Below are 69,337 nucleotides of genomic sequence, written 5' to 3' on the forward strand. Positions count from 1 at the left end.
ATCATTGAGCAGCCTTGATGTAATAAGTGCTAAGTAGGAAACTTGCCAAATTTTCCCTGTTTTGATAGCAGGTGACTTGTGTTCTGTTTGAATTTCCACCCTGTGATTGTTTTTCTGTACTTCCCAGAGTTGCTGTGTTGTCTGCAGCATGAGGAATTAGCTGTTGTCACCTGGGCTAATCAGATGCCACTGCACCAGGGAGGAGCTGCCTGCACCGTCCTGCCTGAGCCCTCTGCGGTCATGGACGTCTTTGCATCTAAGGCCTAAGGGATTGCAAAGCTATTTCAACAAAGTATTGTGCGGTGGAGTTAATGTGTTTAATCATGTTTTTTGGTTCCTGTCCTTCCAGAGCACAGAGGTCACTTGCCACGTGGAAATCTTAAAAGAAGGGCTCTCCTCCCTGCTGTGTTGGAGGAGGGCCGGGGAGGGAGAACAAGCTCCGTTCCCTGCAGAGGACTCAGCCACGTGGCTGGGATACAAATCCAGCCCCTCTCCAAGGGGTTTAACGCGAGGGTTGCCCCATGTCGGGTTGCAGAGAGCTGCTCACGCGTCTCTGCACTGCTTCTAGTGCTGCCTCGGTGAGCCGGGACCCCTGGTGCAAGGTACTGAGCCTGCACAGAGCCACACACGTTGGTCCTGCGTTAGGGATAATCCTCAGTGCACAGAGGAGCCTTCTGCCCTGTGTGCCCCGTTTTGCACAGCTCTGCTGTGGGCTTTGGGGATTTATTCGTGTGATGAATAAGAATATCTCTGCGAGGATTTGGGTTAGCAAGTTACCAAGCCTTTGTTTCTGTATCACCCCTGTGTATTCCAGCACTCTGATGCTAATTAGTACCACTGTAACATGAATCTTTTTAACACTGATAATGCTTGTGAGTTATTGGATGCTTGGCCTGGACCTGCCTGGGAATTGCAGGCGAGATGTCCAGAGGTGCTGCCGTCTCCCAGGCATCGCCTTGCCAGGTTTGCATCCTACCTGTATTCACTCTGGCAGCCTCTGTATCATGCTATTTACCAGATCACAGTTACTGACCTGTCACTGTGGGAGACGGTGGGATTAGGATGATGGAGTGGTTGGAGAGGATAAACAATAATGATGCTACATCGGCGCAGCCCAAACAATGCTTTTCTCTTTCATGTTTTCTTTTTCTGTCAGTCTGCCATTCAAGTGTAATAAGATCAGTGCAGATAATTTGTGTATTCATACAAAACATAATTTTCCCTCCTGTGCTTTACCAGCTGCACTGCAGTCAGAAAGGCAAATACGCACTTTCTTTTGCATGGTTATGAATGGGTGCATCTGTTCCTCAAAGATAGGGAAAGGAGGGTGAAAGGACTGGAACGGAAGGGAAGAAATCAGATGCAGCCCATTTCATTGCCTCTGTGGAGAGGGAAGCGTACAGGAATCAGATTTTCGCAGCATGGGGTCAGTCCCGCACTGATGTATTTAGGAGGTGGGTGAGACACCAGCGTGTGGGAAAGGCAGAGAAAGGCATTTTGTTCAACCAGGGAGCAGTCCATGGAAGCACAGCCACCCCACAGCGGGGCAGGGATGCCCAAGGGAGCTCAGCCCCACCTTGATCAGGGTCTGCAAACCACCGTGTAAGGACAGCCAGAGCTGTGCACGGGGTTGCTCCTGCTCCTGCTCCTCCACCCGGGCTGCAGCCATGAGAGCACAGCTATCTGCTCCCGGCGCTGGCTCTGCTCTCGTTGGTGCTGCCTTGCTTCAGCTCTGCATAGGGCTTGTCTGGGAATATCAGGGCAAAGGTTGGAGCTGAGCTGGGCTGTGCTTGCTCCTCCCTAGCTGGAAATGACAGTCGCCTCGCTCCCTGGGCTTTTTCCCTTCCTGTGCCAGCGGCTGCATCCCTGAGCCTTTGTCTCCACATTCCCCAGGCTCTGCCTGACAGCCCTTGCTGGAGGTCCAGCGTCCCCAGTGAAGGCAGGAGGAGGCGCAGGGCTAGAGGTTGTACAGCCCTGGACCTAATTTATTGGGCTTGCTTTCTTCCCTCCTTTCTCTTTTCTGAGAGAGGCCCACTAGAGAGGCAAGGGGAGGGAGGAAAAGGGGTTTAATTTTCTCCTGTTATCTGGTGTCTCCAGCTGTGAGTCACGCTGACAGCCCTGGGCTGATCAAACACACGAGCAGCCTCGATTCAGTGTCCCGTCTACATGGTCATAAATAATGTAAGTGCTCTGCCCCTGCCTGAGCCCATATCCTGGCAGCAATGCACCAGCACGTTCCCTCCTCCTGTTGCCATCATGTTGGACTCCCGCCTTCATTGCTTGTGACATGGAGTCATTAGGCATTAGCAGTTGGCATTGGCAGCTAATGACACAATCATGTGCAAACGTGTTCTTCCTCCAAGCAGGACTTTTTCAGCCAGAAATTCGGTGCTCTCCCTCCCATAGAGATGGAGTCTCTCTGACCCCTCTGCCAGGTTTGTTTTTATTTCTTATGCACTTTGCGAGTCCAAAAGTTTCCAGATACAGGAACTGAGCACCTCTTTGGAGTGAAATACAATGCACTCTACTTAAAAGAAAGGATAAAAGTTTACCAAAGCCACTGGGAGCTTCTCAGCTGCCTTCCAGCCAAGGGTCTTGACATGGTTTTTACAAGTTAAAATCTCCCCACTTAATAATTTGAGTGGTTAAAGCAGAGGTATGCTAAATGCCAGGCTTTGAAGCTGTATGAGGTGGGTGGCAGAGGTGGTGGGTGGGAGCCGTGCAGGGCAGGACAGGCCGCCTTCCTCACCTTCATCTGTGCCACAGTGACAGGGCTGGTCTCTGCTTTGCTGGGGAGATGCTGTGCAGCCTGTCTGGCAAGCACATGGTTGATCTGGCTGCAAAATGGGATGGGGACTTGTCTGCGCACGACAAGGCTGCGAGTAGGGGTCCCCCGGTGTCAGATTCCGCCAAGTGAGCGGTGGCTTAATGCTGCTTCTTTTCTCTCCAGTTCCTTCAACTGCAGGAAGCGGCAAGAAACCAAATGGACGTGGGTTGGTTTGGGTGAACAGACCCCGAAAATACCAGATGATTTTGTCTGAGCAGTGCCTTTATTGTCATGGCAGCATCGTTACCTGCACCAGCTAAGGGGAGAGAGGGCTGCTTCGGCTCACTGCATCCCAGCAAACTTCTCACCGAGCTCCCCACAGGATTTGCTGCTTTTGTTGCCGTTGATTGGTTCAGGCATGTTTAATCCCAAGGGCACTTCGGGGTTTAGCTCTTTGCATCTCGCAGGCCAGCACTCAGAGATAAGTCAGTGTAATTTGCAAAGCTTTCAGTGGTGGCGAGGCTTGTGGTTATTCCGAGTCTTCATGGAAATGGTTTGGACACCAGCAGGCTGGTCCTTTTGTCTGTTTTCATGTCAGCATTTAGAAGGAGTGCAGGAGCAATTTCTGGGGCTGGAGATGCCTGAGGAGTGAGTGTGCACCTCCTGGTCCCTCCAGACTCATAATTACTGGGCCTGCAAAGGGACTCGGTAACCCCCCGTGCAGCTCTACATTAGAAAAGCACTTAGGGGCTGCTCCGCTGCCCGCTGAATGCCTTTCGCCCTGTAATTTTGTGGGTGGGCTGCAGGACTCTGTGCTCAGATATTACTGCACTACTTCAATGCTGGAGCAGGTTCTGCTGAGGAGGCCAGGAGGGTAAACTGCTTATTTCTTACAGCCGTATAAATCTGATGTTGCCACCAAATTGTTGCAATGTGGCTTTGAAGGGGGTTTTGCCTTTCTGTGGTCCATGGCTGCAGAGTCCGTATTTCTATGTTAAGAAATCAAGAATCAAGTAATTGAATCTCTCTCCCCCTTCCTCTAAAATCAAGTAATTGAATCAAAGATCACGTGATTTTTTTAAAAAAAGAGAAGAGAGTTCATTTTGGGTTCTCTTTATTGGCTTCTTAAATTCTGAGCTTTGCGGCCTGCTGGGAGTGTTTTATCGAGCTCTTTTCACAGCTGTGAGTAGGATGGACTTAACTGCCTGTTATCCTGGGACCCAGGACCTGGGTTCTCCAGAGGTGGCCAGAGTCCATGGGGACTGGGAAGGGGACAGTTTTAGCCTGGGTGACCCTGATGCTGTGGCTGGGGTTGTGTTGCTCCTGACCCCTGCAAGGGGCATGCCAATCCCAGCTGAGGTGCAACCTGTGTGAGTAAGACCCTGAGGAGGAAAAATGTTGCTGTTTTGTTGGCATCTGAGTGGCTCGGGATTGTGCCTGACAGCAGGAGATGGTCCCTAGGGTTGAGCTGCCAATGGCTGTGACTGGTCACCCAGAAAGCTGCTGAGGATGCAGTCGGATGAGCTTCATTGGGATGCAAACGGATGTAAATTCCTGTAAACATATGTCTCGGTGCAGGTAGCAGCTCGTGCCCAAATTATGCAAATGTTCTAATCCAATAATGCTAATGTCATGATTATCCAGCAACACGATGTTCATTAATATGGTTCCCTGGCTCCTACCCCCATCACTGTCAACGTGATTATGCTGAGGCAGAGACTTGCAGTGTCTCTGGCAAGTGGAGCCGGTCTCAGGGGAGGAAGGGAACACCCAGGTCATGGTGGCACCAAGAAGGACCATTCGTCTGCCTGGTGAGGCCCGCAGGTGCCATGTGTCCTGGGGAGTCCCCACCACGTGCCTGGCCGAGGTACCACCTGGCTGCCACGCTCTCCTCGGGAGGCCTTTCCTCCCAGCAGGAGACCCAGAGCAGATTTCGCAGTCCCCAAAAGCCTGCAGAGTGCTAAACAAGCATTTCTTAATATCCATCTCTGTGATCAGATGAACAGGACTAGCAGGGCCATCTAGTGACTCCTCTGGCTGCTTAATGACCTGGGAGGTGCCCCCCCTTAGATAGGTATAATTTTAATGTTTGTATTTTGAACCATACCCCGTACATGTCCACCTTTCCCTCCATCTCCCCTTTTTTTGGCTGGTGGTTATCCCTTGCTCTGCAGTTTTGTTTTCCCTGGTTCACTACAGAACTGGAAAATGCTTGGGCTTCCCCACGGTAGAATGGAAATTTGTCGTGCGTCGCCTTGGGTCGGGTGACATAAGGTCAGATGGCTAAATAGCCTCTAGATCTGAGAGGCGAGGGATCCTGCAGGCTGCCTTGCCTTCCTCAACGCCGCCAGTAAAGCTGCTCTCCGGGCAGGAGTCTGCTTGTCTCGGCTGTGGCCTCAATTTCTTTGCTGCTAACCCGCAGGTGCCAGTGTAGCCGCTTGCCGGGGCACTGCGGGGCTTCCTCGTCGCCGGCTGCTCCTGCAGCTTTGTGCCGGCTGGCAGCCACGAAGAGCTCAGAGCTGCCTGCCCCGGGGAAGGGCTCAGCACACCACCCCGCTGCCACCCCAGCTGGCAGGATTGCTCCCTCATGTACCTCCCGCGGGTACATCCATGGGGTTTTTTGCAGTCCCCAAAAGAGCGGGTTTATCTCTGTGGTGCAAACACGAGCAGTCCTGCCCAGTTCAGGGAAGCTGGGGCTGTTTGCCTCCTCCAGCAGCCTGACCCCGTAGCAGATACAGATTTGCCCTTCTCCTCGCATGACTCCAGAGCCTTTCATTTTGTTCTTTCATTTGTGCGCTTATTGCAATGTTGGCATGATGTTGGGATTTGCGGATGGGGCCAGGAAAATGCCCTGGCAGCCCATTCCCTCGCAGCTCCCCAAGGCTGGTTGAGCCTCATGATCCAGGGACGGGCAGGACAACTCCCAGCCGCGCTGGCAGCAGCTGGGAGGAGCAGCAGCCAGGACAGAGCTCCGCCAGCCTTTGCAGGGCTGTGACAGGTACATTTACCGCACCAAGTATCGGCACCAAACGGGGGCTTTGGTTGGATTGCTTTTGACAGGATGTCGTTAGCCTGATGTGTATGTGGGAGAGGAGCAGCTATAATACTCTCTTAATGCAGCCAAATTGCTCTTTAATTCTGCAAAACCAAGATGTTATTTCATGAATCCCCAGAGCTCGCTGTGCAGCATCTTGATGCTGCCGGTTATCCGTGGCCTTTTCCCTCCGCCTGCATCCAGCTACAGCTTCTCGGAGCGTGGGGTGGGAGCAGCGCTCCCCTTGCCTCTGCAAAGCTCGGCTGCTTTCTGCCCTCGCTTGGCTTCGCGTGTGTTAACTCTGGAAGCTAGTGGTGACTCCTGAAATGCCTCCTCCCACCAAAATGTGAGCAGAAAGTCTGTCAATTTCCATGGCAACAGGGCTGGGCCCTAAATGCTGATGTTAACTCTGTTTCTGGACATCTGTAGAGTCTGAAGAGCTGGGTGTGTGGGAGGCAGCAGTGCCCAGCCCGAGTACAGCTCCCCAGGCCAACACTTGCTGCTTGTCCCAGCTGCCATAGGGTAAGGTGCTGCTGCAGAGTAGACATCAGGCTTTGCTCCTGGCTACCTGGAAAGTCTCGAGAAGTGATGTTGTCATCCTCCTGCAGCTGGGAGACAGTCGGGAAGTGCAGAGGTAAAAGCAGGGTAAAACTACTAAGACAAGTCAGCTGGATAATCTCAGAGGACATTGACTCCAGCTCGGAAAGGCACTGAGAGCAGATAAAATTAGCCTAATAAGAGTTGATGCTACACAGAACTCTCCTCTCCCTTGAATGCGAGGGATTGGGTCTGCATTTAGCTTAGAGGCACATAAGGAAAAGAGCCACCACAATGTGAAAAGGTGGCTTTGCCTGGCCTTGCGATGGCAAACCTGCTAAGGCTCTGGAGTTAGGGAGAACCCAAGGACCATGAGGGAAATAAGGGGAAAAAGTCAAAAAAGGCTCATTCCTAAGAAAATATCTCTGAGGACTGGGCCCTGGACAGTGCTGTGTCCTGAGATGGGATGTCAGTGAGGGTGAAGCAGGACGAAGGCAGTTAGGGGAAGGGTTCTTGCACTAGGGCGTTTCGGGGCTGCTGGGGCTCAGGGTCCTGCTTTGCCCAGGGCTGCCCTGGCCCCTCTCTCCTACAAGTTTTGTTTCCCGTGGTCTGCAAGACAGCACAATGAAACGGCAATACCAGAGCGGGGAAAGTGGCTCACATTTCTGTTGAGGGCTGAACCTAAATCATCCCGCGTTTGTAACCCAGCAGAGCGAGCTGGGTGCTGCCGCCTGCCAGCACAGGCAATTCACGGTGCCTGCCCTCTCTGCCTTTGGGAGACTCCCGAAAGCAGCTAGACCAGCCGCGGGGATGCACGTTTGCCTGCACAGGTTAGATGGGGTGCATGGGATGGGGATGCCTCTGCTCTCACCCTGGGTTTGGGGAGCAGTGGGTGCGTGGGCCGTGCTTGCGCAGCGGCAGAGCTGCCCGGTGCCTTGCTGGCGGGCTGCCTGGCTGCTCCCCGGCCCCACCGGCTACAGCCTCCGTGTTGAGAGACACGTGGAGGCCAGGAATGCTCAGGGGCAGCGCACCCTCCCCTCGTGCACCGTTCAGTTGGATTTTCCTGCAGCTTCCCCTTCTCACTGCGCGCAGATCCACCCCTAGTGAATTTGTGTGTATTTAATATGTGCGACGGATAGCTAATATTTGCAGCAACTGATTATCTACTCTGGTTGATTTGCCGGTGAATAGCGTGTTGGAAACGGTATGTCAGGGTGCACATGCACAGCACGTTCCCTCCCCGAACAGGAGGGCAGACATTTCACAGGACTCCAAAAACCAGTGCATTAAAATTACAAAACAAAACACCAACTATTTTGGGATTCACATCTAAATGGCAACATATGCTACACATTAAACATCAGCCCCTACTGAAAGTTTAGCTATTCTGGGCCCATCCTGAATGGCACTGAAGATGCACAGAGAGCAGATGCCTCCCTACCTCCTCCTGTCCTCTTGGAAGCTCCCCTGCAGGTCCATGTGTGGGTAGCAGAGTGCTGGCGTGGAAGACGCCATCCACCCTTGCCACTAGTTGGGTCTTTCATAAGGTCTCTGGGAACCTTAAGCAATATTTTGAGGGGAGAGGGCTCGCTCTTGCTGGCATTTGCCCTCTGCCTGGCTTTTGGAAATGGTTTGTTTGTGTCTGCTTTGCAATAGAGTGTGGGCTGTATTTTACCACAGTGATTTTGTTCACAGCTAGTAATTGCTGGTTAAATCTGGTCAAATGATGGTTGTTAGCAGGGCCTGTTTGAGCACAGATAACCTCAGATATTATTTGTGCAGAGGAGCAGTGGGGGCCAGGGTGCCCTGGGATATTGGCACTGCCGGGGAGCCTTAATCGGCACAGCCTGGAGTAAGCCTCTTAGGATTATTTAGCCAAGTTTCCTAGTTATCATTATTATATTGCTTTATTTAGCAAATGCAAAGGGTGTTTAACCAGGTAGGGTCCACAATGCACTCGACGGGCTCAGCCAAGCCTCCCCAGCAATCGAGGGTAGGGATCTTTCAGGGGAAGCAGCCTCATTGCTGGTGGCTGTGCATCAGCCAGAAGACCATGCCTTGCATGAGCCAAGGAGCAAGGCACAAGTTGCTTTTCAATTAACCCCTTTCCCATGCGCACAGCCATGCTGGAGCTAAGCTCATTTGACGAAGAAAGAAATATGTTTCGTATCTACCAGTGGGGTGGACTGAAGACAACGTAGGTCCAAAGTCACCCAAAGGGATGGAGGGGTCTCTTCCAGCAGTGTTGGCAGAGCTGGGCTGGCAGTGTTGATAATCCCCTGTTCCTGCCCCTGCAGCCAGATTGAGCTGGCATTATCTGCTGGCACCCTCTCACACCTAAGGCTGTGGGTACTTGTGGTGGCTTAACAGAGGCTTAAAAATGGTTGGGAAAAAGCAAAAAGCAAGCTAGGGCTCTGCAGACTGGGGCTGGGGCTGCCTTGTGTCACCTTCCTGGGTGACTGTCAAACCTCCGAGCTCCCAACCTGCAGTGGGTCCCCCCAAGTTCAAGAATGAGTAAGATCCAGAGGTAGTTCCCCCAAACAGAGGCATCATCTCTGTGCACTCTTCAGGCTCATGTCTTCTCCAGCAGCACCAGCAGAGCAGAGGGTTTCTGTGAGATCATTTGGGTTTGAGCTGACAATGTATTAAATAAAGAACTGGTGGGTCAGTCACTGAATCTCTCTTAAGCGATGGGGATGTGCAATCCTGCTGCTGTACTTTTCATTTGGAAAGGGACTGATTAAACTGGAATCAGCCCCTGTTCTTGTTGATTTAAACCTGGAGTAACTGACAGCAGAATTTGATACTTAGTGTTTGAAACAAATTTGGTTGAAGTGTGTCCTGAGGACAGCCTGTATTTTTGGATGCATGTTTAACCTATGTGCTACTGTTTTGTTTGCTGCAGGAACGAACGCTCCTTCTGTTTGCCTGTTGGTGTAGCACTGGCAGGACGGCTCCCTGGTCACGTAAGGAAGCTGGGCTGCTGCATGGCTCTGCTCAGGGCATGGGGTGAGTTAGTGGCACAGGCTTTGCTTTGGATGTGCTTAAGCCTCTGCTTGTGCCCCTGTTCAGGACAACATTTAAATTAAAGTCCAGGCTGTCCCAGGTCAGGATGCTTTTCTGAGCGTGGGCTGGAGTTGGAGTGATGCTTCCTGCATCCCGTGTGCCAGCTGTCATTATGGGATGCTTTTGGCACACCAGCCCATGCCCTCATCTGACCTGAGCAGCCGAACCTCTCTGTTGCACCTCAGAACAAGCTGCTGAAGTGCAATGATGTCGTGTGTGCTGAGCTTAGGATCTTGTTGCAACTTGCACGCACCACTGGGAGGAAACACAGCTGTTGGCAGGGACAATGTGCTCTTCTCCATCATCCAGTTCCTGCTCTGATGTTGACTCCGTGATGCCTACCTTCACCTTCTCTAAAAGATGTCCTCCCTTACTCCAGGGGTGGGCTATCCCCCTGCAGAGTGGCTCTGCTCCCTGCCAGGCAGAGCTGTCGGTCCCGCTGCTGGAATCGGCAACGTAACGTTTAAACTATCTATCTCCCCTCTTGCGGAGCTGGAGTGTTCCCCCTTTGGGGAAACGAAGGCTGCGTGCGTGGGCACTGCAGTAGCTCTGAATCACCCCAGCAGAGCGAGGGATCAAATCAAGTCACATTCCAGGGCATTAGACAGACGGTGGGAATTAAAAGCTTTACCTGGAAACTGGCTTTGTATCTCCCTGCTTTTGTCTCCCAGCCCAACCCTCTATTTTTGTCCCTTTTACCTTCCGTGTTGTCATGCGTCATGTATGCCAGGGCTTGGTGCCTGGTTGTGCAGTCACCCCCAGCCACGTTCAGGGAGCCCTCAGTAAATATTGGGCTGTGCAGCCTAGAAGGAAACATTCAGGCAGTATGAGAAGGTAGGAAAAGTGTGGTTTATCAAAAACAAGCTGCTTTGGGACTCATTAAAAGCTAAGGAAGGGCTCCAGCTTCTTTCAGAAGGCTTGGGATCAGTCAGACTAGAAAGTCCCATCTGGGCTATTAGCAGTAAGTCTTGTTTTTGTTTCTTTCAGTCTATAAGGTCTGGGGACAGGGTGTCCCTTGGGGGCCAGTCCTGCCCTGACAGCAGGGAGGTTTGCCTGCTTCAGCTCTGTCTTCGCTTTTCCCTTAATCTGGTCCCCGCATGCACCCTCCCCTTGTGTCATCGGTTGCTCTCTGTGTCCCTGGGTGAGCTGAGCATCTCCCGTCGGTGCTGCTGGGCCTTGATCCTGGCTGTGGGCTGTCAGTGGTGCGGGGCAGCTTTTGGGGAGCTGCACGACGCAGGAGGAGGCAGAGCTCAGGGGGCTCCTCACCTTAATTACCAGAGCCTTGATTTTCTGACCTATAAAACAATCCTTGTCTATTTGGGTCTTGTGGTCTTTCTTGGAGGAAACATTTGAAATAATGATGCTTTTCTAATGGTAATAATGACATTAGGCTCTCATACATAACTTAATTTTATTTATCTATTTATTTGCCCTTTCTTAGAGGGAACTGCTGCTATTTTCTGGGCATTGGGCCCAATTTTTGCTTCATTCTGTCTGAGTCCACACTGCATCCTGGATGCTGCACCCAAAAATGGAGCCTGTGTGGATCCTGGCTGCTCCAAACCCGGAGGCAGCTCTTTGCGCCTCCCGTGATGTTCCCACCCATCGTCTTGCCACCTGCGAGGTTTTCAGCCTCGACCACACGAATGCGAAGCAGGTGGCATTTCCATCTGAATTAATATACTAGGAGTCCTTGGATGTGGGAAGGGGGTTAAACCGTCTCAGGCTGGATCCGCTGTTGGACCTTGCTGCAAGAGAGCAGTTTGTCTCCTGGCAGAGCAGCACAGATCACCTCTGTGCAATAGGTGGGAGCCGCCTCAAAGCGAAAATACAGCAGAGAGAGGAAGGAGTGGCTGAGCAGTATCCTGTTCTCCCAGGTCATTAGAGCATCCGTATGCATCATGTCTAGGTACAGAGCTATGACAAGTTTGGATGCTTCAGGAGAGAAATGTTTGCTTCCCAGCGAGAAGTAAATTAGGTTAGTTTGCCTAGTGTCAGTATGTTATGAGTCAGGGACGTTCATTAACATTTACCAAAATCTGAATGAAAACTGAATTCTTCATTAAGCAAAAAAGTTGGGTGTCATTTTGCTGGTTTTGGGGAAAATTCTCCAAAGAGCGGAGCTTTATTTTTAATAGACATCTGCATGCCAGCCTGCAGGAGACTGCAGTTCTGTGTGCATTGATGCGGGATCTGTATGTTGTCAGGTTACCTGGCGGTACCGGCTGTGATCAGCTTGACGTGGTGGTGGGTGACCAGCGCACGCAGCGTGTCCCAGCTTTGTGCCAGACCTGCCATGCCTGAGCCTGCAGAAAGTCTGCGCTGGGGGAGTTGCCCCTACAAAATATTTCAGACACATTTTCCTGGGCAGGGTGAGTTTCTATGCAGCGTTTCACACCGTGTTCTCGCAGCACTTGTCTTCTGACACTTCTTGCTCAAAAGTCCACTTCCAGTAGCTTGTGGAACCACAGATTTATTGATTTGGATGCAGGAGGAGATTAGGTAAAAACAGCAGTTTGAGACCAACTCCCTGAGCAAACCACAGCTCAGCATTTACCAGGGAGCCTGTGGCGGTCTGCAGGGAGCCTGTCCCCATCCTGGCTGGTGCCAGGGCCCTGTCCCTGCCCAGAAAGGTTGCCGGGGGAGTGCTGAGCCTGGCCACGCTGGCCGCGGGCCCTGGCCCAGCCCATCGCTCGCTCCTCTACGATGCTTTACCTGCTGCATTGCTCTATGCCGGCAGCCACAAGCTGGCTGGGAGAGGCTGTGCCGGCTGGGCTGTGAGCAAGTGCCATGTGTTGCTTCAGTCCCTGGTGCGTTCCCGGCCCTGGAGGCTGCGGGCAGCTCACCCAGCCCGCCCAGCTGGTGCTGAGCTCTGGAGGGGGCATCGCTGTGGGCTGAGGCCGGCTACGGCAGCAGGGCACCAAATCTGGGCTGCCCCTGCCCCTGCGAGCAGCGATGCGGCCGGAGCGGGGAGCGGGCAGCATGCCACCCGTGCCCCTGCTCAGTATGCAGCAGAGCACCTCCCTGGCACGTCCCCACAGCGAGCTGGGAGGGCACGGGGGCTGCCACGGTCCCCCGGGGGTCGGGGTAGCCCTGCTTCCCTCTCCGCGGCACGCCGGCGATGCGACGCAACGGGACAGCGGCTCCTGACCCCGAGCGGTGACCTTCCCCGCCTCCGGCGAGGTCTGGGGAGGACCGACCCCGCTTTGGCAGGGAGATGGGGCGAACGGGTGCGGGGAGGTGGGCTTCGACCCAACTTGCGTTTCGCTTCCCCCGGGGCGCGGCGGGGCTTTACTGGGGAAGGGGCGGGGGGCTGGCTGCCCACGCTGGCGGCCATGCGGCCAGGGCGGCGGGCTGGCCACAGCCCTCATTCCTTCGCTGCTGGGTACCGCTTTGTTGCTAGCTGGTGACATCACCCGAGAGCCCACCCCCTGCCTCTTATCCGTCTCTCCGTCTCGCTCATTTATTCACAGGCAGCGCTGGCAGGATCAGGGGCTGCGCGAGAGCCGGAGCTGGCGGCAGCAGCATGCGTGCGGCGTCTGAGGTTCAGGGTGCGAGAACCACGTAAGGTGCCCGCCAGAGCCTCCCCCCTCACCTACCTCCGCTTCCCCCGGCAGAAACTTCACAGCTTCCTCACGCACGGTCCGGGCTTCTCCGGGGGGGCTTGGCACCGACAGCCGCATGCATGACACTCCGAAAAGGAGAGAAAATGACCATAAGTATCCAGGAGCACATGGCTATTGACGTCTGCCCCGGCCCCATCAAACCCATCAAGCAGATCTCCGACTACTTCCCCCGCTTCCCCCGCGGGCTCCCCGCCGCCGTCGGCCGCAGCGGCACCCTGCGCTCCGCCGTCAGCCAGCCCTCCGTCAGCCCCGCCGAGGCCCCCCGTGAAGAGGACGAGGACGTGGACCAGCTTTTCGGGGCGTATGGCACGACGCCTGCCGAGCAGCCGGCCAAGTGCCAAGCGCCTGAGGAAGTGGTGGACCCCGAGGGCTATGAGTCCGACGACTGCAGTGAGTTCCTAAGTTTCCACGGGAGTTTGCCGGGTGCTGAGGGCAAGGGTGGGTCTTAGGACTGGTCCCCCATCTTGCTGCTTGAGCTGTGCGCCTTTCCCGGCTGCCGGCCACGCTGTCCGTTCCTGGGATTACACTGCAGCAGTGACAAGCCCTCTGCTCTAGCCAGGGAGGCTGTCACAGCATCACTCCGGCGCTGCCCGTGGGTGGAGGGAGGCCCTGGGAGCGTGCCTGCTGCAGCCAGGTTGGCCGCTGAACCCAAACTAGGGAAGTCTCCCAAGAGCCACCAGTTGCTGTGCTTTGCTGGTGTGGTTGATGCACTTCTCTGCCTCGTCCCTGCTCGGCTCCTTGCCTCCGAAGGCTGCCAGCTGGGCTCAGACCCTTCGGTTAATCCGTCTCGGTGGTGCAGCCTGCTCCAGCCACGCTGCTGATTAGCTGGCGATACGCTCCAGCATCGCCCGGCTCCAGATCGGGGAGATTTGTTCAGAATGACATCTGCACGGGAAATCTCTGCCCTCTCCCTCGGCAAACTCCAGCGTGTCATTCCTCACCCTCCAGCTGCAGACAGAGCCCTGCATGAGACCAGGGGGGGCTTTTGAACAGAAGGCTTTGGTTCTGGTAGATGCAGGTGTTTGCAGCGAGGTTTAACCCCTCCCCACCCAAAACGTCCTTCCCACCCAGCTCAGTGGAGCTTGCAGGCTGCAAAGCAGCTGCTGTCTGGCTCTGCCAGCCACGGTGGCCAGGATAGTGTTGCTTTCCTTAAGGTCGGCTAAAACCCAAGGTCTCGATTCAGCCCAGCCTTTAGGGGCCAGATCCTGCGAGGGGCTGAGCGCAAAGTTTGAAGCCGGGAGGTGCCGAGGAAGGGAGTCAGTGCTGCTGAGCAGTGCTGCGTGCTCGTCCTGGGGGAAGGGGGAGGCTGAGCTCCCACGACGCTGAGCTGTTTACGGCCCAGCGCCGGGCAGGCGGTGGCTTTCCCTGTGCAAAATGTCACAGCCCTGCCTCAGCATTGCTCCCTCGCTGCTGGGCGCTGGGCTGGCCTGGGCTGCTGCCATCTATGCCGGACCCTGGAGCAAGAGCCCAGGGAGAGCTCCACGAAGGACTGTGCTTGCTACAAGGTGGCACGGCTGTCCCTGTGCCCCCTTTTGCCTGCTGACCACCAGCTACAGCTCTGGGAGAGGCTGAGGCTCTGGGTCCAACCCCCAAACCGGCGCTCCCTCCTTCCCCATCCTGGTGTCAGGGTCACGCTCCCTTTGGAAGAGGCGAGAGCCTCTGCACGCCCAGAGAGAACATCTCTGCTAAGCTGCGTTTGTCCCAGCAGGGCAGTTAACACTGACTTTAACTGGATTTGGGTTATTTGCTGCTCTAATTATTAGATCGTCTTTGCTCATCCCGGCAATAGAAATGGGAGCAACTGGGCTTCAGGGGCAGAGGTGTGTGTGGGAGCCAAAGCGCTTGAGGCCCTGGGGCGCAGCGCTTTCACGGCTGACTCGGCTGACTCGCAGGGAAATTGCCTTCGGTGCTGCTTCTTGCATTTACCCCCACCAGCGATGCTGGAAGCAGCTTGGCTCAGTGCCGGGGGCCGGCGGGTGTTTGTCTCACCCCGGCTGGTGTTAAGAAGAGTGTTTCTTGCAGCGTAACAGGTGTCAGGCAAACTGCTGAGGCTGTTTTGTCAGATGTGGTGGGTTTTCAGCTGGCAAAGGCACAGCGGTGCCAGGAGCAGAGTGGGGAGGTGGGACTGCTGGTGTCACATCTCTGGGGACAGTACAGGATGGGCCCGGCGGCTCTCAGGGCACTGGTTGGCATAAATGCGCAGGATGAAACTGTCACTCCTCCATGTTTAGCAGCCAAGTCACAAAGCCAGATGAGGGCTTGCTGGCCCCATTTCCCAGGCGGGGAACGGGGAGGGGATTCGTGCAGCCTGACTTGAGCCGTCGGCTATGCTGGGGAGAGTCTTTTAGCTCCCCCACATCCCTGGCGGGTGATTCAGGGCTGTTGCATTAGTCACCTGCACTAAATTTCCCCTGGGGAACCTGTCTCCACCTGTACAGCAGAAGAGAGTTGGGGTTTAGGTGGTGTCAGTTCCCTCGGGTGACACGCAGGGTTCAGGGATTTGACCGAGGTCTCTGGGGATGGTGGTGTCGGAGCTTGAGCGCAGCACCCACAAGTTGAGGTCTTGCTGCGCAGGGACATGTCTTGCCTCGCTCCCCAGAGATGCTCCCTGCACAGCCCCTGGAGAGGTGCAGGGAGAGGGATTTTGCCATGGCAGGATCCATCAGGAGGAGAAGGAGGAGAGGACGACTCCTTCCCGTTTATCCCACCTGCCTGCGCATTTCCCTCCTCCAACACCAAAGCGATGGTGCTGGCTGGCTGGATGGGAGGAGTAGAGCTGCCCCTGCCTGGAGAAATGCAGCATTTGTCTGGGTTTCCCCTACACTCGTTCCTGCCCAGGTTTACTTCTCCAGCCTGGTGTTTCTGGGTTTCCAGCAGCACCGAGACTGATGGGTGACGGGGCCGTGTTTCTCAGTCACGGCAGCACTGCAGGGTGGCATCGGGCAGGGGCAGGACCAGAGCTGCCAGCATCCCTGCCCGACCTCCGGCACCCCTGGCAGGGCTGCAGGGAGCCGTGCAGGGTAGGTCCTGCCTGCGCCCTGCTGCAGCTCGCCCGGGCTGGCTCCTTGTACCGCGTTTCTTAATCTTTCGCCGAGTGGCATTCCTGACCCCACCAGCAATCCTGGGAGGTGCCTGCGGAGCCGGCAGGAGCTTCCCTCCTGCAGAGGGCCTCTCCCTGGGATGTGGGCAGCCACAGAGCAGAACAGCCCTGGGAGAAGCATCAGTGGCTGCTCCCATTCAAGCAGGGTGGCCTGAGCCAGCGGTTTGGCATCCCCAGGGAGGAGAGACCTGTGTGTGTCTGTGCATGTGTGTGTTTGGTGCTTTGGAAACCCAAGAATCCCAGGGCTGCTGGAGGCAGGTGGGATCCCTCCAGAGATGGCCAGGGACCTGGCCGAGCTGTGGTAGGGTGAGAGGGGACCCGCTGACCTGGGCATTCGCCACGGGCAGATGGCACCCGTCACTGGGAGGCTGATGCAGAGGCTCGAGTTGTTGGCTCTGGGGCATGTGGGGCTGAGGCCAGTGGTTCAGGGCACCGCAATGCAGCGCTGCGGAGCCGGGGAGTGCAGTGCCCAAGGGAGCTGTGGAAGTGCCAAGGAAAACAAGCGTGGTCTCCGTAGGGCAGCCATAACCAGCCTGTTGAATGCAGTGAGTGGCACGGAGGAGGCAGGGCCGTGGAGCTGACAGCAGATAATGAGCGGAGACTTTGGGGCTGGCCCTGGGAGCACTGGGAATCATCCGGAAGCCAGCCTTTCCCATCAGACCTGCCAGCAGCGATGCTGTGAGGATTTGCAGGCTTGTGGTCGGTACCAGGGCCTTTGGGAGACCCCTGGGAGAGGGACTTGTCACTGCCCTGTGCCTCCTCTGTCTCACCTCTGCAGAGATGCTCCGGGACTGGAGCCCAAGCTGTACAGAGCAGGACTCTTCCCTCAGCGGTTTTGTTCCCAACGGAGCTGCTGAGGAGGGGGAATGAGGCAGGAGCGGTGCGGAAACGCGCGTTTGGTGCAAACTCTGCAGAAGGGTGGTTTGGTGCTGTTGGACCAGCTCTAGCATCTGCTGTGAGCTGAGAGGACCAGCAGGGATTTGAGGATGGGAAAGAGGGATTCTCTCCTATTGCCTTGGGACACCCAGCTCTCAGCTTATCTGTGGTTCCCCTGGCTGGTGCCCAGGGACAGCAGCAGTGCCCTGTCCCCTGGGGTCCCCAGGCACCAGGGATGCTTCCCACCCAATCTGGCGGCACACTGCCAGGGGAACTCGGTTCACAAGAGAAATAAGCAAATGCCAGCTAGGTGGCAATGTGCCACCTGCGAGGAGTTCGGTCTCGCCTCTCATATCCCCTGATTCCACACAAATCCCTGCCCCTGGAGTGGCTGCGCTTTCCCTTCCACAGCACCAGTGTGAATTTGTACCTGACAGATTATTAAAGGTCTCTGGAATCTCCGCGCAAGCAGCACAGAGGGAGAAACATGGTCCCTCCGAGGGAGCGCTGCCGTGGCTGCTCTCGCTGGGGGACGGCACTGGAGGGAGCAGCCATCCTTCTTCTGTAAGGTGCAAACAAGTTTCTACCCCTTGAAGAAATGCTCCATTCCCCTGAGCTGCTGTTTGGCTTTGGAGCGAGGCTGTGGCCAGTGCTGGAATTTCCTCCCTCCTCTGCACGTTTTTGGCTCTAGCTTTTCGGATGGGGAGGCAGCCCGAGAGCAGGGGGGTTGCAGCGGGAGCTAGCGTTTCTGGAAGAGCTGCTCCATACTGTTCCTGCCAGTGCTCTAGGGCTGTTTATATATGTACAAACCCAGCCAATTTTATAGCGTGCCCAGCTTTATTCATGGGAGGAGCAGGCTCGCGAGCTCCCGAGCTGCAGCAGCATAAAAATGACTTCTCCAAACTACAGCTGAAAGGCCTGTCCTGGTGCACGGCTGCTCACGACGCCTGCTGCAAGCAACGCCACGGAAGTTATTCTTATTTTGAGCAAAGAAGATAATTAGGCAGGCAAAGCCATCATGCAGATATTAATTACTGGCTGCTTAAAGACGTAAAGAAGAATGAAGGTCTTAAGGGGTGCAGGGTTTGCAAGTCACCTGGCAATGCTTTTGGCCAGGCAGGAGGAGACAGGAGAGACAACAAGGGGAAATGTGCATTGAAACGATGAGGATAGTTACTTCTGAAACGCAGCTCCTTAGCATATGCTGCCACTGCTATTTATAACCTTTGAATCGTCTTTTCAATCCAGATAAGGCCAAAAGAAGTTTTTTTTTTTAACTCAGGAAACTAAACAAACCACTGCTGATTTTGGCAGAGCCTGGCGCATGGTTTTGCCAACCATACCACGACCCAAGCTGCCTACACCAAAAAAACGCATACAGGTACGGGGCAGTGTTGGACCCCAGGTTTAAGGGCATTGGGGAGCTTGTAGCCCTCCCAGGGGAGACGCAGGGTGTTAACCGAGGTGACTTTGGATTAGCTCCTGTCTGGTTTCCCACAGGATACCCAGGTATCGGGAAGGTGCTGGCGTGGGATGAGCTCTTGCCCTTTCCTGCTGGCCGCCCCATCAGTGGTCCAGGTGGAGACTGCACATCGGGTGCTCCTTGTCCACCAAGGAGCCTTCAGCCCCCGGAGATGCTCGTTCCCAGGGGGTGGCCGTGGCCAGGGACACCCTGGAGTGCTGGAGATAAATGCAGGGCACCTGGTGAGGCCAGCACACGAGGGCAAGCAGGGTCTGTCTGGGCATCCCTCCTCCAACAGCGATGGAGGGAGCATATGTGTCGTGGCCTCCAGCGTCTCTGCTAATGAAGGAGCCACATGGCTGCTGGTTAACGAGGGGCGCTTCTTCTGCCTGGCTCCCTCCCTCCTCAGGAGACGATGCCTGGCTGGAGGAGGGAGGTTCCCTGCCCCGCAGTGGCTCTGCCACCCTCATCCCTTCACTGGCACCCCTCGCTCCAACGTGCTTGAGCCCAAGGGGTTCCCGGATCTTTCATCTTTGTATTTAACACTGAAGGCAATTTTGGGGGGTTGTTAATTGCAATACTGTATTTCATTAAAGGGAGAGAGAGGGAGAGATTTGAAGGCCATTTCTAAATTGAAATTGCTGACAGTCTAATTGCTGCTGACATCAGGGACCATTTAGTGCTGTAAAACATAATTGCATCTCTGAACTGTTCTGAGCAGATAAGTGTTCCTCTGAACACTCCTCCTGGAGAAGACAGAAGAGCTGATGAGCATCCATCAACCAGCCTCTCAAAGAAGTAGCTCCCTGCTCCAGAGCTTGCCAGGGGCTGGCGCTGTGTCTCCAAAATGAAGAACTATTAATTGCCATAGATTTTAAATGAAAAACCCACAACGAGGCAGGGAGCAGTTGCAAGGAAGAAGAGTTGTGCTCATTCCTCACTCCCGGTCCTGTTGAATTCAACCACATCTGTGGAGCTCCCAAGGAAGGAAGGTCTCCTGCCTGTGTGCTGGATCTGGTCCCTGCTGGGTTTTTGCGTAGGACTGGGAACGTCCTGCCCTGCCTGCGGCAGCGGCCCAAAGTCCTGTGGCAGCATGTGGTTCAGGGGCCGATGGGAATGTCCATGTCCCAGCATGGTGTGCTGTCCCTGGGGTACGTCCCAAAACCTTCCACAGGACGCCTTTTTCATGGAGTAGCTCGTGGTGATGCTGACTTCAGAAGCGTTCCATTTCCAGCTGCCTTTGTCACCTTCCCTGGCTAATGCTGAAACCCGCAGCGTTGCCTGTGGCTGTAGGTCTGTGCCAGAGGTCAGCGCTACCATCAGACCCGGGGCCTTACAGCTGTCAGGGTCTGCACCGCCTCGACTCGGCACCTTATGGGATCGATCCATCCCTGACGAACCGCGCACCCTCTCCCCGCGGAGGCATGTGATTCGCAAGCAGCAGCCCAAGCGGGTCTGTGCACGGACCGGGAGCGCTGTGGGTGCTGGGCAAGCTTGGCCCTGGCTGCGGAAGGCTGCTGGGACCGATGGTGCTGTTTTCCAGGGGTGTCTCTGAGGACTTCCAGGAGCTCGCTCCCACATGGAGCAGGGAGTCAGGCCTCGAGCTGCCCTGGCACCCATTGCCCATGCTGCCCTGCTGTGTGCCGCTGGACCTGGATGAGGCACTGCTGCACCCCAGGGAGGCAGGAGTGCATGCAGCCACGCGCCAAAGGGATCTTCAGCAGCCCGGCTTGGAAATGGCAAGAAATAATTTCTGTTCCTCCTGAGAAGTCATTTACTGACATTTTACATGGGGCTGTAAGTGCACAGAATTACTTGCTGCCTTTCAGGACCTTTAAAATTATCTCCATTGCAGAGGAAAATTAAAGCAATGGAAGAATAGGGACCTATCTTTTATAGTGCATTAAAAAGTACCTAGTCTGAAGGTTACTGAACCTGTGCTTTCTGTAAGGGAGAGCTAATCCAGACAATCCCCAGCAGTCTTTTTACTGCTCCACTCTGATCTCCCTGGCACAAAATCCATGAGCAGATTATCTTGGGAGCAGCAATGCTGATAAGCAGAGGGACTTAAGGCTTTTGGACTTCTTTTTAATTAGTTCTATAGTGGGGTTTTTTTGTGCACACCTCAATTTCTCCTAGTGCAGAGCCTTGCTGGGCTTTCTAATGGCAGTCATGCTGCAAAAGCTTTCCTGAGGTAAGGGAGGTAAGGAGCCCACTCAATCATCGCTTCCTTCCCCTGCGGGCTTTGCCGAAGCTTGTGGGTCTGTTCTACAAGTGTCGGTGCCTCTTCTACGTCTTGAGCATCTCTTGGGCAGAGAAACTCTTCTCCTTGGGGTGTCCCAGGCCACCAAGGTGGTAGATCTGCCACCCTGCGTGGGCCAGGCAAGGGCACGTAGCCTGCAAGGACAGGGGCTAGATAAAGGAGCAGAGCAGAGATTTATCACCGGGTTTTGCCTTTCATCCCGCAGGTATAAATAGAAGCTACTTCAGCCTCCCCGTCACCCTGGGCGCTGATGGGAAATGTCAGCAATAAACAATTTCTGCCGACTCCACCAACAAGGGCGGTAGCGGCGCTGTGCCAGGACGTCGCGGTGCCCGCAGGCGCCAGGCGCACTCGCCGTATCCCACGGCTAAACCCAGAGACTCATCTGCCGGTTATGCTGGCCTCTAATAATTTTGTGGCCTACTGAATTAATCAAAATGCCCAAAGGTCAGTGGGAGAAGAGGCCGCATTCCTGTGCAAGTCAGATTTATTTTCCTTCTTAGAGCCTGTGTTAAATGTCAGACCCTGGCCAGCACTTTCCCATCAATCTCTCCCAATTCATGGAGAGGAAAGAGGGTCAGAACCTGCTAATGAGTTCAGCTCTCCTAATGGTTATTTTATCATTGGAGCGGAATAATTGTAATAATAACATTACATCCTGCCTGCTGTCTGGATTGCGCAAAGCTGCCTTTGTAATGCCTGACAAAGACATTTATTTATATTTTTTTATTTGCAGCCTGTGTGATTAGAGGGCAGCGTTCAGAATAGCCCAGTCGAGTTAAATACGTCTAGTAACAGCGCTTCGAGTCTAATTGCTGCCCTTTTCTTTTTTAGGCACTTGCTCCCCTAATTAAGAGCACAATTGAGTTGCATCTCAGCTGCGAGGACGGGTGGGAGAAGGAAAGCAATCAAAGAAGGGCGATTCGGCTGCTTTGCGGGGTGCCCTGTTCGGAGCTGGGTGCGCCCCTGGGTGGCTGCTGCAGCCCGGAGGCTTTGGGCCCAATCCTGCTGGCTGGAGACGGCGGATCTCCCACAGCCGGGGCTGGGTGTGCTGCAGGCGGTTTTGCAGGAGGGGGTGAGAGCGGTGAGACCTGTGCCGGCGTCCTGGTGTTGGCTTGCCTGGCTGCTCGCTCGGCGTGCTCCCCACTCCGGGAGCGCAGGGCTGGTTTTCCAGCTGGGCTGTGGTCCTGTGAGGGTTCACGGGTTGTGTGCTGCGGGAGGTGGAGGTCTCCCACCATCTCCTCAGGCCTCCGAGCATCCCCGGGGCCAGTCTGCCCGGTAGCGGCCGGCCAGGGTCGCAGGCAGCTTGAGCATCAGCCTTGTCTCTGCCTTTGCCGCTGTGCCGGATCCGTCAGCCGGCAGCGCGTCCCCAGGAGGGAACAGAGCCGGAGCGGCTGCGACCGCGCCGCAGGCGCTCTGCTCCTGCGGGAGATGTGTCCTCGGCATCCGCCATCCCGCTGGGTGCTGGCTCTTGCAGCGGCGCTCGCCCTCGGCTCCGTAGCGGCACCTTAGCTGCCAAACCCCAAGTTAGCCTGATCGCTTTTGTCATCTCCATACGGCCGCGTTTTTAAGCAATTAGCACGACACGTTCCGCCGGTGTTTCTGCAGACCATTCCTTGGGAATCGAGACTCGCCATCAACAACAAAAAAATCTCCGCGTAGAGCAAAACCTCTCCAGGGCCGGAGGAGAGCTGGAAATGGAGCCCAGCAGGGCTGGGGGGGGCCAGGCACTCCCATCAATGCCCTCCCATCTGCTGGCAGCTCCGAGACGAATGGGAACTGCTCAAGGTTTGCTCATGAACCGCCAGTGCTGGGGAGCAGGACCTTAGTCCTCAGTTGCAAAAGAAGCTGCTGCAGTGTTACGGTGCTTTTAGGTTTTGCCCGTCTTGCCGGAGCGGGGCTCCCCGCTGCCCTTGCCCCTGGGGCAGGTTGCAGCGCTGAGGAGACAGGAGGCTTTGTCAGTATTTCCTGGCCGAAGTCTGTTTTCACGCCAAGCTTTTCATTTGTTTTATAAATTGCCAAATCCAGCAGGCTAAGCCGCAGGCCCCCTTCTGTGATAAAAATAAAATAACAGCTTGAACTTGGGAGGGCCAAGCGGCGGGGCTGGCAGGAAGCGACTGATTAAAGGGCAGGTGGAAATGATGAGGCTCCCAAACCGGAGGCTTCATCTTCCGCTCTCGAGCGAAAATGCAGATTTATTGAGTTTTGCTGACTTGGCTTTCACCCGCGTGCCGTGGAGCCTCCCTCTACACCCACTCCGTCGCGACGGGGCTGGTGCTCCGATGCTGCCGTACGCGGCCGTGAGTTCCCCATCGCTCAGCGCGGGCAGGGGACGGCCAGCCACCAGCACGCTGGGGCACGGCTATGCTTTCCTCCTCCTTGCGTGATATGGAGCGAGTTTGGCCGGTAATTGCTCTGGAAATACCTGTTTGGGCCAAACCCAGAGATGACGCACAAGGTGTTGCAGGTTTGGCCTCACCTTGTATCATTTCCATCTTCCCTGAGCCCTGGCAGATAAACGCCACTGATTTATGACTTACCTAAACCGATAGCTAACGTGCCATGAAATTACTCCAGAACAAGGGGGGCTACGTTATTCTGGCAGAAATCTCTCTGAATGTTTTCTCTGCTTTGAAGGCAAGATATTTGCTCCGGAGCAATGATTTTTATTTGCTAGCAGGCAAACCTGTAGCTCACTTGCATCTGGGCTGGAAGATTGCTGTGAAATTGCAGCAGGAAGGTTTCAGTGCCTCTGAATATCTGCCGCCTCCCAGGGCGCCTTGCTGCAGAGGCTACTGAAGCTGGAAAAAACCCCCACCTTATTTCCTGCCATAAAGTTTGTCTAACTTACCTCCCAGGCAGCAAACCCTGCTTTGATATTAAGCAAAATTGTGCTGTTTTTTATTTTGGATTTTTTTTTTTCCCCTGCTCTGTGTGCGCAGCAGGAAGGTGCAGTTACCTTGGAAACAGCGGTGGGATGCTGTGCGGTGGGAAGGCAGCGCTTGGGCAGACCCCTTTTGGGAAGGTGGGCGCAGAAAAGTGTGGGTTGCCAGGTCCAGAGCCGCCCTGGAAGTTCAAGGCTGGTGGTAGGCGAAGCTGTGCCGGGGGAGATGCTGCTCCGTGTCTGGGCTTTGGTGTGCAAATTGGGTCTGGGAACCTTGGAGAAAGTTAAATCATGTCTTTTGGAAAGCATGTCTTTTTAAGACTTTTCCTCTGCTTTGAATTAGCATGACTTGCTCAGATTGTCCAAAGGGAAAGAATTTCTCAAATCAAATGTACTTTTGCTGCTGAGGCTCTTCTGGTTTGTTCTGGTCTCCTGCCCCTTCCCTGTGGTCCCATCCCAGGAGATGCCCCGTTGCTGCCATTCCTGGGTTGCGGATGCCGTAAGGGAATGCTGCTCTGATTAAAAGCTGTTGGTGTTTTTCATTTTAACCATAAAAGTATTTCCATTCTCACTGGGTTTAATTTACAGTTTGCAGCCAAATCGGAGCTGGGAAGGGATCCCATTGGTGGCTCATTTGTTTGAAGGTGTCAGTATACAAATACACATTCTGGGAATGCCAGCGGTGCTGGAAGGGGGGAGATGTGCTGACAGCGGGTCTCAGCTGTGTCCCAGCCGTGCCCGGATCTTTCCCGGGGAAGAACCTTCAGCTCCTGGGGGATGGGAAGCTGCTGGCTGTGGTGGGGCTGCTGATAGATGGGGGTGACCCGTGTGAAAGCCCACGGAGGCAAAGCCTCTGCGCCGGCCGCAGCCGTTCATCCCTCTGGCTCCTCTCCCAGGGTTGTGCCGGCCCCACCGGCCAAATGTGGGGATGGCCATCAGCCTCCCAGCGTGAAGCCATGTTTCATAACAGGGCTCGCAGGCGGCTGCTTTATGTTTTATAATGTCTGCAGCCATTTCTCTAGCATCTTCACCCACTCCTTTTGTGCTTAGAGGGAGAAGAGCCAGTGTTTGCTGGGCCCTGCGGGTTAATAACATGTTTTCGCCTTTGCAGCCACGCTGGGGACACTGGATTTCAGCTTGCTCTATGATCAAGAAAACAACGCTCTCCACTGCACGATCAATAAAGCCAAGGTATGTCTCGGCACCGGGCACGTGAACAGCAAGGACCAAATATGCCTGGAGCCGGCTACCTTTGTCTTGCGTTATAGGGCCACCAGAGTCCTGCCAAAACCACGAGGCCAGCCGGGTGCTGTGGCTGTGCCAAGCAAATGCAGTGGTGAGGGCAGCATGTGGGGATGGCCAGGTGTCCCCCTGTCCCTGCGTTGCGTCAGGGGCTCTTGTGTCCCTGACTGCGGCCGTCCCTTTGCCAACTCCACTTTCATCCCGAGCCCGGGTGCTTCTGCCCTCTCCTTCCCCTCCATCCCTGCCTTTCAAGGCATTTCCAGTGGGATGGAGACGGCTGCTCCTCCCCGGGATGAGATGGTTGCAGCTATTGATGCTTTTTAGAAAAGCACCCAACCCGATGTTGTTATTTATTTGACGCTGTGACCGGCTGTCAGTTTATAAATGGCTCTTTTAAATGCTGCTAATCATTGCCACAAAGTGCTCTGCCTCAGCGCCTTTGCTGTCTGCGTGATTGAAGGAATTAAGGGGTTTTTGCACATTTTGGAGCAGAAACGGATAATTGAGGTCCTGATTCTGCTTCTGGGCTTGTGGAAGGTGCTTCTGGCCGCTACTTGGTTCCTCTCTGCTTCACCTGGCACGAGGACCAGAGCAGCGAGGGCTCCAGCTGGGCCCCGACAGTGGTGGGTTGGTGGAAGAAGACCTCAGTTCCTATGGATCCTGGGAAGAGCTGGAGGGTTTTTAGAGAAGACAGGAGAAACTGCAGGAGAACGGGCTGTGAGCTGAACCCCCAGAGAATCAGCCCGTGCTGTTTGCCTTTATCGGATGCTCCTCTCCCCTCCAGCTGCAACTGGCTTATTTGCAGCCCCCACCCCAGAGCCCACTGCACCGCGTGCCGTGAATGCACGTCCCCACCTCAGGGTTCTGCCTGTCTGGAATAAAACCTCAAGCACAAAAAGCTTTGGGGATGAGCATGGAAGCATCTGCCCCGGCAGACCTGGCGCTACTTCTGGCCAGGGGGGTGAGCACAACACCCACAGCTCCCTGGGCAGGGCTGCTGGGGCAGGGATGAGACAGCCGGCGGGTTTTGATTCCCTCCCCGCCGCCCCCCTGCCTGTTGCCCGTGAATTCGCTGGCAGCCTCTGGGTCAGGCTTCCCTTGATGCACTTGGGAGCGGTGCCAAGGAGGAGATTTCTAATTGGGTTTGCAGTGGGTGGAAGACAGGGAGGAAGGAGACCTGCAAGCGGCAAGTGATAGATCTAACAGCAGCGAGAGCAAAGGCAGGGCTGTCAAAGGAGAGCCCTGGTCTGCACCGTGCCCACCTGGCTGGATGGGAATAGCGGTTGCTGACCCCATCCCGTGGGACTGGGGGCACCACACAGCACCAGCATCGCCTCTGCTCGTGGGGTGGGCAGACGCGCCCCCCCCGCCACTCTGACATTCAAGCGTTCGAGTCCTGTTCATTTCCATTCTGCTTTCATTCTCCCATTTTTCTCTTTTATTTACATTGCCATCTGCTTGCTCTCATTTCATCTCTCGCCTGGGGAAAGCTGCCAAAACTTGACTACAAAAAGGTAAGGGCCAGGACCCCGGCTGCCGTCGGTGGGAGCCGGCATCGGCTGCGTAGATATTAGAAGTAGCGCTGTAGAGGAGGCGATGCGGTGGCTGCGGAGCAATGGGGCCACAAGCACGAGCCACGGCACAGTGCCAGGACGTGCGTTGTCCTTGGACCTGGGCTGGGGCTGGCCTGGCTGGTGTCTTGGGTACGATGTCTCAGCCCCCCGAGGAAGGTGCTCTCGGGACGTGTCCCAACTCCAGCAGCTCCTGGAGCCTCCGTCGCTGCCAGCAGCCCTTAAAACCTGGACTATTTCAGCCACATAAGCGTTTTTCTTTCTCCCTTTGATAACCCCCAAACAACCCACTCTCTCCCTTTAGATCTTTTTGCTTCTCTCTGTTTATTTTAATCTCCAGCACTTTTATATCTCCTGATGTCCCTCCTGAGTCCCGTTATCAGCTCCTGGGGAGTGGGAAGGGGGTTAGCAGGCTCTTGGAGGCACTGGCAGCAGGTTAAATCCAATCCATTGTGCTCTGCCACCAATTTTCTGCTCTGCAGCCATCAGCTGCTGTATTGGGCAGGAGGTCAGGATAGCCGCTCCATGCAGGGGGTTTGCCCTGGTGCCGGGTGCCTGGGGACATCTGAGGTTTTTCTTGGTGTACTTTCACAGCGGCATCTGCGAGATGCTGAGTGTTTCCAGACCCTCAGGTCAGCCTATATCCCAAGTTTGGATGGAGCTGGAATAGGGAATGAAAGGAGGTTTGCTTTATTGTGGGAAGTATGAGTGTGGAAGCTGGTAGCTGTGGGGCTATCCCAGGCTGTGTGGTTACACCAGGAGCGAGGCGTTTGGTGCCTCAGTTTCCCTAATAGTGCACAGAGGTGACGTGCCAAGAGATGGATATCTGGAAGCTGCTTTTGCAAGGCAGCGAGCACCTGCCATCTCTGCAGGCTCTAGCCAGGGAAGCAAGGGTCCTGGTTCCTCCTGGAGATGAACAGATTAAATGTGGGGCTCCTGTTAGTCCACATCTGGATTGCGAGGCGAGTCCTGCCTCTGCAGGGCAAGGGAAGACCACGGCATGCTCAAGGAGCATCCACCTCTAGCGTTAACCTCTTAGGACAGTCCTGCGCTTTGGTGTTGCCTTCAGCAGGTGCAATCGGGGTATGGTCTCAGCTGGCACCAGGTTGTCACCCCTGCGACGCTGGCGTGAGCCCAGGGCAACTGCAGCAGCATCAGGGCTCGCTGGTGCTGCACATGGGGCCAAAGCAGACACTATCCTGGGGTATCACGGTGCTGGGGAGGTAAGGGCCAAGAAAGCCCATCGGTCCCCAGCTGGAGCAGCGCTGTGGTGGCGTGCCCAGCGTTCCTGCCACCTCTCCCTTGCCAGCAGAAAGCTCAGGACCCTGCGCAGGCAGGAGCAGGCAGGCTGCCAGCAGCCGCCTCGCCGCTAATGGCTTTCGGTCTTGGCAGCAGTGCTGCCCGTAGCCTGCCTTTCACGCTTCAGGCGCGGCTGAATTCAGGCACGTTGCAACTCAGCTTGGATCGACGGGAGAATAAATCGGGGTGGTGCGGGAGCCCGTTTGTGGACTGCAGGAGCAGCTGCATGGGCTCTCCCCTTGCCGCCTGCTGCCGTGCACGAGCGCCGCGCGTTCGTTCCCCGGGGTTATGTTGGTCCGTACCATCACGTGTAGGAACTGGCCGGGCTGTGCTGGGCATCACCCCCCTCCTATAAAACGTGATAGAAAAGGATATGATTAATGTGCAGGTGCCAGGGGCTGTGCCCTGGCACGTTGTGCCACGGCTTGGGCGAGGGTCTCGTTTTCTGCTCAGTCCTGCAGAGCCTGACCTGCTATAACCTGCTCTAGGGGGATCTACAGGGGCAGGAGGCAGCGCAGACACTGTGGGGCTGCGCTATCCGGTAGCTCCGTTGGTCTGATTTCGGGAGGACGATGCCCTGGGCGAGCCTCAGGTGGCTGCGCAGGCAGCGGTGCGGGCAGCTCCCTGGCCCCAGGCAGCCCACGCAGAGCAGACGCTGCCCATCCGAGCGTACCTGGGCTGCTCTCCCTGTGCCGCTGGCTGTAGCCGCAGCTAGAAAACCCCCGGGAGTTTCCACCCTGCCAAGCATTTGGATGCTCCTCCACTTCCAACCGAAGCCGAGTGCTGGAGGTCTGCACTGAGCATTACTTATGGATTTACTCATAAATATTTATCACTGCAGGGAAATTCCCATCTCGAAGCTGTACGTTCTCTGGGCTATCAGGGTGGAAGCACAGAGTTTGCCCCATTTTGGAATGGGATGCCTTGGCCTGGGAAGAGGTGTCCAGGCCAGTTTTTGGGCAGCAGGGAGCCTGCTTACCAGGCAGGCAGCTCGCTGTGGGGCAAATGATGGAACGAATCAGTCTCCTGTGACTTCTGTATGCCTCTAGCGTGGCATTAATCGGCAGCCCGATTAGCCCAACTCGTAATTAAATCCTATTGATTAGCTAAATGTCACTTGCACGGAGAGCAGCTGGCAGCAACTGGGATGCAGCGGGGCTGTCGGTCTCCGTAGGATTACAGCCAGGGACGTTGGGGTTGGGTAGAGGAAGGGAAAAGATGAAACTCGGTCTCGGCTGCATCGCCTGTGCCTTGATGCGCAGCACTGTAAATTGGTCGCGGCAGGAGGACCGGTTGGAGCCGGGGCAGCGTTGCCTGAAGCCGGTGGGAGACTTTTCCCCCATGTATGAGCCCTGTGGTCCTCCTCTGCCTCTCAGGTCTCTCGAAGCAGCTTTTGGCTGGAGGTCCCTCCGTGCAGGAGAAGCAATGGTGCCGGTCACCCTGCGGGTCCCTGGCAGGGGTGAGCTCCCACGGGCGCAGCTTTGTGGGGCAGAGCCATCGGGGCTGCCGTCACGTTAAATTCAGCCCTGTGCCAAACTCATATTGAGTGACACAGGAGGAAGGTAGACGTGACATTAGGAGCCATTTTCCAGGCTCCTGTCACTCCATCTTCCATAGCACATCTATTAAAAAAGCCTTTAATAGCCTCCTCAGGAGGTAATTTAATTGAACTGAATTGATGGGTGAATTACAGAGCTGCCTGTCTTTCTCCATCCGTTTTCATGGGAATTCGCTTGCTTGCCTCTGAATTCATTTGCTGTGTAGCATTGGGCAGGTGGGGCACCTCTGCCACGGGAGGCTGGGGAAAGCTTTTGCTTTGCTCGACCGTGAGCAGTCTGTGTGCCCGGATCTGGCAGCCAGATCCCCTCTGGAGCCTGGGGACCAGCCCAGCCCTTTGCTGCCACGTCTGCCCGTAGAGCTGCAGCCGATACCACCACCTTCCTCCCATCCTCCGTGTCTGCTGCCTTCCTCTTCTGCTGGGCCAGGGACATCACCCGAGAGGCACTGCAGTTAAAGCAGAGCCCTTTCGCCTCCATTCGCTGCTGATATTTTTATCCTTTTGGCTCTGCTTTAGAAGCAAAATCCTCTTTGCTGGGCACCATTTGGTCTCCCTTGCCCCAGGGCAGCGTGCTTGTCTCCGAAGCAGAGCCCTCACCAAGGTCAGGAGCAGCTCAGACCCTCAACCGAGTTGTACAAATCAGGGAGGGGTGGGACGGGGGTGTCCTGAGGGGCTGCCTTGGTGCCCTGGGTTAAGCTGGGTGCGTTATTTCATACATGTAAAGCACGGAACCGATTTCCCCAGCATTTCCCTCTTTGATTTGCCCAAACGCAGGCCTCGCTGATTACATTTTCATTGCACGCAGCCTTTCCACCAGCAGCCCATGGGAATGCTTTCCTGCCAGGTGGATCCCTGGCAGTGGCATACACTCATTAATCCAGGGCACCGAATACTCTGCTCATCACACAAAGGGTGTGACGAGTCTTTAGCATCACCCAGCCTAGTTTCCGTGCCCGGGTTGGAGCCAGGGTTGGATGGGTACCTCTGCAGAGAAACCCTCCTCTGATCCAGGCGGAGGATTGCCTTCAGACAGCCTAGAATTAACTCCTGCAGAGATCCTGCAGCCAGGCTGGAAATAATCCAAGGACTTTTGTGAGGTAGCCATTATCATTTCCACTTAGGACTGGTAAAAATCAGGTTCCATTTTTCATGCTCCTGTGTTGCTTCCCTACCCCAGGGAGTTCGCTTCCATGCGTTCTGTGCAGTCACGGCTTTGGGCTGGGTTTGTGCATCACCCTCGGATAATTTTCAGCCCGCTGGTTGTTCAGAAGAGGAGCAGGTTTGTCTCCTCCCTCTGCCCGAAGCAGGATGAACTCCAGAGCATCGCTGTAACAAACACCATCCGCGTCATCCTTTAAGAACTGTGAGGGTCTTGTAGAAAATCCATCAGGAATGGCCACAGCGACTATTTCCTTGTGTTTGTTCTCCGGTACCCCCAGATTTCCCTGCAAACGCCGCGGCAGTCGGCTGGCGACAGCCTCCCACTGGCCTGAAAGCTGTTCTTCCTTCAGCTGTGCCTTAATAACAAAGAGTAGGTAGGTGCTATCACACGCTCTGGAAGTGCTTAAAAGTAACACCACAACAGCAGAGGTGTATGTTTGCTCATAAGCAATTATTAAATGACAAAACCCTGTAATTTTAAACCTTGAAAATCACTGCGCTGATTTACTTAACCTCCAAATTAATTGTGATCAGGGTGTCAGAATCAGCAGCTGGAAGAGCGGAGAGGTGCTTGGTGGCCGATGCCAAGTGCAGGTGAGAAACCTTCCTGCAGCCCCTCCTCGGCACAAACCGCAGGCGACGTTTGAACACTGAGCGTGCTTGGCTTTTGCTGCGCAGCCCGGATCCCGCACCAACCATGTTATCCTTCCCTGATCACGGGAAAACTGTGCAATTACTCCATGGACCGACAACATCCCAGGGAAACGGGCATCGGTAGATGGGCTCAGCGAAGCTACCCTGCCTGCCCAGCGTCTTGCCCTTGTCCTAACTCCTGCTTTTTGCCGTTTCCTCTCCAGGGCCTGAAACCAATGGACCATAATGGTTTGGCCGATCCATACGTCAAATTGCACTTGCTTCCCGGAGCCAGTAAGGTGAGACACCTTTTTTCTTTTCCTTTCCCTTCCTGGGGCTGCACCCTGCCCTTTGAGATCAGACCTGGGGGGTTCCCCAGGGAAAAGCTCTTCATCCAGGGGCTGCTGGTTGCTGCAGCCAGACCTCGAGTCTCTTGTCTGGCTCTTGCTCAGGCAAGCAGGAGAGAGCAGCGGCAGGAGGTAAGAATTGGGGCTAAATCCATCCTTGCCCCTCCGGTAAACCACTGCCTGGGAGCTGGGTGCCAGCCCTTGACTCCTCGCCCTTGGGAGCAGGGGGTGCAAACGCTGCACTCCAGAAGCCCCCGGGAAGCACCAAGTGAACCGATCTGGAACTATAAACAAAGCAGCTCCTTTTTTTTTTTTTTTTTTTCCTTTTTTTTTGCATTTAAAACCCCTCGGATCATAATAAAGCAGAGTATAAATCGTAAGGGAAATATTTCCATCTACTTAGGTTCAGCGCTTGCTGGAGAGAAGAGTAATTAAAGATATTGATGTGTAGTGAGAGCTTGGTGTAACTGATGGGGATGTTGAATTTAAATGCTAAATGTATGTGTTATGAATATTAATTGCACTCTTATTTTACACTGAAGGAAAAACCTTTTGGGGGGAGGTATATTTACTTGTTACGGTTCAGTTGAATTAATTCATAATGTGCAGGGCGGTAGAGGGAGTTTTTAACCACATTTCAAGTTCTGCTGCAAATAGGAGAGCCAGGAGCACTTTCATCAGTGATATTATGTCATTTCCATGTTTTGCAAATGCATTGATTAGCATTTCTGCTGGAGGTGATGGACACCAGAGAGGTGGGAGGGAAGCTCTGAGCTGAGGGTAGCGTAGGAGCTGCAGATTCTGCAAGCCCAGAGCAGCCGTGGGGGGACCCTCTCCTTGTCCCCACGTCCCTCTGCCTCTGTGGTTGCTCTGTCTCCGTGCCTTCTTTCCAAACAGCACTGCCCGAATCTGCTCTGGGAGAGGTGACCAGATCTGGGGAATCGTGGATGTGTCCTGGGCTGGATGGTTCTGTGCAAGGTCCCCAAGTCCCTCGGGTATTTCTGTCCCAGTCTTGGGCTCTCGGGCACCTGCGGCAGAGCCCAGGCCAAAGACGTGGGAAGCAGGGTCGGATTCGTTCGCCTCACGCAGAGGTCTCTACGTGAGCTGGTTACTGACTACTAAGTCACTCCAGATGGGAGATAAAGGTGCTCCCAGAGCTCAGTTCCTCTAATTTAATTTGTGTCCCTTGCCTAGCGCAGCATTAGCTGCTGGGTCATGCCCATCACGTTACCCCCTTGGCTAAACCCACTTTCCTTCGTGACTACCTGGAGCCCCAGCCCCAGGATCAAGCCCCAGCAGGTCTGAGCGGGCAGTGGGTGCCATCAGGGCACTTTCTTCGCCGTCCTTGTCACCCCTCTGCAGGCTTTACGCTCACCGACAGGCAGCCCGGCCAGCAGCTTCTCCTCCTGCGTTGCAAACGAACTCCTGGCTGAGTGACGTGGAAAGCAATTGATGTTGCAGGGCTTTAGATGCTGCTGCTAATTGAGTCCCTGCCCCTGCATCCCGGTCGGCTCCTGGAGCGTCGCGCCTTGCTCCGGGGTTATCTTCCTCCTAACCTGGCGCCGGGCGTTTTGCAGCTCCTCACCCAGCCTCCGCAGTGCTGCACAGGGCCTGGGTTTCTTTCCGAGGCAGAAATGGCTTTGGAAACCTAAATGAAAGCACAGCACAAAATACAGAGGCTTTGTCTGGCTCTGAGGGATCAAATCCAGAGCAAGCAGCTCCTTTGCACAAAGCGTTTGGGTGAGACGCTCTGCCGTGGTCCTCGATGGCTCCGTTGCACCGGCAGCTCCTCCAGCTCGTGGCCACGTCTAGTCGATCTGGAAGAGCTTGTGTCTTTGGGGTGCTTTTGGTGGGGAAAGGACGTGCCAACAAGGTGGCCCCCCCCCCCCCCCCACTTAGCTGCAAGCACAAGCTCTTTTCTTCACACCATGCTTCACATCCCGCTCCCCTTTAGCTCGGGGCTGGTGAACCAAAGATGGGGAATGTAGCAGCTTCCCATAAAGACACACAAGACAACTCTGAAGTATTGATTTCCTGAGGGTTCCTGATGCCCAGCAGTGGCTGAGGGAGGGATGGAACTTTCTGACTTTACACCTTATCGGACGAAAAATTGCTGCTCTCTCAGGCTGTCCCAGGCTGGGGGGTTGATGGAGAAGCCCCATCCGAAGTCTGCAGCCCTTTGCTTCTGCTCTCCCTCTGTCCCCAACAGAAGCGAGCAGCTCAAGGGGTAAGATTAATGGTTAATCCCCCCCGGACCTGGGGGGGGTGTGGGTGTGTGCCAGGATGCCCCATCCACGCCAGGGACACAAGTGGCTGTGACAGCCCCGCTGTCCGTGGCCTCCCGCTCTGCAAAGCTGTGGTGCTGGAAAGAGTTGCCAGTGCTAACAAAATGCATATTGGGGAAGTTATTTTGAGTCAGGCAGGAACGGGAGCTGTGCTGGGAGCAGGAATGCAAATAAACAGCCAGAACAGCAAATTGGTATTTTTTAATGAACCTGAAAAGACTTTTTTTTTTTTTCCTCTTTCGCTCTCTCCTGCTGCATAAATGAAGTCCCCATCCTCTCTCAGTGCTCTGCCAGGGTTCCCATTTTGCTGGCTGTTTCCAGGATGCGGGGTTGGATTGCTTTGCAAATGAGAGAATTGCCGTGTCTCTGCCCCTCTGGTTATTGCTGTGATCGGGGCCACCCCATCGAGGACAGGCCAGGTTATGGCACTGGGGCAGAAGGACGACAGCACCGATTGCCCCTTCATCTCCAAACCGTGCTTCCTTTTCTCCCGTCTCCCTGCCCATCGGTGCCCAAATGATCTCCTGGGACCGGGTCCCGCTGACCGCCATCTCCTTTGCTTTTCCAGGCGAATAAGCTGAGAACCAAAACGCTGCGCAACACGCTGAACCCCACCTGGAATGAGACGCTCACCTACTACGGCATCACCGACGAGGACATGATCCGCAAGACCCTGCGGTAGGGCCCTGGGGGCTGAGCGGGGTGCTGAGCCTGGCGACGGGGGACACACGTGTCCTTTCCCCTCAGGGCCACCCCAGGCATCCCTCCCCATCCCAGTGACAATTTTCCAGGAGAGCTCACGGGGACCCCCACACCCCAGCCCCATAGGATGGTCGCGGCTGCTCGTAGCAGAGCAGAGCAGAGTTATTACCCACCAAAGCCTATAGCTTGTGTGCATACCCTGCACGCATCCATCACCCCCGCGGTGACCGACGCTTGATTTACGGGGAGCCTGGGCTGGAAGAGCCAGTGAGGAGCGTGGTCCTGCTTTGTCATTAACTTCATAACTCACTCGCTGGGCTCCTGCCTGCAGAGGTGCTGTTATTTGGTTTTAACCGCTTCATGCCCAGCTCTCGTGGGCACATGTTAAGGCTTTGCGGTCGCGTCTTGCTGAGAAAAATCTCTCTGGGAAAGCTCTGGGTCCCTTTTGAGGCTGAGCTTTTCGGGAGAAAGCTGGAGGCACCTGTGAATTATTGTTAAACTAAATGAAGAGCATTTGTATGTATTTATTGTAGCCTCTTGGTTTAGTTCAGTCTCTGCACATTCAGCAGCACCTCTCAGGGGCTGGGAGACATTGCGTGGGGCTGGAGCTGGGCAGGGGCGGTGTGGTGGGGCCATGTGGGCTTGGAAGTTCTCCTTTGCAGGGGGGCAGACCCCTGCGAATGCAAAGGTTTTCGTGTCTTGGCCACCATCCCACTGGGGTGAGGGCAGGGAGTGACCCGGAGCCTGCGGACGGATCCTGTCCGGGGATGGTGCTGGGTGGCCTCGGCTACTCCATCACCACTCTGATCTGGGACCACTAGGCAGGAGGATTTGCTGTAAGATCTGCTGTCAAACAAAGGAGGATTTTGCATCCTGCTCTGAGGACTCGGGGCTTTGTCAGCTCCATGGCTGGAATCCGACCCTCCTTATTTGCAGATACCCTGAGAGTTTATTATTTTCCCCATGATGAGAGTGCAAGGCTGCCTTATAAAAGGTCCTGCTCAGAGGTGAATTTGGACAGAGCCTACCTGTTGTCTGCCATGTGCACAGATGAGAAATTTAGTGCTGCAGATGATTATTATTTCACATGGAAAATATTAGTCATGCTGAAAGTGCTGCAGGCTTGTCGGGCTGGAAAGCCTGTGGCCTATTATTATTATTATTATTATTATTGGTGGGTATTTTTTCAATTTTTTCACCCCAGACTTTGAAGTTTTCAGCCTCTTCAAGCATGGAAATCGGTTTGCAGAGAGATGTTTGGCTGAGTTGTTTGCTGAAAGGCGCCAGGGAGCAGAAGGGCTTGACCCCCACCTTTTCGGGGCCCTGGTAGCTGCTTCCACGTGGGGAAGGGCTGCACTCGCCAGCTCCCGGGAGACAGCAGGGAGACGCGGGATGCTCAGTGGCAGGGTGACACGCAGAAACATGCGCGTGGGCCGGGCTGGATTTGCCCTTCTCCCCACAGAAATCCCTTGTTAGCACATCCCTCCTCCTGCCTGCCAGCCTGGGTGCTGTGGGTGCTTTGCAGGGAGCCAAACGTGGCCACGGGCTCCCTCAGGGCTCAGCACACGGGGCTCCTTGTGCCCCCTCCGAAACTAAACTCCGTGCAGGGACCCCTGTATCCCACTTGCAGGACCTCGGGGTGATGCGCAGGGACCCCTCGCTCCATGGGGGGACATGCCTGACCGGAGACAGCGTTTCTGTCTTGGGACCTCCACAGGGAGCCCGGGAGATTGCTGGCAAGGTCGGTTAACGGCCAATTACCCAAAGTAGCTCTAAAGAGCCCCTTTTCCAGGGAGGCAAGGGAAGCCTTGGACTTGCCTGCGGTATAGTTGCCCTGCACGAGTTCCCAGCCGGGCGCTCTGCGGGGAGCAAAACTCCCTGCGAAGCCTCATCTGCTCATGCAGCATCCCCAGGGTTCGGCATCTCCTCGTGCCGTCAGAGCCATCCATCTCGTGCCTTCGTGCCCATCAGAGCTGCCTCTTCACAGGGAGGTTCCCAGGCTCTGCACGAAGACTGAGCTTTGCAGCTGAGGTTTCCTTGCCAGCAGCTGACCCTGGTGAATTAAGTGATAATTAAAGATCAAAATCCTCTCCGTATGGAGAGAAATATCCAAGCGCAATTCTGACTCATCGGCATTTGCGGCTAGCTGATGGGGTTTGCTGGAGCCTGTCACCATGGAGGTGGCGAGCCCCATGATGACATTGCCACGAGGGCAGCTGGTGGCCGGGAGCGCCATGGGGGCCACACAAATCCCCCCCCCACCTTGCCTCCAAGCATAGTACTGGGATCTGGCACTGCATCCAGATGGAGCAGGCTCCGTCCTGCAGGATTTAGCACAGCCCAGTCCCTTCTGGCAGCGCGGTGGCATGGGACCCCCCAGCCCCATCGCTCTGGCACTAATGAGGTTCAAGGTTTGGGCACCTCAGCAGCACCCATCCCTGTGTGCAGGTGGGCAGGATCAGTCTTTTCCTGCGTGGGTCAGAAAGGGGAATTGCATCCCCGGTGTTACCGTGGCAGTCGGCGCACCAAAGGTGACCTAAAAGCCAGCGAACTCTGGGCTGGGTGTTATGGTTTTTTAGAGGGGCTCAGGGGGCTCCGCCATCTCCCTGGGAAGGTTGTGCGAGCAGAAAAGTGGAGAAGTTTGTGAAGTGGAGCTTGCTGTTGGGCTGGGGCTTGTGGCTTTGGTTTTGTCTGCAAATGACTCCAGAGAAGAATTAAAGAAACAAACTTTTAGGTGGAGAAGGTTTCCCAGCTGGCACCTCTGCTACGGGGCTGTCGCCTGTCGTGTGGGCCATCTCCTGCCCTGGCTGTGGTGGGTCTTCCCGGGGTGGGGTTCAGCCTCTTCTCTTGTGTAGACCCCCAAAAATTTCCTAGTCAGGACTCTGATCCCTTTAAAAAATGTCCCACATGTAGACAGGTATGTGAAGGTTGAAATGAAATCACATTTTTTAGTCCCATCTCTGAAACCAGCGTACTGCAGGATGGGTGCTGGGACACCCTCAGTGGCCCCGTGTCCTTCCCTGTGCCCGGTGCTCCTTCCCGTGCCGAGCTTCGGCCGCCAGCACAAACGGCCATTGCTGGGCACGTGCTTAGCTGCTCTGCCCAACGGGTTTGGCAGAATTTCGGGTGGGAACTCAAACTCTTGCCGATGGCCCAAGAAATTCCTCCGCTAAAACAAAGCTTCTGAGCATCGTGGCTCCGTTTCTTATCTTGCATGGGGGAGTCAGAGCCTAAAATTCAAGTGCTCTTCGTTTTCCTTAAAAGCAATTCCCCAGCCCTCTTTTTCCTTTTCTCTGTCTTCATGGTTGGAGATACTGGCAAAGGAGATTTTATTTATCCTGAGCCAAGTTTAGATGGGACTTTGTGCAAACCAGCCACAAGGTAGAAAAATCCATCTTTTATTTTAATTCCTTGCTTGGATTTTCTTCTTTTCAAACACTGGATATTTAATCAAGTAGAAGGGTGCAAGGGTGGGAAATGTTGCATCTTCTCATTTAGATACCCGCTGAATTGTGTCCTCACTGCCTGGCTGGGGAGGGATCTTTGGTTTATATGAGGAGGGATGGATGGGCTGGGGTCCCTGGTGGCTGGGGCTCACCAAGGATTTTTTTATTTTGGTGTGGGTTGAGCTGTTTCTCCTCTGTGAGCCTCTCCATAACACCAGTGGCAATGGCCCTTCACCCTCCCGGTGCCGCTTCCCGCAGGAAGCATCTCCCATGCCGTGTATTGTCCTGCCTTCAGTGCTTCGCTTTACCTGTCCATCATCTCGGCAAAATATCTCCTTCTCGGCCAGGAAAAGCTGACTTCAAAGCTGCGGGGACGCTGGCTTTCCTTGCGCTAATCAGGCGAGGTTCCTGCAAGGCGGCTGTTGGTAGTTGAAAGAGCATGAGTGATGCTCCCCTCGGTCTGGGAGGTGATTGTTCCCCGGGTGCCTCCTTGGTGCTGAGATTCACGGAGGGGCAGGGAACGCGATTGCAAAGTCTCTTTAATGTACAAATAACGGCGGAGATCAAAGCTGCTGCCAACCTTCGCCTCCCTGCTGCCTGGGGAGCGTGTGATGCAGCGGAAAAGGTGGAAAAAGCACTGAAAAATCTTCCCTGCCCACCTGGGCTCGTGGTGGGACGTGTCCAGCATGGGTTGGTGGGTCGGTGTTGGCACGGGGCACTCTGCCAGTGCCTGCAGCCCTCCTGCGGGAACGAGTAGCATTTGCCTCGTTGCAGGGGCTGGAGTAGGGGTATCCTCTGCCTCCTGGAGCACGGAGTAACGGATCCCCTCTTGCCCAAGACCCCCAGCCCCACGCTGTGCCCCGACGGGCAGCCCCTCATCCCCCTGCAGCCTCGTCCGAGCTGGTCGAGAGACTTTGCTGTGACAGACCCAAGCCCCAGGAGCCCTTGGGGTTCTCCTCCCCAAGCAGGGCCACCCCCAGGGGAGAAGGAGAGGTGAAGGCAGCCCAGCTAATTGCGCTGGCGAGCAGGATTTTGTTAATGAATCAACCCCCTCAAAAAAACAGCAGATACTTCAGATTTCATGAAACACAGCAGGTGGGAGGATCTTGAAAGGTCTCATCCATTCATTGAATTAAATATCCTTGAGTCTAGCCCAAGGCTTAATAGCAGTGAAACCACCCACCATCCTGAGAGAAGGCAAATTCAGAGCTGCTTGAAAGATGCTGGACTCGGAGGGCTGGGATGGCTGGGCTTGGGGGCAGGTTCCCTGTCAGCACCAGGGGTAAATCCCACCCTGCAGTCCCCACTCCCACTCCCCGTCCGCAGTCTGAGCGTGGCCGTGCCGCAGCAGCTCGGCCGCAGTCTCCGGTGGTGGGAAGCCGGGGTGCATGACGGGGGCAGGCAGAGAAATGCTGCAGGGAAATTGGAATAGGCAGAATACAATCGCCTACATTAAAATAATACATGTAATATGCAATAAATAGATTGTATTCATAATAAATATCAGAGCTGGCCAGATATTGAATACAATTATTCATATCCAGATATATTGGCGAAGTGATGCATTATTCATATGATACTCGGCTGGCCCACGAATGCCAGGAATTCTTTGTTTAATCATGTGTTTGACAAACATCATGACTCATTAAATACGTTATTCAGAAAATAGTATTTGATCAGGTCTAATAGGCATACTGCAGACACTTAGAGATTTGGGGTCCCAAATTGCTTTACTCCAGAAGCGCTGAATGAGGTTTGCTCCAGAACTGCAGGCACACTCATAATTTCATCTAACTTCTACTGTGGTTTCTGCGCTCAGACTTTGAGGCATTTTGTGATGGAGCCCAGCACCGAATCCTCCTTTTAGTTTTAGGAGAGCTGGACAGTCCCAGGACACTGCCCTTTTCTGTTTTCTCTCCTTGCCAGGCGTTGCCTGTCCTTAAGCGAAGCAGGCATCACCTGTGCATCTGCTCCTCCATCAAGAGCCCAAGTTGCTATAGGGACCATAAGGGATCTTAGATACAGGAGATGCGTCTTCAGGCTCCGCTACCTATTACATGCATGTGCGTTGTGGAAAAGGGGCCTCGTTGACCCCCGTTCTCCCCTTTCCACAATGGGAAAGAGGCCAGAGGAACACGTGTGTGAGCAGAAGTCGTGAGTCAGCCGAGCGGGGTTGCTTGAGCTGTGCGGTGAGTCAGGACTGTAACCCAGGAGCCCGGGCTGAGTAGGAGGGAGAATAAGTTTAATGAGCAGTGATTGTTCACTTGCTGCGTAGTTTTCTTCCAAGGTGGTTTCCACAGCCCTCGACTTAAAGATCAGGACCCCTCAGTGGAAGTTGTCAAATCAAAAGCTGAGCTCGAGGGATTGGGTTTAATAAAGAGAGGCGAGAGAGGGGTGATGTTCGAGTTAAAGGGCTCAGGGTGGCAGGTGAACGTGGCTGCCAGAAGCGTCTCCTGCTGTTTGTCATGGAGCTGATTTTCCAACCCAAGGCAGAAAAATTCCATCACATCGATTTCTTGTAATAAAATTCAAGCTGGTGTAATTGCATTACGCCTGCTTCCAAAGGGAGGGCTGGGGCCGGAGCTGCCTTCTCATCTGACTCACGCCCGCTGCCTTCACTTACGGGGCCGGTGCGCTGCCAGCCTGCCCGAGTTAAAAATACCGTCCCGGTGAAGATGAACCGCAGACAGCCAGAGGGACTGGGGTTCGGGAGCCGAGTCGGAGGGAGTGGGAGGGCTGACACGAAACTCTGCATCTGAGCCACCTCTGGTCATCACACACAGATGGGCACAAAATGCAGGGACTCACCTGAGAGGTTGCCAGAGATGCCAGAGGGAAAAACGGGGCTGGGAGAGACCTGGCGGTGTCTCCGGCTCCGTCGCGCTGCTTTGGAGACGGTGGCAGTTCCCAGGTCTTGCAGATGTGCCAAAAACTGCCTCCCAAGGCACCCGCTTCTGCACAAACACCTTAACTAGCATGGGATGTCAGCAGGGACAAAGAAGACGGCCATCGTCCCGGCGCTGTGCCAGGCTGGGCTGCTTCCATCACGCAGCACCCGGGGGTCTTCCCCAGGGCGCTGTCGGTCCCACGGGACAAAGGGGACGTGAGTTCTGCGGCAGGCGGGGGCTTGCGGACCCTGACGCTGCCCCGATTTGTCACCTTTCTCCTTTGGGGAAGGGTTTGCCCTTCGGTGGGCTGCAGCTCAGGCAGATGTGGTTTGGTTACTGGGCTGTGCGGTGCAGGGAGGGCAGGAGCCGTCCCTGGGGGGGGCACGCAGGGGCTTGCAGCTGCCTGGGGCTGAGCTGAAGGTCTCTGAGCGGTGACAGGCTGCACAGGAGCTGGCATTCTCCGAGCCGCTTGCTAAGGTTGGGCTTCCCATGTCCCCGTGGGCAGTGAAACGGGCCTCTCCAGCTTCTCCCAGTGCGACGCTGGAGATAGTGTCCCTGCCACCACCACTGAAGTTTTCCAGCTGTTTCCTTCCTGAGCTTCTGCCCATCCTGGATGGTTCTAGGGCTTCACAGCAAGTAAGACATTGCATTCAGTAGCTTGTTGTGCTTCTGGGGCATATCTAGACATTGTCGGGGGAAGATCTTGTTATTCATGTTCTTAAGAGGTAAAACCGGTGCCAAACCCTGCCTCCCCCGAGCGTGCAGGAGACGGCACTGCTCTGCAATTGCCGGCTGTAAAAATAGACCCCTGGCTGTCAGCTCCTTGTGAGGGCCACGCTCCTCTCCTCTTCAGCCCAGCTTTCGTAACTGCGCGCTCGCTTTCCCTCCCCAGAGCTTTGGCCAGATGGGTGTGGGGTTGCACACGCCTGGCAAGTGCCGCTTCTTGTCTGGAGCTGCCGCTGCTCCTTTTTCGGTTTTGTTCTTTAAAAGAGAGGCGAGAGGAGGAATAGAAATAGGAAATACTGTGGCTGCGTTTAAGATTCTCTTTGAGGATTTTACTGTTGCGGTGGGGTGGTTTTGTTCGTGGGTATCTATAGTAACGCTGCATCCAGCTATGGTTTTCTGGAGAGCAGCATTCCCTGGGTTCCTGCTTGTATTATTTTTTTCCAAACCCCCTTCGTCTGCCACTCCCCAGCCCTGACAGTCCTTGTGCCGTGCAACTGAGCCGTCCCTGTGGCTCCCTTGTTGCCTTTTTATTCGATTGTGAGCATGAGGGTGGTCAAACCATCCATGGACAAACCATCCATGGACAAACCATCCATGGACAAACCATCCATGGATTAACAGTCCAGGCACTGTGCAGGCCAGAGGTGGGGTGTGCAATTAGTTACTCTGAGGCAGGATCCCAGGGCACTATTTGTCTTTTTAATTACTTTTACCCCTTCCTGAGTAGGTTCTGTTTGTCAAAACTTGGCAAGGCGGACCACGGTCCCTGGAGGCAGAGATGCTGCCTGTGAGAAAAGGGCACCAATGGGAGTGGGTGAAAGAGAGAAAAAATCAGGCAGCAAAAGGATGAGAAGACACTGTAGGAAAATTTAAAAAAAGGGGAGAAAGGAGACAAGGGAAGGGAAACGCCTTTCCTCTATGGACGGGGATCCCAGCCGGTCCCTGCGTGGCTCCAGTGTGGGTGTGGGATGCTCCCTTCAGAGGGGGACGGGATGGCTTTCCTTGTCCCCAGCTCCAGGCAGTGCTGCTGGGGGATGACTAGTCCATCGCAAGGCAGCCACCACCCTCCTGGCCCCCTCTCTGGGATTTTAGGAGCTGCGAGCAGAGGCTCCCCGCAAGCGCTAACTTTATTCTTCTGTCATCTCTCCTGACGCCCAGAGCGGGCTGGGAAGCAGCAGAGAAATGACTCATTAGCTGCCAGCTCAGGGAAAGGCATTTATAGCTTTCAAGCGGAAAACAGCTTTCGCTCAGCATTGCCGTCACTGCCCTCGGATGCCGGCTGCCGGGATGCAGGGGTGCATCCCGGGACCCGGCCCTGCGCGGGACCCCGACGGGGCTGGGATAGCTTCACTTGGCTGAGGTGTGATGCCTTTCACAGACTGGGTTTGCAAATCCTTCCTGGTCTTGTCGGCGTGGTGGGAGAGGAGGTGGAGGACCCCCTCCATGTCCCAGACGGGGCAGCCAGGTCCCCAGCACCAGGAGACATGCCACGCTGGGAAAAGTGCCCGAGCTCCTTGGGTGGGGAGGGAAGGAGCCCCGCGGGGAGGCACGCTTCTGCCGGCCGTGCAGTCTGAGAGTGGGTTTAGGAAGAACCTCCTGCACCGGGCAGGATGCAGCTGGGCTGGTGGCGGCTCAGAATAGTTTTGCTTTAGTCACCGATGACTTTGATGTTTTAATGGAAGAGCCATTAGAACGCTTGAGGCCCCAGGTTGCTCTTCCGACAGCGCCTGGGCTGGGGCGTGTGTTAGACAAACCACTGCGGCACTGCAGGGTTGTGATGTTCAGGGTTCGGGACCATCTTCCCTAGAGGGACCCCGATCTCAGGGGGGGTTACAGCCATCCCGAGGGGTGCAGGAGCCCTGGCCAGGATGGGGTCTGAGCAGGAGACATAGCCGTGGTGGCTGTGGGGCCCAGCCGGGACGTGCAGGTAGCTCCTTATGAGTGGCTGTGTGTTGGAGCTGAGAGACACGGTGTAGCTCAGCCTCCACCTCCCGCATCCCTCTGCTTCCCTGAACCTGGCCCGTCCTCCATCCCGGCAGCCTTGGGACTCGGCTGCAGAGGTAAAGCAGACCAAGATGTTGGGTGTCACATTTAAACATCATGAGCTGCCCTCTCCGGGCTGTAGCAGCAGATTGATGCCCTCCAGCTGCCTGCAAAGGAGGTACCCAGTCACCGGCCTGGGGAACGGCGGCCTCGAAGTCATCCCCTTGCTGGGGGGACCTGCAGTGCGACGGGGCAGCCCCTTCCCTCGTGCCATCGCCTCCCCTCTCCCCGGTGGTCCTGCTCACCTTGTGCTTGTTGCAGGATCTCGGTCTGCGATGAGGACAAGTTCCGCCACAACGAGTTCATTGGGGAGACGCGGATCCCGCTGAAGAAACTGAAGCCCAACCAGACCAAAAACTTCAACATCTGCCTGGAGAAGCAGCTGCCGGTGAGTGGGGGGTTCGGAGCAGCGTCCCCCACCGTGGGCCCACGGATACAGCACCTTCTCCCTGCAGCATGTTGGAGCGTGGGGTAGTTTGACCCCTCGAACGTGATCAGGGATGGGGAGAGCATCCCTTGCGCCAGGGAGGTGGGTGTCCAACCGCAGCTGTGTCCCGGAGCAGCCTCCCGACTGGGTGCCTTCCCTCCTCCAGATAGATAAAACAGAGGATAAATCGCTGGAGGAGCGCGGCCGGATCCTCATCTCCCTCAAGTACAGCTCGCAGAAGCAGGCGTTGCTGGTGGGCATCATCCGCTGCGCCCACCTGGCCGCCATGGACGCCAACGGCTACTCCGACCCCTACGTCAAAACGTGAGTGCTGCTCTGGGGCTGCGCCGGGCTGGGCAAGAGGCTGCCGCTGCCAGCCCTCGGTGAAGCCGTGCTGTCCCCTCTTGCCTCTCCCTGCAGTGGAAATTAATTGATCTCATTAGGAGATGCAAATGAGGGCGTCACGGCGGCAGCTCGTATTCGCCTGGAGCGTGTTATTCCCCGGCGATTATTTTACAGCACTTCAGAGTAACGGGGGTGCAGGATCTGCCCGGTGGCGCGTGGCCGTGCCCGCCCTACACCGGGGCATCGTGTCGTCCCCGCCGGTTCGGCAGCAGTGCCGGTGAACCGGTGACCCGCTGCCAGGCTCCGCGCTGCGTGTCGGCACTGCCCTTGCTTGGGAGAGGGTCTGCGGCAAGGACGCAGCCCTGGGGACAGAATTGGTGGCCCAAAGCAGACAGGTATGGTCGGGTTTTGCTGATGGCATAGCCCCAGCCCGGCGGCTCGTGGGTCTCATCCAGAGGCACGGGGATGGGTATTCCCCAAGCAGGACGGTGCCTGTGCCCGACGGTCTTGCTCAGCACCTGCAGGCGCCTTTACTTTCCTTCCCAGCGATACCCCCAGCCTTTTCACTCTTTGAAGCCCGCACTGTCCCCTCCCAAGACGCAGGGGACGGGCAATTAATCGTCCCCTTCCCCAGGTCCCAAGGGAGAGGAGGCTCCCAGCCCAGCTCCCAGCCCAGCTCCCAGCCCGGCAGCGGGGCCACCACCCCGCGCTTTGGAAAGACTCTAATTACAACATGTGTGTAATTAGGTCAGACAGCACTTTAATCGCAACCCGTGGCTCCAGGGCCCGGTTAACAGAGCCGAGGGCACATTTACAGGTCCCACTGACACTTTGCAATGTAAATGACTGGGAGTACCTTCCTTTTGAAAAATACCAGCAATATTAAAAAAAAAAAAAAGAGCCATTAAAATGACTGTAATGGGCTGCTGTGACTCAGCCTCATCCAAGTGATTCAGGGAAGTCAGTGTCATCCAGGGGCTACTAAGGGATACTGAGGAAGGTGATGGTTTGCTGACGCAGAGCTGGGCTGGCGCGGGGCCCTGCATTGCCGCAGCTCCTGTTTTTTTGCGTAGATGGCATTTTTTCAAACTTACTCTCTGCAAAGCAGAGAAGGAAGCCCCCCCTGCGCCCATCCCGTGTCCCTGTCCCCAGTGTGCTGACCCAAACTTTGGCACTTTCAGGGCCAGTAATGGAGTTTATCGGCAGCACACTTTCACCTTCCGATTTAATTGTTCTTTAGGAGTGGAGGTGTTTGCATAAAAATCCACTCGTGCTTTTTTAAATGCTCATCGGAGGCTGAGCCACTGAGGTAACAACTCCTGTTGTTGTACAGAGTTGTTCTGTAGGTGCCCCTTGTGCTATCTGCAGTAGATTGTATCTGCAGGGCTTGAATCAGAGCAGATAGACAAAGTGATGATTCTCGGTACAAGCCCTAATTTTTTAATTATGAGCAAGATCTGGAAAATGTAACAAGAAAGCAGAACTGATGTTTAAAGGAGCAGCACCAATACAAAACCACGATGAATTGACTTTGGCCTGGCCCAGATTTTGGACGCCCTCTCTTCTTGATGACACTTTAATCTTGTTTGATTCTCAGCCCTGCTGCTGCGCTGCAAAATATCTGCAGGAAACAGCGGGGCACGAAACTGCAGTGGCTGCACTTGCTCCTGTTCCCTCTTACAAACCTGTGTGTGGTTTCTGTCTCCTGGCAAGGCTCTGGATGAGCAGACCGGTCGCAGGGTCCCAGGTCTGGACTGGTTCTGGACTGGGAGCATTTGACTTTGGGAGCTGGGAACATGTGTGCGGTGCCAGTGTCCCCTAGGGACTGGAGATGGGATAATCGGTGCTCTCTGATGGCAGTCAGCGACTCGTCTTGTGCTAACGTGGGGAAATGCTGCTTCTTTCCAGCCATCTCCAGCATTTTGGCAGAGGAGGGGAAGAGGGAGCTGCAGGTTTGGGGCCTGGGCAGCCCTGCCTGCCTTCCTTGCTGGGAGGGGGTACGGGACCTGTGTGCAATGATGCTGCCTTGGTTTCGTTGCAGTTACTTGAAGCCAGATGAGGACAAGAAATCAAAGCATAAGACAGCGGTGAAGAAGAAGACGCTGAACCCCGAGTTCAATGAGGTGGGTTTTCGCCGGTTGTGGTTCTCACCTAGGGGCTTTTCTCAGTCCTTGGACTTAAAAGGAGAAAAAAAAAAAACAACCCCAGTCTTTAGGTGAGGGATCAGGGTTGAGTTCCCCGTGGGTGGCAAAGGGCAACAGCCCGAGGAGGAGGATGGACAGCCCCAGCCGCCTCCCAGGGGTCCTGGCCCCTGCAGAAAGCCAGCACAGGTTCGTTCTGACTCTGTCTCTGCTCCCCAACAGGAGTTTTGCTATGAGATAAAGCATGGCGACCTGGCGAAAAAGACCTTGGAAGTCACAGTGTGGGACTATGATATCGGGAAATCAAACGATTTCATAGGTGAGTGGGGCACGCCAGAAAGTCTCTTTGACCTCTCTTTTTTTTTTTTTAATCTTCACCTTCTGTGCCTCTTCTTCTTTCATCTGCTGCTGTTCTGCACTTCTCCAGCCTCCCGGTTTGTTCTCCATCCCCACGTTCATTCTTGCTGGGTTTCTGTTCTGCTTTTATCCTTCTTCTGCACCTGAGCCTCCTCTCCACAGCCGGCCCTGCTGCTCCTCACTTCAGACATCCCCAGCGCAAGGAGCACCTGAGCAGGGAGAAAATGCGTCTTCCTCTCCCTTTCTGTTTTCAGATCTTTTCTTCTGAAGAAAAAGCAGGTTTAACAGGGAGGTTTCATTTATCCTTGCTGGATGTCTAGGCTTGTAGTGATTTTGTCACTGGTCACTGTGATTTATTGTTAACAAGTGCCCAGTATCTCTGACGGCCACTGCAACTGCAATGAGTCTCCCGTCCTCGGCACAAGAACAAGCTGCCCGGGGCAGGTCCCGGATCGCAACCGTGAGGGGCCGGGGAAGCCAGGCTGCGATTGCCCGTGTGTCACATCAGGTCGTGGCATTAAATGCCGCGAGAGCGGCTGCATGACCTGGCTCCGTCCAGTGTCCCCCGGCATCCCTCGGCATCCTGTGCAGGGCTGATGCTCACCCCACACCTCTCCCTCTCTCTGTCTTTCTCTCAAGGTGGAGTCGTGTTAGGAATTAATGCCAAAGGCGAGCGGCTGAAGCACTGGTTCGACTGCCTGAAAAACAAGGACAAGAAAATCGAGCGCTGGCACACGCTAACGAACGAGCTGCCGGGGGCTGTCCTCAGCGACTGAGCGCCACGGGGCCGCTCCCCGGGTGGGCACAGCTCTGCCGGCCACAGCCTTTGGACTTCTCTCGTTTACGGCTTTGGATACGGGGGATCGTGGTACCGGGGCAGCCGGGAGAGCGGGACAGCCCGCGCCACGGCCTGGCTGCAGGGAAACCCTTCCCAGGGAACAAGGCAGCGGCGGTTTGCTCTGCTCAGCAGGTCCCGTCCCCCTAAGGCTTTTCCAAAATGCCTCTTCGCACCCCGACACAGTCTCGCACACACTCACGAGCGTGCACATGCATGCGCACACACGCACGTGTGCACACGCGCACGGACACCACACGCCTGCATGCACTGCAGTTCTGACTCCTAACTCTTTGCTATACTGAATTACCTTCTCGCTGCCTTGCAATTCAGTGGCAAAAATGAATGCATCAGTCTCCGTTCGTGTATCTAATATGAGCAAAAGGCGTCACTAAAACCCGGAGCTATTTTCTCAAGGCAATTGTGCCATATTTCTGGTGGTTTGTCAGTCTCTGTGGTTTAGGCCTAAACAGTCTTTTATGCATTTAAAGCTCCTCTGTTGGAATGATTGTGTCCCCTGATAACCTAGGAAGACTGTTTGCTTTTCTTCCAGAAATGTTGTGCTCGTCCTCTCCAGTTACCCACGTAAAGTTAGCCAGCAAGCTGAAAGCGCTGTGCAGACCACGGCTTCCCTCTCGCGGTCCCCGGGATCGGGCGGCTTCACATTTGCAGAAGTGGGGGGCAAAATAAAAAGCTCAGCAAAGCCACCGGCCGTTCCTGCTTCCCAGGACCGGCAGCGAAGTCTCGCGCTGCACCCAGCAGCCGTTCTCCTAATGAACCCATGCCTTCCTGCCCGGAGCCACACAGCCAGGCTTCAGCATGGCTATTTTTCCAGCAAAGCCAGCTTTCAGGCTAAATTTTTCTATCACTTTTCCAATTCATGCCATTACCTAAAACCCAACTGAGGTGCTTTATGCTGTGAGCTGGTGGCGTGCAGCGAGCTGAGCCATGGGACCGAGCCGGCATCGTGTTTGCAGAGATGCTCAGCTCCGGCATGGCCATCAGGTTGATCCATTTTCTGCCTCGGACAGCGTCCAAACCAAATTTCTGTGTCCGGCGCAGTAATAATATGATAATATTATAATAATAATAATCCCAGCTCTCATCCTTTGTGACCCACCCTGGCCAGTCTCTGCATCCTCATCCCACGGGGTGCCGGCTCTTGTGCAAACGTGATGAAGTCGTGTTTGCACAAGAGCCGGCGCCCGGTGGGATGAGCTAAAACTTTCTGCGAAATGCTGCACCTTGCCAGAAATTTTTGAAGCCTTTAAACTGTCATTTCTTAGGAAGAGCTGCTGTTTCCCCATCGGTCTCAATTACTACAGCTTCTGAGCTCTGTAGCTGTGTATGCGTGCGTGCGCGTGTGTTGCCGACTTCTTTTTTTGGAAAGCAATCGGATCTCTGGAAACCTACATTTACTTTTCAAAGTGATGATCGTGTTACACCTTGTTTGATATGGGGGGAAATGAAAAAAAACAATGTTCTTAGGGGCTTTTTTAATAACTTAATATTTGTAATGCATTCTACAGATATGCATGGATTTTATTTGAATGCCAGCAGCGCGTCAAGTAGGATGTTCCCGGTAATCCTCTCTGTCTGTCACTGGTCCAGCACCTTAAAAACTGGTTTGGGTCTGAGCTTCCAGGAGAGCTACAGGCACGCCGGATCGGCTGTGCCTCCCTTTCCTTGCAAAGTTACTTTCAATCCACCGTTTGTTTAAGCACATCTTGCCATGAAACTGGTTTATGCCTGAGGTGGAGTAGGACATGATGTGTGGGGGGGTTCCTTCACTTTGTATCCCAGTCTTTTCTAAGCGGACGGTCCGTCCGTCCATCCCAGCTGCATGCAGAGTGGTGGTCGTCATGCCAGGCCTCGTGAAATGTTTGATACCGATGTTTTGCTACCATGTGAAGGCTGCAGAAACTGTCCTTACCTGCATCCTAAAAGACTTTTGTATTTCAGTATTATCTATCTGTGTACTTTTTGTCAGATTTGTTAATATTTATAACGAGACCCCCAAAAAAAAAAGGGAAAAAAAAAAAAAAAAGGTCGATGCCGGCGGTGCAGCTTTTGAATCTCCCCGCATCGGTACCACGGTGCGTGAGTTCGGTGTGTCACAGCACTTCTTGGATGGAGCAGGGAGTGACCCAGAGACGCGAGATAAAGAGCTGGGGCCTGGCGAGGACTCGGGGAGCAGGAGAAGGTTTTAAACCAGAGCATTGGGTGCTGCTTGGCTTTATTCTCCACTTTCCCATCTCTTGCTGCTGCAAAAAAAAAAAACCAAAAAACCCAGCACTGTAACTGTGCTGGCTCCACGTCCCCTGCTTTCACCGGGGACCCCACTCCGTGTCAGCAGGGTGCTGTGAGGTTGCACAGGACCGTAAGCGCCGGCGGTGGAGGGTGGGAGGGAAATTGGTCAAGGGAGGATTAAAAAAAAAAAAAAAAAAAAAAAACTCTGGGCTTTCTGAAGTTTCCATTAACTTCGCATCACTTAAGGCACTGTTCAGTAGCGTTAGCAGAAGGGCATTAGAGATGCCCCGTGCGGTGGCCGGGGCAGTCTCTGCACGGATTTTTTGCCCCCTCGGATGCTGTGGTCCTCTCCGGGGCGAAGGCGCAGTCACCTCCCTGCGCTGGGAGGGAGCTGAGGTGCCACCCACCCCACGGCTGCTCCAGCTGCCTCATTTAATGCGTATTTTTCCCTGCTGTAGTTCTGGATTGATCGAATGTATATTTTCAGAGGTTAATAATCAAGCTGCGAGCAGCCGGGCTGCTTCCTGGTGCTGAAGGCAATTCCCTCCTTGGAGGCTGCCGTTTCCCATGGGAAGCCCTGACGGTGTTAGCTCTCCGCACCCACCTTGCCCTTCCTCATCACTGCTCCGCGGCCTGGACCGTCGCATTGAAATTAAAAACCTGCCGACAGTCCCGGCGCGTGTTACACCAGCTGCTTTTGGCTACAGCGGCGCGTGAGCGCGGCACGGGCAGATACTGCGCTTTCCTGCCGCTTGGCCCAAATATCCACAAGTATGGCCCAAACCGAGCTTCCCTCAGAGATGGATACATGGGCACACACCCCTTTACACATATATATCCCCCTACAGCGATACAAATATATATATCTATGGACACACATTATATATATGTATACTCATGCGTATAGGTGCATACATACCTGTGTGTACACATGTGACTGAGTTAGTTAATGATACGCTTGTGTCTCTTCACATATTTTTAAAAATAAAGGCTCGGCATTCCTCCGTACCATTTTTACCCACTGACACGGTGCAGGAGCAGCAGCGGGCACAGGAGCTGGACCAGGCGAGCATCCCTGTCCGAAGCGCGTCAGGGCAGGGAGCCGCAGCGCCGAGGGCCCACGGTCGCCTTCCCGGTGGGTCGGTGGGTCGGTGCCACAGGGGCTGTGGCGGTGCCGGCGGTGCGGCAGCGGCCGCCCAGGCAGAGCCCGTCCCGGCGCACGCTGTTAATCCATCGGCTCCATTTAATCGGCTCAGGGGACCAGATCCCTGCGCATCCCCGGCTGCGGCTGCCCATGGGATGCACAGCTTGGGGGGGGTGTCTGTGTGTCTGTCTGTAGTTATTATAGTTACAGTTATAGCTGTGTGTCTGTCTGTCTAAATACATAGATAGCTTTATAAATAGATACATATATACGCATGCATAAGTACATAAATGCACTTTCTATAGTATATTTCCTATATAATTATTATGTGCATATAAATATTTTATATAATTTACATGTATGTGTATATAAAATATTTATATAGTCTGTAATGTATAATTTATTAATATATGTTATATATATACTGTATGTATATATGTAACTCTACAAGCATACAGATATGTATGTATAGCTGCACATTCACCTTTATAGTATCTACAAGATATTATAGTATATATAATATATATGAAACATATTATGGTATATACAATAAAAATTTGTTATACATATATGTATAATATATTTTTTAAAATCTATATAATATATGTATGCATGTATATATAAATACATGCACTTATATATTTATGCATGGCTATATAAAAATATACATTGTTACATAGACAGCCATATACATATGTATGTATAGTTATATATACACTATATAAAATATGTGATGTATATATAAATAGATATGTGAATGTGTATTATATAGCTACAGATATAGGTAGCTATTTTTAAAGGCACAAACATGAAAGCATGTATGTATACATGCACTCATAGTATATAATACGTAATTAAAATATATATTAATTACATATTACATAATAAATATTAAATATTTGTATCGGTATCTATTACTTTTTGCATAATTTAATATGCTTATATATGTGTATAACATCTTTTCATTTAATAGCTTATGTAAGTATTTACTATCTGTTATATATGTAGTATATAATGTATTATATGTTTATTATATATAGTTACAGGTAGCATGGTCTCTCACGCTCGTTCTTGCATGCTGTCTCCACATACATCCATGTATGAATGTGTATGTACAGATACAAATTAGTTCTTCTATATAGTATTATAAATATGTAATATATTTTAGATAGTTTACATTGTACGCATTATTAAAATATGCTGGTTAGTATATGCATATGTTTAATATATGTTTATCATGTATATTTACAACTGATGCAGCTCAACCAGACTGGGGCCAGCACGTAGCTCTCGGCAGTGGCCGCCGTGGCCTCTCCGCGTGGCCGGCGCGGATTTTCCTTTGCTCCTTTCCAGGGGCTCGCCCCTTCCCAGGCGAGGGGGGGCCGCTGCCCCCCCCAGCACCCTGCACCCCCCAGGGCTGGGGGCTCGTGGCGATCCCGGGGGGGGTCGGCTCCTGCGCTCCCAGCACAGGTCAATGGGATGGGAGCGCCCGCAGCCCCGACAACCCACGGCACGGGGAAAAACGGCCAGTCCCGGGTGCCGAGGCTGGGCAGGGGTCACGCTTACGGAGGAACACAGGTGGGAAGCACAAGGTAAAAAAAAAAAAAAAAAATCTATTTACTCAATTAAATGATGCACCGTTCGGTCATCGGATTTTTTTTTTTTTAAGTCACTCTTTATCCCCTCTGGAATAAAGAGCTGATTATAAAAAGAGGGGAGGGAGAACAAACCCTTCAGATGATTAAAAAAAAAAGCTTAAGGTATTTTAATGCAAAGCTCCTCTGGGGCGCGTCAGGCCCTCCTGCTTTATAAAGAAGCTTTGCTTTTGGGGAGGGTCACCTGCCTCAGCTGGCCCGGCACCGGTGCTCCAGAAGAAGCCCGATGTACTCCTCCAACAGCTCGCAGGACCCCCCAAATAACGGGACCCCGGGGCCTTTCGATGGCCCCCAGTGGCCCCACCAGGCCCCGCGGGGCATGTACCTGTCAGTGGCCGTGCTGATGGGCGTCGTTGTGGTCTCCGCCTCGGTTGTGAACGGCTTGGTCATCGTGGTTTCCATCAGGTACAAGAAGCTCCGGTCCCCGCTGAACTACATCCTGGTGAACCTGGCCGTGGCCGACCTGCTGGTGACACTCTGCGGCAGCTCCGTCAGCTTCTCCAACAACATCAACGGCTTCTTCGTCTTCGGCAAACAGATGTGCGAGCTGGAGGGCTTCATGGTCTCCCTGACAGGTAAGGGCACGAACCTTGAGACCCGTCTTGGGTTGGTGCTCTTGTGTTTAGCATTTGGGGAACGTTTCATCAGCTTGCCGCATCTCCGAAAGTCAATGCTTTTGTGCGTGATGTAAAACTCGTGTTCTTCTGCTATTCTTTAGCGCAGGGAAGGGTCAAGTAGATGGTTGGCTGTGCCAGGTCACCACATGTTCTGTCTTGGTCTTCAGAGGGCAGGAATGTCACTTTTGGGCACATTGGGAGTCCTCGCTCGGGATGCGCTTCGTGGGTGCTGGCTGCCGTGTCAGCACACGGATGGTTGTGGGTACATCAGAAACATGAAACTGCACAAAAGCTTTTGTCGACACTCCAGTGGAGAAACTGTGGCCATAACCACGATGCGTCACAGACACCCAATTGCCAACTTCATTTTTAAGGGCCAGATATCCTCACAGCTATCCCTGCCATAAGAAAAACGTCTGACTTCTTTTTACAATATTGACTTCAACAGCTCTTAATCTTCATCTGCTACGTCCCAGCATGGGCAGCAGAGCCACAGGAGAGCCTGTTCCTAAGACGTGAACTCTCCTTCTCCCCCCAGGTATCGTGGGGCTGTGGTCCCTGGCCATCCTGGCCTTCGAGCGGTACGTCGTGGTCTGCAGACCCCTGGGAGACTTTCGGTTCCAGCACCGGCACGCCGTCAGCGGCTGCGCCTTCACGTGGAGCTGGTCGCTGCTCTGGACGACCCCACCGCTCATGGGCTGGAGCAGCTACGTGCCCGAAGGTAGGGGAGATGTGCTTCAGACTCCACAGCGTCGTCTTCTGACATATCATTTTCAAGCGTGGGGTAGTTGGAGAGCGTCTATGCTGGTATTTAAAATGTTAACACCTCCTGCTTGGTCAGGCAATAATCCTCTCCCGGAGGTTGTTTTGCAGGAGTGCACGGCACGACACGCTGCAGCCAACCCAGCCCAAAAGCTGCTTATGTAGAGGCTTGGCATAATGCTGCACGCCACAAGAAATCACCCTCCTACACAGAGCAGTCGCCCAGCCCAAAACCACAGTGACTGATCTCCAGGTCCTTGGGGATGGAAAAGCGAGAGGTGCTCGGGCAGCATGGCGAAGAGGGGCAGCGCCGGTGCCTGCTCTTTCGGAGCCTCTTACTGAGCCCCTGTCCAAACCCATGATCGGTTTTAGGCTTGTTTTGAAACTTGTTTGTTCCAGGTCTGAGAACCTCTTGCGGGCCCAACTGGTACACCGGTGGCAGCAACAACAACAGCTACATCTTGGCCTTGTTTGTCACCTGCTTCGTGATGCCCCTCAGCCTGATTCTCTTCTCCTACACCAACCTGCTGATGACCCTGCGAGCGGTAAGTACGGCGGGTGCAGGCGAGTTAATGGTTTTCTGCTCCCAAAACCGCTGGCGAGGCACATCTCCGCTGGGATGAAGAGCCTCACGGCAGGTTTTTGTGACAGTCGATGGAGCTGACATCTCCTGGTGCTGATGTCAGGGCACCTAAGGGATGGAAATGCTGTTGGAATTTGTTAATAGGCATCGCTCTCTCTCCCAAACTCCCCGCAGGCTGCGGCGCAGCAGCAGGAATCGGACACGACGCAGCAGGCAGAGCGGGAGGTGACGCGCATGGTGATCGCGATGGTGATGGCCTTCCTCATCTGCTGGCTGCCCTACACCACGTTTGCCCTGGTGGTGGCCACCAACAACGACATCGCCATCCAGCCAGCTCTCGCGTCCCTGCCCTCCTACTTCTCCAAGACTGCCACCGTTTACAATCCAATCATCTACGTCTTCATGAACAAACAGGTGAGGGAGAAAGCCGCTAGCTAATGAAACCACAGCTTCACTGGGGCTTCTGGAGAACGACTTAGTGGCCTCATAAAATGTGGAGGAACCATCTATCCTATCTGGAAGCATAGATGCAGGCTCAATCCGGCAGTTGCTGTATAAGCAGAAAGGTTTTGGGGAGTAAAATGGAAAGGGAGGGAGCAGCCTCTGAGCCCGAATGAGAACTCGTTTTCGGCTTTCATGATTTTATGGGGTCAGGCAACTTAATTTTAGATCACAAACTGCTTATTGAACGCACAAAGCAAACAGAATGAAACTTTTATCGTCAATAAACTGCCAGGGTCTGCAAAGAGTTAGGCTGGGAATTAATGCAGCTCTCCCCCAAAATACAATGGGCTGCGGAGCGCCCACCCCGCAGCCTCTGCCTCCAAGTCTCGAGGCAGACACCAGCTCTCTTCCACAACACGTAACCTGCATTTTCCCTGCCCAGTTTCAGAGCTGCCTGCTGAAAATGGTCTGCTGCGGTCACCATCCCTGGAGGACGGGAAAAACCGCCCCGGCTGCCCCCGGCCCCCACGCAGCCATCGCTGCAGACGGGCTGCGGAATAAGGTGACACCATCTCACCCCGTCTAACTGGGGCCAGATCCTGCCTGCACCAACATCAGATTCGGGCTCAGCCTGTCCCACCCAGCCTCGTCCAACATGGGCTCAGAGAAGCTTCTCCCCATGCCCAGGAGATGGATGGCTCTCGGAGGTCGGAGAAGTTCCCCAGCAGCCCTCATGGTGCTCCCCAGAAAGACATGACGTTGTCTTCTTGTGGGAGAGGAGCCACCCCCTCGTAGGATAAACTGCAAACTTTTATTTCCCTCTCCTAAGAAAACACCCCTCCCTTCCAGCCCCTCACCTTCGGGAATCTGGAGTCTTTTAAGAACAAAGAAAAGAAGAGTAATTTTTCCTCAATGCCAAACACCCCGGAGTCAGGCTGAACACACTCGGCGGTGACCCCCCTCCACAGCGGTCCCTCCATAGACCAAGTCCTGTTTGCATCGCCCGATCTCGGTGTGAAGTTCGAGGTCACGCTGTGAAGCTGGCAAAAAAAATCCAGCAGGTATGTTTAAGTGCAGAGTGCATTAATAAACATTAATAAACACTGACAAGTTCACATGCATCTGTTTTACCAGCTGATAGAAGGTTTGACAGAAAACACTTTGCCTCCCGCTACTACAGCTGGCGCTGCTTCTCTTGTGGCAAGTGCCACATGTGCCATCATAATGGATAGCAAGAAAAAAACATAGCTCAAAGATACAGAAAGTTACGTATTTTATTTATATTTAAGGCAATAAGGAAAAGTCCACTGATTTGCCAGCAAGGGTGAACACCCAGGTTCTAACAGGCCCTGTGGACCCTGAGGACAAGGCAGAGCAGAGCCACGGCTGCCCCATCGGCCGAGACCTCAGCTGAAAGCAAAAGATGCCAAAGCCTGTAAGGAAAAAAAAAAAGACAAAAAACCCCTGTCCATCGGGTTCCATAGCTACACACCTGATCTTGAATCAAAAAACACAACGTTTACCTACACCAGCTGCAACTACACCTCTGGACTATGATGCAATTTATGTGATTTAGGAGCCTATGGACAAGGCTTCTAAGTGCAAGGTTTAGACAATACCGCAGACAGGAATCCCCCAAGATTCTGATCAAATTCCTCTCTCTTCAAAAATGCTATCGGCAGCTTGTCTGCCTCCATAGTTAATTGTCTTTCAAAATTTGATTCTGAACACTTAAACTGCTTTCAAAATGAGACTGATCCACAGTCACAAGATTTAAAGGTTCACTCTCCCCTCCCCAGTTTTGTTTCTATCATCGCCCATCGTCCACCAGGACGATCCCAAAACACGCCTCGCTCCTCTCCTCCTCCCACCGTCTTCCACCCCTTTTGCTGTTGCAGCGAAACCCCTGAAGGAGTTAGAGGGAAGCAATGCTAAAAGTTGTTCATCAGCACCTCACTAAATTGCCTCACTAGCATGCAGTCCACAACCTGACAATCAGCAGTCAGAAATGCAGTTTGGACTAGCACAGGTTGTGATGAGATTTGGGAGACTGAGGGTTTGGGTTTGTTTTTTTTCCCCTCTGAGATTCTCTGCTCCAAAACAAGAACAGAACAAAAATCCCCAAACCAAGACCAGTACGATGACAGGTACAAGGGAGCCAAAACTTGGCTGCTGAGAGAACAAACATTTGCTTTTCTTCTCGTCTTCACTCAAACGTACCGCAGGGCCCCACGAGCGCTTACCGAGACATTCAGCACCGACAGGCAGTGCCGCGTCCCCGGGGCTGGGGGACGAGGACGCCCGTCCTCACCCCATCCCCACGTCTCCACCTCTCTCCCACCGCTTGCTTTCCTACACGCAAAACAACTCACATGCTGGTGGCTCAGAGGAATTAGAACAGCTCAGCATCACTGTTTTAATTTAATTAATTGGCCTTTCATTCTCTGGGAAGCTGAAAAGCAGCATTAGATGGGCCCCCTCTGGTCTCCTCTGTTGTCTTTCGCTGGTCCTTGTTTAATTGTTCCTGTTAATTACAGCTTTTGCGCCCACGCTTTGTGTTATTTGGATGATTTACATGCATACTAAACTTAAATCTGGAGAAGTACAAGCAGCTGAAAAACTGGAATCTCTAACTACCATGTTCTAGCCTCGATAAGGAGAGCAGACAGGCTACAGGACTACTTGAAAGGCTCCCTACCAACAGAAATAAAAATTCTCCCCATTAAGATTAAAAAAAGATAGGGAAATCGTTCACAGTCTGCTCACCATTTGGTCTGACAGATAAAATAGAAAAAGAAATCCAAGCAGCTAAGAAGATTTCACATGTTGCAAACCAAGGTGATGTGTAATTACGTGCATGTAAAAATGCACGTGTTCTTGCTCCACTCCACCATACTGCTGCAGCCTTGCAAGTTTTAATTACTTTTTATTTAATTGAGCAAGTCTATGAAACATAACAAAACATTGCCCAAAGCGAGAGGGGAATGACCCTCGGCTACTTGTTAGTTACGAGTCACAAGCCACTTGGGACAGAATCACACAATAAATCTGCGATTTAATTTTTGCATGCATTTGTATGGTAATGTAGGATAATGACCCTCTGTTCCTTGCAACAGGCTGCAACGTAACACAACACCTTGCACAGCGCCAGGCCGATGTAAAGTAGGACCTTGTTCCAGCAGCTTGTATCAAGAATATAAAGTTCTTCTGCCGCAGCAAGAATACAGAACTCACACACGGGGAAAACTGGGCACCTACAGCAGATACAAGCCCAGGTTAGAAAATACTGAACTTTTGCCTGGACAGAACTGTGTAATGCACAAAAGTGAGCCCTGTTTGCCACGCACTGGCACCGCTGTTAACTTGAGGGCAGACTCAAACTGCAGCCTCCGTGCTGCTGGCACATCTGCTCTAGCTCTATCACTACCACGACAGGACTGAACGGATGAAAGATTTGTATTTTTTCTTGATCTCTCCTGAAGAAAGCAGCCCCAAGTCCGCTGGTTTGCAGCACCTTCCCTGGAGTAGCTCTATCAGCATCTAGTTGTGTACATAGTCTGATGATGGGAAACAAAGTTAATAACAAGTAAAGAGAAAACAAAAACAAAACAAAAAAGAACCCCAAAAAAGAACTACCAAAACCAGAAAAAGAACCACATGGCAGCACAATAACCTTGGAAACTTTTATTAAGTATTGTTAAACCAAATTAACTAACGGTTACAGATAGGCAGCATTTCCCTACATGAACAGGAACGAAAAAGCAACATGGGGTACAATCAGCTAAAATCCCAGTGTCTATTAAAAAGGGACAAGGACAATCTTCACACCTCCTGCACCTGAACAGTATTTATCACAAGAAAAGTTGAATATAAAGTTGCTGTGCACATCAAAATCCTGACCCAAAGCTCAATCATCCAGGGACTTTTTTTTTTTTTTTTGATGAGGCCTACCAAAAGTGTGGTTTAATTACACAACAGGTATCTTCATAATACTAACCAGATTTTCTCATAGTCTTGTCTAATGCTGGCAGGGAATGTATTGCTGCATTTGCAATCTCTGGAGAACACTGCCTTTTTCTCATTAGCTTTTTGCACAGCAATTAATCCCCTTAATCAGTCAAATCAGTTCAACGCTAGATCACAAAAGCACTAAGAAAAGAGAAAACAAGAAATTACCTTGTTAAATTTAATGAGCAAGGAAAAACATACACTACATGGGCTGTAACCGTGCTCCACACTCCAGCACGGAAAAATTTAAGTGCCTGAGCAGTAACAGCAGTCCACAGAACTACAATCATTTTGTCTGTAACACTGAAAGCTGCATAATGCAACAGAGCAAGAAATTCTTTTGCTTATGAAAGCATGCACACACAGAAAAAAACCCCCACCATGTAGCCAGCTTCATAAGGATGTTACATTCAGAAAACAGTTCAGTTCTGCAGTATTATTGATACTGCCTTTACATGCAATGATGGTGTAAAACCAGTACAAACTGTATTACAAAGTAGAGCATTAGATTTTCTTCTGTACTTGCTGCTGCAGTTAAAGGAAGTCTGAGCTTTAGAATTCTTTATGTGGCCAAGAAGGGTTGCAATTCACAGGCTGTATACTGTACAAGCAGCAGCAAGCAGGTGATATACTAGAATTTATTCGCCATCCATTTTAATCATGTAGGAGAGCTCTGATCCAAAACAATTACCCTGTAGGGGAAAAAAAAAAGTTACACGGTTGTTTTTTTTCTTACATCAAACCACAAGTTGAAGGGAATGGGATTTCATATTGCTCCTTTCACCTCCTTGACATGGAAAACAAGAATGTATCTCATGCAGCCAGAGAATACACAGATTTCTACCAAAAGCCCAATTTAATTCAAAGGGAGGCTCACGTGAATGGCAAAGATGAAGACTGCTGTTGCTGTAAGCAGGATTTCTGATCTTCAGGACGCGTGTCTAAAAAACATGTGAATTCAGCTCAGAACCAAGAAGAACATACACAGCCACACAACACTTCAAAGAGAAAGCTCGAGTTTTGTCAGCACATAGAAGCATGCTGAATCAAGCACTACAGATCTCTTTGCTAGATACATTAAGTTGCACTTGTAATCAGAAACCAGTCTCGGCTCTGTTGCTACTGAGTGCATTACACAGGACCCTCTTTGTGATCAGAAATCATTCTGTTTTCAAAACCTGAAGCCCAATCCCTACCAGCTCAGTTCTTCAAAGAGTCTGACAGAAAATAGGGTCATATATGCTAATGTTGTGCAAATAACGAGCACAATGATGGTACCTCCAGATCTCTAGGTTTGAAAATTACCATCAACATTTCCAAAAGTAGCTAGGGATTTGGGACATTTCAAACTTTCGGTGCCTAACTGGAAAGCGAAACGTGTTATAGCGTGACTCCTGTAGAAGTGTTAAATGCCCACAACAATGAAGCAACTTCCTTTAGGTCATCTTGTACTACACACTGAAAAACCAAAAGTTCTCTCTGAAAATGAAAGGCTATTGCCTTTTTCTTTCCAGACAAAATGCCAGTTCTTTCATATTTTTTGCACAGCACTAAGTGCACATTAACTTAATGCAAGTATGTCAGCCCCCTCCCTGTAACAAGAAACATCTTTAATTGCGAAATGTTGAAAACGGCAACTTTTAACTTTAGCTGTAGAATACCAGTCAGCTTTGACAGTTCCTAACAGAGATTTGGACTTACAGAACAAACACTTTTATTTTATCTTGTGTCTTCTTCCTTACTTCTAGTTTCTATTAAAGGAAAGCCAGGGGAGATGAGACCAAAACAGATGTTTAAGGGATTTGATGGCACATCACAGGTACATACCAAACCATACTGATAGTAACCAAGGTCGTTACAGTGTGAAGCATTTAGGTGCCTAAGCCAGAGAGGTTGAGCACTAAACAGGACACAGATACAGTATTATCAGCTGTCTTTCAGTGCTTTCGAGTCAGTAGAGGAAACTGCAGTCTCACTATGAGAGAGACACCCTGCAGCTCCAGCAAATGGTCCACAGTGCTGTCTGTCTCAACTGCCCCCCAAAATTAGAAAATTTTCAAGTGTCTCCAGAGAGTTTAAGTCTAAAGCGGCTGTCTCTCCTTTAAAAGCATAGGGTAGAAACAGTATCCAGATGGGGGATAATCAGGAAAAGCAAAAAAACTAGCCTGTGCAAGCTTGATGAATTCAGTGCTAACAATATAATAAATACAATACTGCCCAGCACAGCATCCAGTAGCTTTACAAAGAGGACCTTCTGAACTCCCTGCACAGCTTTCTGGTGCTCTGCCTCTGGCCCCAGCTCCACCTTTCTCTACTCCGTTCTTCCTTCCAGCATCTTCTGGATCTTGCAGGCTTGCAGCCCTTGAAGGACAGAATTTTGTGTATCATCCCAATTTTTTGTATTTTCTCTTTGACATGATGAATGCAGAGTGCTAGAACAGAAGCCTCTGGAGACACTAGATGCCTTTTTATTTTTACCCTGACCTATAATGGGCATGTGCCCCCTCCAACCCCTAAACAAACTGCCTCTCCCCCCCAAAACTACAGATGTGCTTTAGCTTTACATCCATACGCACACTCCAATGATTGCTTACATAACAGCATTAAGTAAATGTAGTCTGACTACACATGTGAATGGGCTTTGGATTGAGCCATTTATGAACATGGCAGTATATATACTGCAGGAATCGGTCTGCCCTGTTGGCAAGATCCTCCTGGCTATCATAACATTTGACTTCTGTGTTCAGTAAAAAAAATAAAATAAAATCCTAATGCCGAACACAAGAATATCTTGCGTTCCTTAGTAAGATATATGTTAGGAATGACTTATGACTACTCACTGGCATTTACTGTGGAGTTGTTCAGAGTTACTGGGCTCTTATCTTTAGTGCTAAGAGAAAAAAAAGTTATCTGGGCTATGAATCTTTTCCTTAAAGTGATGTATATATGACTTCTGCCATTTCCTCCTATATTGCCATGACAGTATAACCATCTTCCCAAACTCTTCTTTTCTAAAAAGCTTTCATGATTCTGTTCTCTTAACGTACATTATTCTCGATCTCAATAAATCCACCATTTTGTCAAATTATCTGATTTCTGTGAAGACTATGCACTGCCTTCCAAGCCTACTGAAGTATTTGCTTTCCACCTACAGGAAATTATATTAACAAAACACTCTTTTCCCTCTCAATTTAGTATGGAGATTTCAGATTGATGTCTCCAGGCAAGCTCCCTGACACACTACTCTCTAAGGAGTGACAGCCCATTTTCTCAGAAGTCCTGCACAGGTCTATACCCAGAACATAAACAAAATAAACTTATGAACAAAGTATCAATGATCAGCCAACCCAAGAGTGCGTCCCTGAGGTTGTTCTTGGACCTCCTCATCTCCAGGAATTGCACGGAGCATTCTTTCTAAAACATCATCAAGAGTAGAGTGAGCCCTGTTGAATAAAAGATTTAAAATGGATGCTGGCAAGTTTAATACTACACATTTTAAAAGAAAACAGTCATAATTATCAGGGTTCTGATAACGCCAAAAAGTTGGCTTACTGTAAGCATCAAATCTTGTTAAAATATACTGGAACCATTATTCTAAATCTTTGTAACTCAAAGCCAAATACACCTTACCATCCGTTTTTCATACCTTTCTGTTTCCTCTGCTAGATTAAATGACTCCTCAGTCCATAAACTATGATTTCTCTCCTCATTTCCCTCAGATTCTTTGCTTGACTCTCTGCCTTCCATTTTAATTTGATCGGGAACTATTCACATAAACAGAAAGATTTTAATATCAAAGGTATGAAGGAAGATAATAAAGAAATTAAAACGTGTTGTTTACCGCACTTGGGAAAATTCAGTTGTCCACTTCTCAATTACTTTTTCCTCAGTCATCTGATTTTCTACATTAACCAAATTCACATTAACTACAGTCAAAAGGTGGCCAGTAGCAAGACCCAGATAAATATTTTACTGTAACACATTTTTAGATTCACAGGACTGAACATTTTGCTTCACACTAAAATGAAAAATGCATGTGGAAATTAATCTTTAATCTTTCCCCTTACAATCCTAGCTATGGGAGAAAAATCAAAAGAAAACCTGTGGATGTTAGCTTTGTTATCCTACTTAGCAAAATCCAATGATATTCCCCCCCCCAAGACTTATCTCACTAAGTTCTGCTCCCTACAGCATGTGAATATATTCATCCACCTTCTGCTAAGCTATGATAAGCAGGAAGCAGTAGGCTGTCACAAAAATGGAGTCTGAAATAGCTGTACTTTATGCAAATACAACAAAACCACAGTGATTGAACAGCAAGCAATACGGGCTGCTGCATTCCTTACCACCCAAAACCAAGATACTCTTATGAATAAAAGTCCCTGTAGCTTCTATCCTTTGGGAAAAGATCTAACAAAGCTGTAGGATAACACAAACAAGTGCCAGCATCGTTCTCAAGTGACTATGCTATTTAGCTTTTTTACAGACTAACTCATGTTCTGCCCTTTTTTTTTCTTTTTTTTTGTCTTTTTTTTTTTTTTTTTTAAACGGCTCTTCACTTTCTGACTCATTGGAAACAAATGCAGAGCCTACAAAGATTTAGGTTTTCTGCTCCTCTGATATTACTTGCTGTATATCTAAAATTATTTCCACTTATTACTATTTGCAGTTTCAGAAGCACAAAGATTCACTACTGCTATCTTTGGTATCTCTGTAACAGAACAGGAAATATAATATTGATTACCCCAGTGGATGCTATTTTCTTACACTGTGAGATCAGAGGCATTATTTCATTATGGTGAGTAAGAAACATAAGCAGTTAGTGTGCACTGGACATTTTCTCAACTGGACTACCCTCCCAGAATGGAAGCTTCAGCTCTATTTTACATCAGCTGCCCACCATCTATACTTTTGTGGGTTTCATCATTTGTGTTTGAACACAGCATACATTACAGTGGCATAGTAAAAGTAGATTAATTCTGATAGTTCAGACCTGCAAGCCTTCCACACCACATCCCTGTAGACTTTAGAGAGTGAATACACAGAGAAAGACAGCAAACACTGGTGGAGGGGGTACTATTTGTAAAAACACTGCATATAATCTTACCAAAAAAGGGAGAATCCTCTCAAATTTCTGCTGAACCACAACTACCAAAAGAAGCTAAAAATTTATCATACAACTGAACATACAGTGACAAGCTTTCAGAGTAATTTTGCAGCAATGCAAAAGTAATTTGCTATTTGTAATCTCTACATTAGGACTATTATCAACTAACCATTTCTTTGCACTTCACAGTCATACAATCCCTTCTCTTTAAAGTCTTGAGCGACGGAATCTTGCTGCTTTAAATATTCTGTTAAAAACAGCACATTTCCTTATTGATCTAGATACTCTTTCTAAATTGACTCTATACAATCTAAAGTACCATATTACTTTATTCATCCAAACCCAGATGAAAACCTTTACATAACATATAATTAGTTCATATATTAATCCTACAAATTGTCTCTAACCATCGCTTATTCAGTTGATGCCAGTCTCCACATATCCTTGTTTTGGTGAATGAGGAAATAAAAAGATTAGAATGTGTCTTGTGTGCCTCATTTCTAAAAGAACATAGGACCAATACACATTTAATTATCCCAATGTCTGGTGTTAGTTTAGGAAGAGTTTATAGCTGAATAAACAAAGCAAATTCTTCTGTAACACACACCAGTAAAAACAATGCAGAGTTTTTACACTGTGTTCTCTCTGAAGATGTATGTGATTACAAAAAGAAACATAAATCACCGAGACTAAGCTCTGCAAAAACACCTGACGGATGCAGCTGCCCAGCTTGCATTCGTTTTAATGGAGAACATGCATTGCTCCAGGACACCTTTGAAAAATTCAGTCTATACAAAATTCATCTCAGTGTTAAATTAACTGCACTCAATAGGCTGGCTGCTGCCATCAGCAGCAACTAACCATTACATGAAATGCAGAAACTTCAAGGACTAACTTAAATAACTGCCAGTTATTTAAGCTGTTGATGCCTAACTTCCTAATCATTGACCTGACTGCAACTAATTTGGTAGCTCTTGTGTATTTCAGAAGTGAATGATTTGAGAGGAATCCTGACTGAACACAGCTGGCAAGCCTCATACCATTTTGGGTGAAGTGCCTCTTACCAATTTCATCCAGCAGCTCTTGGGCTGGTGGAGGCAGCTCATCAATGAAGTGGTTAGATGCCTGTGAGAGTGCTGAGATAGAAAAAAAACCCAAAACAGTCTAGTTAATTAGCAGTGATTAATCCTCAATAACTGTGATATAGGCTTACATTATGACCACATCTTGCTGACAAATTTCATTTATCAACCTGCACGAGCCTAGCTCATTCACATTTTATCAAATATCCTTAAGTAACTTCATAATGGAAAAATAATTTAGAGCTAGACTTGCACATTCAGTTCTCAATCCTGTATTGCACATTTTAGGCCAGTAATATTTACACTTCAAACATAGGTTAAGTAGAGGTCAGAGGTGTTAGTCTGCAGATGCAAACACAGAATCCATAACCTAATTACCACTAGCAATACACAGTTGTGTGCAAAGCTATTTACCTCTATAAAAAGAGATGTGGGGGTGGGAAGAAAAGAGAAGTAAAACTGCAGAATTTCTTTTCAAATCTGTTTCTCTGTTTACTGATCATTCTATTTGGGCTGGGGCTGGGTCAAGAGACTTACCAGATGCTTTCCTGGTGCTTCTCAAGGATGAAGCAACTACTGGCAACCCATCCTGTGTAAGGTCATACAGAATAAAACACAAGAAGGTAAACTGAAGAACTGCTAGTCTTCAATCCTCCCCTTCAACATACCAAATCCAAAATGAGGCAAGGCCTTAAAGCCTTAGCTGACCATTACATTTTAAAATAAGCTCTTCAATGAGTTCAGAATATGAAAACAGAGGTAGTACCCAGGTAAGCCAGATGTGTCAAAAATTTTGCTGAGGCTGCCGTGCACTCATCTTTCAGCTGGCCATAAGATACTGTCAGCTACATAATCTTTATCCATTTCAACACTGTATGGACAATTGGACGGGAATTCTCTGAAAGGACAGTTCCAACATCTCTTAAGTTCCCATTCTCTGCTTTGAATCTTTATTAAAGCAAGGCACACCTATCCACCAAAAGAACCCCCCAAAATCAAAAGTTTGTAATCATAGACAAGTCCTCACTGTCCACAAAATGGGAACAGGTGCTTCCTGCACTTAATCCTAGAATAAAATTTTAGACAAGAAAGTGACACAATCAACAATCTCTGCAGAGGCAGTCAAGGCAACATTGCACTATTAATGGGCTTAATGAATTCCAACTGTCTGCTACACAAGCAGAAAGACACAGACCTAACCTGATGACAACAAATGCAGTCTGTTCTGCTTGAACAAACTCTAATTTAATCTTTAAATGACAACCCCATCAATGAATAACAATAAGAAAGGCATAAAGTTATTTTATATATAACTGTCTGAAAAGACAGTTAAGATAATGCTGTGGCTCCAGAACACCTTCAGTTCCAAAAAGATTACTGGAAATCACTACAGTGACCTTGAAATTGTCAACTCCAAAGAGAGACGATTTTTTGATACAATAAAGTTGATAACATTATGCCATGTCTATGCATAAAAAGGACAAACTTAATCCCCTAATAGAAGGGCTTTCTGAACATTTACTTGCTTCCAAACTACTAGATGCGAGGCTTCCACCTTAGTTTTCTTCCTCAAGGAATCACTCATCTACGTACTCATTTACCTTCCCCTACTAAGTTTTGAGAATTCTTCTGTTCCACATGAAAACTTACATACTTGAACACACATGCACATGTATTTATTTTCGTTCAAGTTTATTCCCCACTTCCACACACTCAAAAGCCTATAGTTCACAAATCGCTTGTGAATTCAGAGTGGTTCAGATAAGCAGCCTGCTGTTGCCTCACCAGAAGGCCAACTGATCACCCCCCCCCAACAAAAACATACCTTTTCTACCCAACCATTTTGCAGATACTTAGCACTTTGGTGTTCCAAGATTACCAGATCCAATGCTGGGAAATGGCAATTCTTTACAGCCAGGGATGGGATGGAGGACAAAAAAGGCCACTTTGATGGTGGTCAACATTTACATACAATTAGGTGCAAGGGGAAGTCAACTCTTTGTATAATCAGTGGCACGCACTGACTGCTTTGAAATCAATCAGAACTTTTGTCATTATGTCAACAGATCCAGGATTCCAAAATACTCACAAAGACCTGGAAGTATTTCTGTGCTTCTCATCTTGCATTCATTTTAAGGAAAAGTATTTTAAAAAAATATTTTAAAGAATGGCTGACATAAGGTAAGTTTTCTAGACTTACAGGCTCATTCAATTCAGATGAGGAAACTCCTGAAGCAATTGAGGGAATTTCTGTGTTCCTTCCCTCTCCACAGGCTGTAGTGAATGTCCTGGACACTGCAGAGGAGGTCTCTTGAGAACCACAAAAGGAAGAATCTGAAGCTACTTCATGGCAGTGTTTGTATTTCTCAAAGGCTACTGGAATTTTTTCTTCTAGAATTAAAATAAAGAAAAAAATTATAGCAAAGCTGAAAAATTATTTTTTTATTTTTTGTATCTTGGTCACATTTCAATGGAAGCAGAAAAAGGTTTCTTGTACTTGAACAGGGACTTGCACAGGAAACTAAGAAACTATTGTCCATAATTGATCTCTAAACGGAAGTCCAAACTGATTACCTAGGAGTTCCACCTCAGACATTATTTATGCAAAACTGCCAATTGAGAATTTTTGACTACTGTATTACACCAAATTAATGAAAGTACAAAGCAAATGATAATTCATTGCTCTTAAACAACACTTAAGTTCAACAAACATTGAGATCACTTTCTCAACACTCAAAACGTACTAAGTGCTTATTACATTGTCCGTCTTTAAAATGCTAAAGTCTACATGTATCACTCCAATTTTAAATGTCTAAACCAATTTCTGATTTATCAAGGCTACCATTAACTACCAAGTAATTATCTTTCAGAAACCTTTCAGGTAGTGGGTTTTTCAGCTGTGTCCCTGTAAATTCTCCTTCAGTTCTAGGTTAGAGGTTTCTTTTGACCAAACAGGCTCTAACTACAAAGTTGTAACTATCCAGACCAAAACAATAAGATTTCAAACAACAGGCACAGCATTTCTTGTGGTTAATTATTCCAAGCCTGACATTTCTGCATTGGTACTACGTGAATGGAGTTTCCATGATTCACATCAATGATTTTTACATTAGCAAGTCATGGCAGAAAGGTCTGACTCCTGGCATAGAAAGGTTAAGTAATTCACTGGTCCTTCCTTCTTTCCTCTCTGCAGTTACCTGAGCTGAGTGGAGTGCTGACGCTAGTTGGTGCATGACTCACTCTGGGTGTTTCACAATCTATATCCCTGTAGTAGTTCTCTTGCTCACAGGGGATACTTGACAAATCCTGAATATCTGTCGCTGATCTGAAGTATGGAAAGATGTTCTGACAGTTAGAATAGCCACTTCTTACACTTGTGAATCACTAAATTCTGCTATTTTCAGGTTCTTTAAATTTTAATACTGTTCAGTCTTATCTAGTTTTCCAGAAGGAAGAGAGACATTCCCTTTGAAAACTTCCCACAGAATTCTTGGAAGGCTGAAGATCACCATCTTCAATAATCTTGCGGAGACAGAAAAGGTTAATTATTTGCTTTCCCTTCCTTTACAGGATTTCTTAATTATAATAATTCTCCTATAAAAGCAAGCTCAGGAAACTGCCTCCAGAAAGTGGTTCACATTTTAAGTTCTTGCCCTAGGTAGAAAACTCTCTCCAAAGCCAAGGGAAGACCTCAAGGTTTAACAAAAATTAACCATCCATTAATTAAGACTAAATGTAGGTCTTAGGAGCCTTTAAAAGAGTTACTCAGATAAACTGAAACTGCTAAAGATCTGCACAGGCAGTGATGTCCACTCAAGTCACAAAAACTCTGAAGTGGCTGCAGGACAGGGATTACATCAAGCAAACCAACATCTTCTGCAGATATACCCTGGATTACATTGTCCTTCGAAGACCATGAAGTGAGCAGATGTCTACTGTTACCAAATCAGTAATTTCTATGCAAATCTCCATTATCTGGAAAAAGAAACTCACTCTACTAGTTAAGTCACAAACCTATTCTGCAAATTTTTCCTGGGAATCTCAATCACAAGACTATTTTTGTA

At 51.6% G+C, this 69,337-nt stretch overlaps 3 protein-coding genes across 3 annotated transcripts in view; 2 read left to right on the top strand and 1 right to left on the bottom strand.

Moving 5' to 3' along the window:
* The first annotated feature begins 13,089 nt into the window (after nucleotides 1-13,089).
* On the top strand, nucleotides 13,090-47,562 carry DOC2B (double C2-like domains, beta). The gene is made up of 9 exons (XM_010573751.1): nucleotides 13,090-13,420; nucleotides 24,727-24,806; nucleotides 31,304-31,378; nucleotides 34,280-34,389; nucleotides 43,778-43,904; nucleotides 44,110-44,267; nucleotides 46,330-46,411; nucleotides 46,652-46,748; nucleotides 47,426-47,562. Exons 1-9 carry the CDS (start codon nucleotides 13,090-13,092, stop codon nucleotides 47,560-47,562), a joined length of 1,197 nt encoding a protein of 398 aa, XP_010572053.1.
* A 5,334-nt stretch (nucleotides 47,563-52,896) lies between these two features.
* LOC104835648 (pinopsin) lies at nucleotides 52,897-55,662 on the top strand. The gene is made up of 5 exons (XM_010573752.1): nucleotides 52,897-53,245; nucleotides 53,826-54,008; nucleotides 54,449-54,594; nucleotides 54,807-55,046; nucleotides 55,519-55,662. Exons 1-5 carry the CDS (start codon nucleotides 52,897-52,899, stop codon nucleotides 55,660-55,662), a joined length of 1,062 nt encoding a protein of 353 aa, XP_010572054.1.
* A 5,293-nt stretch (nucleotides 55,663-60,955) lies between these two features.
* Nucleotides 60,956-69,337, bottom strand: part of TEX14 (testis expressed 14) — a 31,958-nt gene continuing 23,576 nt past the window's right edge. The window contains exons 22-30 of the mRNA XM_010573954.1: nucleotides 68,471-68,598; nucleotides 67,474-67,664; nucleotides 65,811-65,862; nucleotides 65,256-65,327; nucleotides 64,361-64,438; nucleotides 62,731-62,848; nucleotides 62,432-62,527; nucleotides 61,327-61,445; nucleotides 60,956-60,984 (exon numbers count right to left, since the gene is read on the bottom strand). Coding sequence (XP_010572256.1) covers nucleotides 60,956-60,984; nucleotides 61,327-61,445; nucleotides 62,432-62,527; nucleotides 62,731-62,848; nucleotides 64,361-64,438; nucleotides 65,256-65,327; nucleotides 65,811-65,862; nucleotides 67,474-67,664; nucleotides 68,471-68,598 — 883 coding nt within the window. The remainder of the gene's footprint in view (nucleotides 60,985-61,326; nucleotides 61,446-62,431; nucleotides 62,528-62,730; nucleotides 62,849-64,360; nucleotides 64,439-65,255; nucleotides 65,328-65,810; nucleotides 65,863-67,473; nucleotides 67,665-68,470; nucleotides 68,599-69,337) is intronic.

This window comes from Haliaeetus leucocephalus, unplaced genomic scaffold (assembly GCF_000737465.1).
Source record: "Haliaeetus leucocephalus isolate CR32 unplaced genomic scaffold, Haliaeetus_leucocephalus-4.0 Scaffold395, whole genome shotgun sequence".
In the NCBI taxonomy this organism is placed as follows: Eukaryota; Metazoa; Chordata; class Aves; order Accipitriformes; family Accipitridae; genus Haliaeetus; species Haliaeetus leucocephalus.

What these genes read in the sequence shown, in the direction of transcription:
- DOC2B (XM_010573751.1), top strand. Translation starts at nt 13,090, where the DNA reads ATGACACTCCGAAAAGGAGAGAAAATGACCATAAGTATCCAGGAGCAC. An exon ending in CTATGAGTCCGACGACTGCA is followed by an intron (nt 13,421 to 24,726) that starts GTGAGTTCCTAA and finishes TCGCCTTTGCAG; the next exon opens with CCACGCTGGGGACACTGGAT. An exon ending in GCCTGGAGAAGCAGCTGCCG is followed by an intron (nt 43,905 to 44,109) that starts GTGAGTGGGGGG and finishes TCCCTCCTCCAG; the next exon opens with ATAGATAAAACAGAGGATAA.
- LOC104835648 (XM_010573752.1), top strand. Translation starts at nt 52,897, where the DNA reads ATGTACTCCTCCAACAGCTCGCAGGACCCCCCAAATAACGGGACCCCG. An exon ending in CTTCATGGTCTCCCTGACAG is followed by an intron (nt 53,246 to 53,825) that starts GTAAGGGCACGA and finishes TTCTCCCCCCAG; the next exon opens with GTATCGTGGGGCTGTGGTCC. An exon ending in TGCTGATGACCCTGCGAGCG is followed by an intron (nt 54,595 to 54,806) that starts GTAAGTACGGCG and finishes AACTCCCCGCAG; the next exon opens with GCTGCGGCGCAGCAGCAGGA.